At 40.1% G+C, this 69,393-nt stretch overlaps 3 protein-coding genes across 3 annotated transcripts in view; 2 read left to right on the forward strand and 1 right to left on the reverse strand.

Moving 5' to 3' along the window:
- Positions 1 to 8,359, forward strand: part of LOC308394070 (desmoglein-2.1-like) — a 14,514-nt gene extending 6,155 nt beyond the window's left edge. The window contains exons 8-9 of the mRNA XM_080878224.1: positions 1,256 to 1,492; positions 7,992 to 8,359. Of these exons, the coding sequence (XP_080734350.1) occupies positions 1,256 to 1,492; positions 7,992 to 8,176 (422 nt within the window). The 3' untranslated portion in view covers positions 8,177 to 8,359. The remainder of the gene's footprint in view (positions 1 to 1,255; positions 1,493 to 7,991) is intronic.
- Positions 8,360 to 37,029: 28,670 nt separating this feature from the next.
- Positions 37,030 to 39,530, forward strand: LOC308394281 (dynein light chain Tctex-type 1-like). Its single transcript, XM_080878536.1, has 5 exons — positions 37,030 to 37,196; positions 37,537 to 37,578; positions 38,140 to 38,263; positions 38,870 to 38,947; positions 39,029 to 39,530. Exons 1-5 carry the CDS (start codon positions 37,158 to 37,160, stop codon positions 39,100 to 39,102), a joined length of 357 nt encoding a protein of 118 aa, XP_080734662.1. The 5' UTR covers positions 37,030 to 37,157; the 3' UTR covers positions 39,103 to 39,530.
- Positions 39,531 to 42,288: 2,758 nt separating this feature from the next.
- cybb (cytochrome b-245, beta polypeptide (chronic granulomatous disease)) lies at positions 42,289 to 56,764 on the reverse strand. Its single transcript, XM_080878467.1, has 13 exons — positions 56,581 to 56,764; positions 55,824 to 55,916; positions 53,009 to 53,119; positions 51,835 to 51,919; positions 51,342 to 51,490; positions 49,790 to 49,971; positions 48,719 to 48,851; positions 48,518 to 48,610; positions 47,946 to 48,199; positions 45,944 to 46,106; positions 45,519 to 45,665; positions 45,220 to 45,344; positions 42,289 to 43,897 (listed from the first exon to the last, which is right to left on the reverse strand). The coding sequence occupies exons 1-13, from the start codon at positions 56,623 to 56,625 to the stop codon at positions 43,780 to 43,782; spliced, it is 1,698 nt and encodes a 565-aa protein (XP_080734593.1). The 5' UTR covers positions 56,626 to 56,764; the 3' UTR covers positions 42,289 to 43,779.
- Positions 56,765 to 69,393: the final 12,629 nt, after the last annotated feature.

Raw genomic sequence — 69,393 nt, forward strand, 5'->3', positions numbered from 1 at the left:
TGGACTACCAAAAAGTTGTGGTATTCTGCACTTCCTCTTTGTGTTTTGTCCTGTTCTGATTTAATGCACAATGGTGTCCCACTAGTTGGTCTTGTTAAGCGTACACTATTTTACAGAGTGACATATTTCCTATCATGAACTACAGTACATGTGCCTTCTCAAATCCCCATTTTGCTCAATGACCTGCAAATTGTATGCGTAGCATTCTCTACCTTAGAGTCCTGTTGAAAATAGTTGCAAAAAAAAGAAGAAATCCATGTAGCTGATGTGGGCCAGAGTAACTTAGCCCTGATTAGCTATCCTCCTGCTGATGATAGAATGATGATAGAAGCTTTATCACAAAGAATGCCTATTGATATATAAGGAGAGATTATCTTTACTTTGGCTGGTGTTAGTTGGTGTCTGTTTTTAGATTTCACTTGGTAAGCACTGTTTACCTTGCTTGCTCAGATAATAATTCCTTATTATCAGGTTGGTCTAAAAGCTTGCTGAAAAGCCTTCAGTCAGTGAAAAACTGCAGTAAGAACACTAGCAATATTGGAAAGAGAGATAATGTTTCTCCTGTATTAGCTTCTTTTCATCAGCTCCCTGTTAAATCCAGATTTTTTTTTCAAATCTTTCTCACATAGGTCTTGAATATTTCGCTATTAGGTGATAGGGTCTATTTAGACCCTATCACCTAACAGCATCATATTAACCTAACAGATGACTTTACTCTCAGACTGCAAGTTTACTTGTTGTTACTAGAATTTCTTAAAGTAGAATGGTGAGACAACTTTCAGCTTTCTGTTGTCTAACCACCTAACTGTTTGGCTTGGGGAAGCAGAGATCTTCTAGACTTTTTAGCCTTCAAACTTTTCTTTTTGATAAAGTTTATAGTTAGGACTACATCATGTCCCCCTGAACCATTGCTAATGTTGTGCTGTTAAAGGGTGGGGGTCTTCCCATGATGAGCATTTCTTCCTTACACTCTCTTTTCACTTCCCATGTGCCCCCAACGAGCGGGATGATAACTTTTGTGTTTTCTTCCACCCCACCATCACCATGTGCTGCTCATAGGCGATCATCCGATTGCTGGCGTTCTCTCTAATACTGTAGGCTCTTTGCTGTAGAATTTCAAACACGCTGTGTTATGTAAATAAAACTGATTTCAAATTAATTTAATTCTATTTAATTTAATCTGTTAGATTGTCATTTCAGGAATAATATGTATTCATTCTGTACATGTGTAACATCTCTGTGTGGTTTCTGACAGATACTGCGGCTATCTTGCGGGCTCAAAACTTCATGTGGCCGGGTATCTATGAGGTGGAACTGGTGATTAAAGATCAGCAGGGAAAGGCCTGCCCAGAACCACAGAGAGTCTGGGTTCGAGTATGCACGTGTGAGGATGGAGTTGTGTGTGGAAAATGGGATGGCAATAATCAGCCAGTCAAAAGAGTGCAATTAGGACCTGCAAGTATTGGGATAATGGTGGTGCTGCCACTGCTGTGTAAGTGTTACATGATTATTCTATTTCACAAAAGAAACAATTGAGTTTTTGTTAAACCTCAGATCCACTGACCAATGTGATGCTACACTTTTGATAGTAAATACCAAATGTGTTAGCACATTGTTAAGGTTCAAAATATTGGGGATGGACACCAGAGGAAAAACCCACAATAACAACACTGGTCCGGTCGGGTTGAGTCAAACGATGATTTAATGATCACACACGTGGGAGATGGACACTGTATGCAGACAGTCTCAGATCTCATCTCAAAAAACACATCACCATAGTTTTATGAAATCAGGGTATTAGAACGCCCCCTCATGCGTAGTGACAGGTGTAATACAATCAATCTTGACAATTTTATTTAACACAAAGAATAACATTGTCTCCTTCCCGAGGGCAGACGCTGACTGCCCCCGTCTCCTGGAACCGTCTGTACCCTGCTAAGACACAACATGGCAGCTACAAGGACTCTTTCATTTATTAAGACCATCAGTGTGTATTGCTCTAAATCAAGTATATAATATTAAATGAATATTGCTGGATCAGCTACTTCTACTTAAAACATATTAAAACATGACTAAGCACAAAATCACCAAGAATAACATCTTATAAGTGCTGCAAGAATAACATCTTATAAGTGCTGTGTAAGCGCGTGCGGCCTTCCAAGCTCAAAGCCTTTGCCCTCCATAGATCAGCCAGACTCGCGCTGGCTGTAGCTTTTAACCTTTAATTACCTTAAGCACAACTCTAGAATAAGCAACAAACTGCAATGTGTATGGAATGATCATGGTTACATCTGCAATGGAAAATCATGTTATTATTCTGGTACCTGTAAGAAAAGATCAAACTAAAGTTATCACCATCACTGTAATGCAAAGAATAATGTAAGGTCAAAAACTTCAATTTATGCTTAATGCAAAGCTGGTTATATACTTCTAATGAACTAATAATGCCATATTAAAATATTAAATGATAATGAGAAAAACATCCCCTCCTTATTCTACAACATCTTAATTACTGGTAAAGAAATTTTTAGGTTCCACCCTTTCCTTGTTGTAAGAAGCCCATTGATCCATCCATCGATTCCTTCTGTCAGATGCCTGAACCACCTCAACTGGCTCCTTTCGATGTGGAGGAGAAGCGGCTGTATTCTGAGTAGGGATGGGTATTGATAAGATTTTCACGATTCCAATTCCATTTTCGATTCTGTTTAACAATTCGGTTCTTTATTGATTCTCTTATCGATTCTTTTTTTTAAAAAGGAGAACACTAAGGTCGATTAGCTTAGAATTTTGTTTTATATCTTCTCTTTGAACAAGATAGAAATTTAGGAGTAGCATGGCCTTACAAACCCAACAGTGAGATCTTAAGAGATGCAGCCTATGGCTCTGCAATGTGGTGTCACAGGGTCCACGGGGAAAAAAATTGTAAATGTAAAATAATAAAATAAATATTCTTCTGTAGCAATAACAAAGTATAACATAAATTATTCTGTAGCAATTACACAAGAATATGCAGTAATGTCCCTGCCTACAATTAAACACATTCACTTACCGAAAATCAGGGCATCTGCTGTGGCAAATAGATGTTTGCCACTGCTCTGTGACATTAGTCTATCCTGGCCTGAAAGGAGATGCTACCGGTAGACTGCAGTGAGAACTGCCAGCGAGCGCCAGCCAGACTCTGTCTTTCTCATCATGGTCACCTAAATGCAGCGCACAGTAATGGCAGGTTTTGTAATAAGGCAGACATAATATGCACTGTTAGTTGATTATTTACCTGCCGCATTAACAGGAGAGGACGTGCAAACGTTACCGCTGCTGCTGGGTTGAGATTCACGAGTCTGGAGCGGAATTAAAAACACGACATTCATTTAAGGTTATCGTGTGTTTTGTGAGCAAATGCTTTTGCATATTTGTAGTGTTTCCTCCTTTAAATGAAATATCTACTTTGCAAGTATTGCAAGTTGCCCTGTTGTCATCCATTCTCATAAAGTATAACCAAACTTTTTAGCGTTTGAGCCGCTTAAAGGCGCCATGTTTCCTGCCAGGTAAATGATGCTCCGCAACGTGGTGATGTCATTCGGGGCGACTGGAATTGATAAGGGAATCGTTTGCAAAAATGGCAAACAATTCCAAGGAATTGAAACAGTGGGAACCGGTTCTCAACAAGAACCACAACAAACAACAAACAGGTCCGCATCACTGGAGTTGGAGCACCAATTCGTCCCTTCTCCCGTCACTCATGAATAAGACTCCAAGGCTACGTTCACACTGCAGGTCTTAATGCTCAATTCCGATTTTTTTGATCAAATCCGATTTTTTTGTCTGCTTGTTCACACTACAAATAAAATGTGACCGCAAACGCGCTCTAGTGTGAACCCTCAAAGCGGCCCGCATGCGCAAAAGAAGATGTCACACACAACGCGCTCTGTTTAGATCCAGACCAAAAAATATTGTTTGACTGTTGGCCCTTAATATAAAGACTGGTTTCGGACTTTACGTTTCCCAGTTTTGCTTTAAGTTATAAAGTTATTTTGTTATTTACATATGGCCCAATAATTATTCTTATTGCTGTTTTAGAGAGGAGCGGTGCTTCAAATGATAGTTGCTGATTTCTGTCAGAATCTGCAGATTATACAGTACAAATAAAATTTTCACGTTTCTCCAACGCTGTCTTCCCAACTGTTTCACTAACATCTACACGGGATGGCCAGGAAGCATTTGCGATGTCTTCTCGGGCGCTTCTCCGGCACTGATAATTGGCGTCTGTTTTATGTCAGTGACATAAAAGACAGATTTAATGCGACATGACCGTTCAAACAGCAGTCGCTTTCTAAAACATCAGGTATGTATCGGATTCAGTACCACATACGAAAGTGACCCAGATCGGATGATTTGAAAATATCGGATTTGTGCCGTTCACACTGTCATACCATGATCGGATATGGGTCGCACAGGGTCAAAAAAGTTGGATTTGCTGCACTTACGCCTGCAGTGTGAATAGGGATGGGTATCGTTTAGGTTTTATCCGATACCGGTGCCAAATCGGTACTTTTGAAATGGTGCCGGTGCTTAAACGGTGCTCGAACCGGTGCTTAAAGAATGGAGAACACAAACTTTGTCCAAAAACCTCTCATGTTCAGCTGTTTTGTTTTTTTTTTGTAAAAAGATAACAATGTTAGCCTTTTCTGCAGCTATGGGGCATATATGGTATCACTCTTGGCTGGAAGCAGTGCTTAAACAATGGAAAAAAAACCACAAACTTTGTCCAAAAACCTCTCATGTTCAGCTGTTTCCCACTTTTTCTTTGGTCATTTTAGCCTTTTTGGCCAGGGTGAAGGGAGTATCTGCCATCAAACAAGAGGACAGCCGCATGTAGCTATGATCATGTTTGCTAGTTCACCTTACATGCATTAATGTAATAACGTGGTTAGCCTACTCAACGTAAATTACACTCGAACAACATTTAGCTACTCACGCAGAAAAGAACGGCTGCTGCTGCCATCATCATCATCATCATCATCATCATCATTTCTGCTACACTGGCAGGGCTAGGGGCCAGGACTCTATTCTTCGGGTTTTTGGGGGATGTTGCTCCGGGTCCGATAACTGGCAACCCACCCAACGTGCACAGTGTGAGGTCTCGCAGCAAGCTATCAAATACGGCGCATTTCTCGGCTTTTAAAAAAACGCTATGCGTCGCCAGGTGTTTCATTGGATTTGAGGTGTTACTTCCTTTGACAGTATCACAGTATCAGCTTAAAGCACTTGTTGCAGGCTGCTGAGTTTGCATATTTTGCTGTGAAGTACAGCCAGACTTTTGACCGCTTCGCCTTGGACATTTTTAATCTGTAGCTCTGCTCTAACTGAACGTACGTACCTGGCCCCGCCTACTATCCTGGGAAACGTAAAATGATTGGCTAGAAGTGTATCACAGCTCAGGAAAAAAAAGCACCGAAATAAAGCACCGAAATGTGCGCTGCTTTTCGGTCTGGTTACTACCGTTTATGACATAAACGGTACCCATCCCTAAGTGTGAACGTAGCCCAAGATACTTGAACTCCTCCACTTGGGGCAGGAACTTGTCCCCGACTCAGAGTGGGCACTTTTCCTGCTGAGGACCAGGGCCTCAGATTTAAAGGTGCTAACTCTCATTCCCACTGCTTCACACTCGGCTGCGAACCGTTCCAGTGCGAGCTGGAGGCCATCACCAGGTGAAGCCAAAAGAACCACATCATTCGCGAAAACGCAGAGATGAGATTCTGAAACCACCGAAGTCAAAGCCTTCCGTCACTTGGCTGTGCCTATAAATTCTATCCATAAAAATTATGAACATAATTGGTGACAAACAGCAGCCCTGGCAGAGCCCGTCACCCACCAGGAACTAGTCCGACTTATTGTCTGCTATGCGGACCAAGCTCTTGCAACGGTTGTATAAGGATTAAATGGCCCGTAGCAATGGGCCACACACCCCATACTCCTGGAGCACCCCCCACTCCGAGGGACACGGTCGAATGACTTCTCCAAGTCCACAAAACACATGTAGACCCCATGCACCTTCAAGGCAAACTCCCATGCACCCTCAAGTATCCTTGAGAGGGTAAAGAGCTGGTCCAGTGTTCCACGACCAGGACGAAAACTGCATTGTTCCTCCTGTATCCGAGGTTCGATTAACGGACGGACTCTCCTTTCCAGCACCCTGGCATAGACTTTCCCAGGGAGGCTGAGGAGTGTGATCTCCCTATAATTGGAACACACCCTCCGGTTCCCTTTCTTAAAGGTGAGAACCACCACCCCGGTCTGCCAATCCCGAGATACCACCCCTGATTTCCATGCAACATTGTAGAGGCATGTCAAACAGGACACCCCTACAACATCCAGAGCCTTCATCAACTCAGTGCAGACCTCATCTACCCCAGGGGCTCTGCCACCAAGGAGTTGTTTAACTGCCTCTGTGACCTCGCCCCCAGAGATAGGCGGGTCATCCCCTTTGTCCCCAGACTCTGCTTCCTTCACGGAAGAAGTGCCAGACGTCCTCAAAGTATTCCTTCCTGCCCCACAATTTTTTCAGTCGAAGTCAGCAGCGCTCCACCCGCCTTATACACAGTGCAGGTAGAGCACCGCTTTCCCTTCCTGAGTCGCCTGATGGTTTGCCAGAATTTCCAGGCAGTCTGAAATTCTTTGGCCTCTCCAAACTCTTTCCAAACCCAAGTTTTTCAGCCACTGCTCGAGCCGCGTTCTGCTTGGCCTGTCGGTACTTATCGGCTATCTCAGAAGTCCCACAGGCTAACCAAGCCCAACAGGACTCCTTCTTCAGCTTGGTAGATCCCTTCACCTCTGGTGTCCACCATCACTTTCGGGGGTTACTACCATGACAGGCACCAACCACACTGTGGCCGTAGCTCAGCGCAGCGGCTTCGGCAATGGAGGTGCTGAACATGGTTCATTTGCATTCAATGTCCCAAGTCTCCCTCAGAATGCTGTTGAAGCTCTGCCAGAGGTGTGCGTTGAAGATCTCGCAGACTGGGGCCTCTGCTAGGTGTTCCCAGCACACCCTCACTATACTTTTAGGTGCGCCACATCTGTCCAGTGTTCTCCCCCGCCATCTGATCCAACTCACCGCCGGGTGGTGATCATTTGACGGCTCAGCCCTGCAGGTCTGGTGATGTGATTACAAAATCGGCCTGCAGCCTAGAGCATCCTGGTGCCATTTGCACTTATGGACACTCTTATTTTCGAACATGGTGTTCGTTATAGCCAAACAGTGGTTTGTACAGAAATTCAAGAACAAAACACTGCTTGGGTTCAGATCCGGGAGGCTGTTCCTCCCAGTCACGCCCCTCCAGGTCTCACTGCCGTTGCCCACATGAGCATTGAAGTCTCCCAATATGACAACATAGTCCCCAGGCGGAGCACCCTCCAGCACCCCACCCAGGGAATCCAAGAAGGCTGAGTACTCTGAACTGCCACTCGGCGCATAAGCACAGGACCTGTTCCTCGACCCAAAGGCTCAGGGAACAAACCCTTTTATCCACTGGGAGAAACCCTAACAGGCAGGCAGCAAGCTGAGTAGATGTTAGAATACCCACCCCAGCCTGCCACCTCTTACCAGGGACAACTCTAGACTGAGACAGAGTCCAGCCCCTCTCCAGGAGACTGGTTCCAGAGCCCACGCCGTGCGTTGAGGTGGGCCCGACTATATCTCGCTGGTACCTCTCAAACTCACTAACTCAGGCTCCTTCCCCGCCATAGAGGTGCCATTGCATGCCCCAAATGCCAGTCTTGGTAGCCGGCAATTGGTCCGCCAGGGCTTGCTCTCCTGGCTCGACACACAATGCACCTGACCCCTATGATGTCTCATGCGGGTGGTGGACCTGCAGGAAGATTGGGGGGGGTGGGGGGGGGGGGGGTGTCTTAAAAACTGTGAAATAATGCATCTCCAATAAACCACATTTTGAAACTTAAACTCTGTCTAAAACTTATTTGTTTTCCAGGTTTTTTTCTGTTTCTGATCTTCTGCCACTATAAAAAGGCACTGAGAGATTTGTCCCCTGCAAATATGGTCAGGTTTAAAGATCCTTCAGCAACAGCCCCAGAATACACCACCCTTGCTGTGGCTACGGAAAGTCTGAATTCTGGGACAGTATTACACTCAGGTGAGTGGCAAAGGCTCAACTGATGTCCAATGGAAAGAAATACGCGAAGGACAATTTGTTAGTTATTGTATTGAGGACTCAGGTTACTCTGCTGACTCTTTGCCTTTTGGAGTCAGACCGTTACCTTTAGTTTCTCAAAGACCTCAGACCAAAGTTCAAGGTTCTTGCAGGGTTGTACAGAAGCAAATAAATAAATAAATAAAATTACAAATACATTAAATAAATAAATAAATAACCCTTCTAATAGCAAATTAATGGTACATTCTGTCATGACCCCTTGTTTTGGTGTTTGATTCCTGTTATGAATTCTTCCTTAATATTTTTAGCCTAGATTCCTGTTCACAAACTTTTCTGGTTTGCTGTTTTACAGTTTAAAAAGTTATTTTTAAAGTTTAATGCTGTTAAAGTTTTGGTTTTTATCCATTGTGTTTTGGGATCCTTGATTTTATGGTTTCATTATTCTTATAGATTATGAGTCTTAGTTTTGGTAATATTCAGTTGCTTATTATTTTACTTGGTGAGTTCCAATTATAACTTTTAATTTAGTGTCACCCTGATTGTCCTGATTCTTTCCACCTGTCTGGCTCCTTGTGTTTCCCTTTTCAGTACTGTAAACCTTTCATAATTTTGCACTTCTGTTACCTTATTTACTTTTTGGAACTTATTATTGACAGTTGTGGTGGATTTTTGTATGATATGTATAACTATGTAACTATATACACTATATATCTATGTGCACTGAACATATATATTTTAACTTTCATGTACAGTCTTAAACACAAGACATTGTACTTCACCAAGGTTTATTAAGGTGGTACAGTTACAGGGCAGTTAATGTAAGGGGAGAGTTCTCCTGATTAATTTACTCTCCCGTAACTAACCTTCCCTAATACACCCTCAACGTCGTTCATGCATCACAACCAAAACAGTAACATTGTAACAGAGATCCTGAACACATGATAAAATATCATACGATATAATCACACACACACACACACACACACACACACACACACACACACACACACACACACACACACTTTGAACTACACTGAAGTGTCTTAAGCATGTAACCTATGTAGTTATAAGATTATATATTATAAGATTGTGCCACTTGCTGTGTAAGATTTAATAATTAGGATTAATGTGCGATGTTTGACCGTGTCATGACTTATTGTGATAAGCCAGAGCAAGGGGTAGTTAGAGTCCTGACTGGCCTTTGGCCAAGACCATGGCAGCTATCTGACCCCTGCAGCTGTGTTTGGACGGGTGGAAAAGTTACTCAGCAGCAGGGGGCGGGGATACTGGTCCCTGTATATTAGAGGACCAGAGGACACCCCCAGCACTTTTTTCCCCTCTGCTGTTACTCTCTGTCCGTCTCTGTGTTGCTCTGTTGTCTGTGCTTAAGGCTGTATACCCCAGGGTTTTGCTTTGCTTGCTTTCTGCTATGTAATTCTCTTGCTAAATGTCTGTATGTATTTTTCCTGCTGTTCATATGATTCAGTGTATTAAACTCTGTTCCAAGAATTCTACTCTTGTCCAGAGCATCTTTTTCAGTGTCTTGATTTTAATTGGATCTAAAGAGGTTGGATCTCCACATCGTTGGTAGGAGAAGGTTATCAGGATGGCTTCAAAATTCGCGACCACACAGTTAAAGCTTGCTTTTCCATTTAATCCTCTGCCTTCCATTTTCCTGTGCACAAAACAGTATAGTAATGCCTCTATCAATGATCAGACCTTAGCTGCAGTAAAGCAGCTAAGGTCACCCCTTCCCCATAACCATGAGGGAAGGGATGACCACTGTGAATTCAAGATAGGCAAATTAGGCCACATGCTCCTGGTAAAGGAGTAGAAGCCTGTCATCTACAGCACTGCCATGCAGCAAATGCACTGCTTTGTCCAGCTGGAGGTATAGAACACTCAACAGTTGGTTAAAGCACCAGCCATCGGTATCCCTGCAGTTTCACTGAAAATACTAAAGGATAGTCAGTATGCCTTGTTCAGAGAGGTACAATCCATAAGGCTTTTGGGATCGAGGCCTGATTACGCTCTACAGGTCTAAAATTATAATGACTAATAAATTTGACATTAAATATAGTAAGTCTGTAGGGGTTTGGACACATGCTGCCACAACAGCTTGAAAACAAGAGGTCTCAAGTGTTCAAGTGAGCTGAGAACCTTTTGTTTGAGTACTCAGAAACTATTTAGTCGCTCCCAATTTCGTATGGATGGCCACTTTCTTCAGGATAGAAATCATTCATTACAGGATTAAAGCAGTCATTCAGATCAACTTACTGATTTGCATCCTTCACTCTAAGGAGCGAAACCAGTGGAACAAAACCAATGAAACTAGTCCCTCCACGGTAACAGAACCCACACCACAGAGGTTGGTGTGATTTTTCATTTACAATTTTTTCTGATGGCTTAAGCACATTTTTTGTAACTATTGGCTATTTTTGCAAAACTCTACACACAAATAAGAAAACCTGTCACCCAATCAGCAAAACATTGTAGTTTTCTTGCAAAAGCGAATAACCCTTGCTTAACTCTCCACACCTTTGTAAAAATGGTATTTTCGTATCCAACAGTTAACACAAGCCATCATATTAATAAGCACACAATGCACCAACTAAACACTGATGGTATGAATAAAAAACACATCTGGCTTTTGCTTTCTCTGTGCACAAGATAGGCTATGTCAGTTTGAGCTCATACTTTTGTCATAGGTCTGTAAACATGGAGGGATCCAAACTTCAAGTACTGGTGTTTATTTACACACATCAAAACAAACACAAGTGTTTATTTCCAAGTCCAAACAAAACCGTAATTTCACTGAGGAAAAAAAAGAAATCAGTCGACATTGTGTCGTCTCTCTGGGTCCGGCCACAAAATTTCGTCAACATCACATGCAATGTCCTCGAGTCCAAGGCACCGGGGAAAATATCTCCTGGAATGGCGTATCCAGGCCTGACATGATGCCTGGTCAATATCCCCACATGCCTCCTCCATTGCCTGTAAAAGGGCTATGCATTGATGGGGATGTCGGTCATAGACCTTCCAGCGCCAGGCAGAGAAGAACTCTTCAATTGGGTTCAAGAATGGAGAGTATGGGGGAGGTTGAGTACAGTGAAGAGTGGGTGATCTGTAAACCAGTTGCGGACCGAAGCAGCCCTATGGAAACTAACATTGTCCCATATGATGACGTATCTGGTCTGCTCTGGTCTCTGAACATTGGTGAGCATGTCATGTAAGGTGTCCAGGAATGTAATAATGTGTGCAGTGTTATATGGGCCCAGGGTTGCATGATGGTGAACAACACACATAGTTATGTTACCACCACATTGTCCTGGGACATTCATTATGGCACGGTGTCCAATAATGTTCCTGCCACGTCTCCTTGTCTTTGTGAGGTGGAAACCAGCCTCATCCACAAAAATCTGCTCATGACCCATGGCATCTGCCTCTAGCTCCATCACTCTCTAGACAAGACAAAACAAATTCAGCACAGCAGGCACATGCACAGCACTACAGTATGCACTTCCAAATTCAGTACCAATGATACTATAGCTTACCTGCACATTGTGATATCGCAGCTGTTTTACACGTTCACTGTTTCTTTCAAAAGGTACTCTGTAGATTTGTTTCATTCAGATTCTGTTGCGGGCAAGTACACGACCTAATACAGAAATGCTCACATTTTGTATGTTTTGGAAGGTGGTGTCATCCTCAATTATGTTCTGCTGAATTTCGCGTAGTCTAATGGAATTATTTGCAATCACCATATTGACTATATGGGTTTCTTGGTCTGCAGTGAACATTCTTCCTCTGCCCCCAGCATTTGGTCGCCTAGCAATTCTGTAAAGTAACAATTTCAGTATTTTTACATCTATGGTATTGTTGTGTTTGTCATCAGCATATGGCAGTGCTACAAATCTTAGTGCAAAGTGACTGTACTAACCGATTCTCATTTCGAAATGTCCTTATGATTCCTGCTACAGTGTAGCGGCTCAAGTTAGGCTGGACCCGTTTGCCAGCTACCCTCAGGGTCATTCCACGGTTGATTACATGGTCCACTATTGTAGCTCTGATGTCATCAGTAATTCTATTTCTTACTCTTCTTACCCTTCCTATCCCCCCTCCTCATCCTCCTCTCCCCCCTCCTCGTCCTCCTCTTGCTCCTCCTTGTTCTCTTCCTCTAACTTCACCTCCTTGTCCTTGTCGCCCTCTTTGTCCTACTGCTTCACCTCCACGTCCTCTTCCTCCGCCTCCTCTACTTCTCACTCTTCTCACTCTTTCTGCTCCCTCCATTGTACTCCACACACAGAGCTTACCTGTATTATAGTGCTTAGGCTGATTGCAAAGTGAACTAATTATCTAAAACAGTTTTCACATTTGACAGTGTGCCAGACAGTTGGCAAAATAGTGTAAATAATAGCAATAAATGTGTATAGTTTTGTTAGGAGTGCGTTGATCATTTGGAAATTGAGTGTAAAGCAGTGAGTTGTGTTCACACTTCTGCAAAAAGAGTGCTGTGCAGTGGATTGTAGCTACAGGTTTGCAAAGTGTGTGTTACAAAATGGCAAACTGAGTGCAAAGCAGTGTTTGTGCTTTTAGTTTTGCAAACTCAGTGAGTGGTTTTGCTTTAAGTATTAACAGTTTTTGAAATTGTGCTATAAGAATCACAGTTAGGGTTAAGTTTTACTGGGTCTACTCTTTCCTCATATATGCACTGCATTATGTTCAGTAAAGTGGGTATGATTGATGGTTTAGATCAATGTATTTAATGAAAGTTTTGTACTATGTGTGTTTTGTACCAATAAAAGAAATTAAAATCCATGAGTTCACTGGATTTTAGTGCTTACGTGTGTGTGTGTGTGTGTGTGTGTGTGTGTGTGTGTGTGTGTGTGTGTGTGTGTGTGTGTGTGTGTGTGTGTGTTTGTTATTTTTTTTAATGTCATTGGGTTTCTAAATCATCCCAGTAGGGCAGTGTTATTAAGTTTGTGCATTTTCTTTGTTCAGTACAGATAAAACAATTGTGGGTGATTTTAGCCTCCACATGGATCCTGAAAATAAATGAAGATGTTTCTTCAACACTGTTTCTACTTCTCCATTAGGCTAACTTTACTTCTTGTCACGACCCTGGGTCTTATGACCCAGCGGTTTCATTTTTTAATGTTTTGTCATTTTGTATTATGGTTTGAGGCCACCTTGTTAGTTCAAAATTTAGTCCTAGTCCCTAGGTTTTTATGTTTAACTTTTGGTTGTTAGTTTTCCCTGTGTCTTTGCGCCTGTGTTTTATTCCATAATGTTTCCCCATTTGTCATGTCTGCCCTCTCCCTTGTGTTCCCTTGCTCCTTCTTGGCTGCCTTTCCCCCACTCCTGTGTAATATTCCAGTTACTGTTTTATTGTGAAGGTCTTGTGTTTCTGCCCGGGGTCTTTCTGTGTGGAGTTTGCATGTTATCCCCGTGTTTGCGTGGGTTCTCTCCGGGTACTCCGGCTTCTTCCCACCGTCCAAAGACATGCAGCTTGTGGGGATAGGTTAATTAGATAATCCAAATTGCCACTAGGTATGAATGTGCGAGTGAATGTGAGTGCGAATGGTTGTCTGTCCCTGCGTGTTGGCCCTGCGACAGACTGGCGACCTGTCCAGGGTGTACCCTGCCTCTCACCCTATGACAGCTGGGATAGGCTCCAGCGCCCCCCGCGACCCTGAAAAGGATAAGCGGAAGCGAATGGACGGATGGATGGTCTTGGTTCCTCTCCTGCCTGCACACAACCGGTTCTTGACACTTCTCTAAAAATGTAATTAAGCATACCTACCATTTTAATTACTCTGTATTTCTTAATAATGTTTTAATGTACAATCATGGATTAGACAGCAAGTTTCATTACAGTTGATTTTTTTCACTGCTCAAAAAAAAAAAGAATTAAAACCTAGAAAACAGATCAGATGTTACAGTTTTTTCTGATTGCTTAAGCACATTTTTTGTAACTATTGGCTAATTTTGCAAAACTCTTCACACAAATAAGAAAACCTGTCACCCAATAATCAAAACATTGTAGTTCTCTTGCAAAAGCAAACACAGCTAGATTAACTCTTCACACCTTCGTAAAAATGGTGTTTCCGTATCAAACAGTACACACAGGCCATCATCTACTAAGCACACAATGCGCCAACTGCACACTGATGGTATGAATACAAAACACATCTGGCTTTTGCTTTCTCTGTGCACAAGGTAGGCTATGTCAGTTTGAGCTCATACTTCTGTCATAGATCCATAAGCATAGAGGGATCCAAACTTCAAGTACATCAAAACAAACACAAGTGTTTATTTCCAAGTATAGGATTATTTGCAATTGCCATAATGACTATATGGGTTACTTGGTCTGCAGTGAACATGCTTCCTCTGCCCCCAGCATCTGGTCATCTAGCAATTCTGTAAAGTAACAATTTCAGTATTTTTACATCAATGGTATCGGTGTGTTTCTCATTGGCATATGGCAGTGCTACAAATCTTTATACAAAGTGACTGTACTAACCGATTCTCATTTCAAGATGTCCTTATGGTACTTGCTACAGTGTAGCGGCTCGAGTTAGGCTGGACCCGTTGGCCAGCTACCCTCAGGGTCATTCCACGGTTGATTACATGGTCCACTATTGTAGCTCTGATGTCATCAGCAATTCTATTTCTTACTCTTCCTACCCTTCCTCTCCCCCCTCCTCATCTTCCTCTCCCTCCTCCTCGTCTTCCTCTTGCTCCTCCTTGTCCTTGTCGTCCTCTTCATCCTACTTCTTCACCTCCACGTCCTCTTCCTCCGCCTCCTCTACTTCTCACTCTTTCTGCTCCCTCCATTGTACTCCGCACACACAGCTTACCTGTATTATAGTGCTTAGGCTGATTGCAAAGTGAACTAATTATCTAAAAAAGTTTTCACATGTGAAAGTGTGCCAGACAGTTGGCAAGTTAGTGTTAATGATAGCCATACATGTGTATACTTTTGCTAGGAGTGTGTTGGAAATTTGGAAATTGAGTGTTGTGCAGTGAATTGTGCCTACAGTTTTGCAAAGTGTGTGTTACAAAATTGCAAACTGAGTGCAAAGCAGTTTTTGTGCTTTTAGTTTTGCAAACTCAGTGAGTGGTTTTGCTATAAGTCTGAATAGTTTTAGAGATTGTGCTACAGGAATCACAGTTAGGGTTTAAGCATTCAGAAAAAACTGTAAAATGCTTAAAATCTATACTAATGTGGACTGGGTAATGTCTGTGGAATCACAGCATGTTGAAAATGTTTGATGGGAATAAAATTTCTCATCCTACAGAGGGCTTAATTCAAAGACAACCCAGGTGCACTACAGTTGGAGAAGGATCAAATAGCATGTAGCAGAGAATGGCGGCACCCCACCACTGGCTAGGTTGAAACACATGTACTGTAGACCTCTTGGCCAAACTGCCCCCCAACCTCAAACATCCTTAAAAGGAGAAAGAGCTTGTCCATTATTCCACAGAATCAGAATCAAAATCAGAATCAGAAAGGGTTTTATTGCCAAATGTTGAGCAGGTTTACAACATTAGGAAATTGCTGCGGTGCTTCAGTGCAAACATACTGTCATAAATTACGCTTAAATAGACATGAAAAAATAAAAACATAAAAAAATAAAAATAAGAATAAGAATAAGAATTAAAAGTGCTAAGTAGTTAGATATATACATGAGTGCAGGTGGTGATCAGTGCCAAACATGGAATGAAGCAGTGAACACAGCGTAGGGTCATGTGTTAGTGGTGGGAACAGTCATACGGTTATTGTTCATGTGTCCAACAGCAGAGGGGAAGAAACTGTTCTTATGGGGAGAGGTTCTGGTGCGAATGGACCGGAGCCTCCTGCCTGAGGGGAGCAGGTCAAACAGATTGTGTCCAGGTTGAGAAGGGTCAGCTGAGATCCGAACTGCACGCCCCAGTGTCCTGGAGGTGTACAGGTCCTGCAGAGATGGGAGTCTGCAGCCAATCAAGATGAAGACTGTATTTTGATTTTCTTAATGAGTCCTAAGTACAAAAAAACTCTTCTCTCCTCTTTCCTAGGAGTCTGTAATTGAAACATAACCTTCGGTCCCCCTCCTTAAAGTTACGAATCACTGCCCAGAGCTGTCTGTTATCATTCTTCATTCAGCCTGTTTGTCTTACATGGAGAATCAAACATACTGTCATCACTTGAACATGAACAGGAGATATCTATGTATGTTTCCTGCATGATAAGGTGATACTGATGAGATGTACTTTGAGAAACAGTAGCTCCTTCCTAAGCTGAAACCCGCCGCTGGCAGCTTCCTGTAGTTAGATGGTGGAGGCAAAGGAGTTTTTAGTTTGCTCTGTCCAGCTGAGTGATTAGTGTTAGAAATATAGAGTTTTATCTTAGCTGTCATTATGTTGAGTGTCTTTAAAAGTCATAGTATGGGCCAGTATTTCACCAGAAGGTTTTATTGAACATTTCATCTGAAAATCACTCAGGGTACCAGCATGTTGGCCAACTATCATAAATTTGGTGATTATGGAGGCACTTCTGTAGATAAATTTTACAGACAAACCCAAAAGTAAAGAAACAGTTATTTTGTTTTTAAGGAGAAATTACAGTTTTTTCTGAATGCTTAAAACCCTAACTGTGATTCTTATAGCACACTTTCAAAAACTATTGATACTTATAGCAAAACCACTCACTGAGTTTGTAAAACTAAAAGCACAAACACTGCTTTGCACTCAGTTTGCCATTTTGTAACACACACTTTGCAAACCTGTAGCTACAATCGACTGCACAGCACTCTTTTTGCAGAACTGTAAACACAACTCACTGCTTTACACTCAATTTCCAAATGATCAATGCACTCCTAGCAAAACTATACACATTTACGGCCATTATTTATACTATTTTGCCAACTGTCTGGCACACTGTCAAATGTGAAAACTGTTTTAGATAATTAGTTCACTTTGCAATCAGCCTAAGCACTATAATACAGGTAAGCTCTGTGTGTGGAGTACAATGGAGGGAGCAGAAAGAGTGAGAAGTAGAGGAGGCTGAGGAAGAGGACGTGGAGGTGAAGAAGTATAGGATGAAGAGGACGACAAGGACAAGGAGGAGCAAGAGGAGGACGAGGAGGGGGGAGAGGAGGATGAGGAGGGGGGATAGGAAGGGTAAGAAGAGTAAGAAATAGAATTACTGATGACATCAGAGCTACAATAGTGGACCATGTAATCAACCGTGGAATGACCCTGAGGGTAGCTGGCCAACGGGTCCAGCCTAACTCGAGCCGCTACACTGTAGCAAGTACCATAAGGACATCTTGAAATGAGAATCGGTTAGTACAGTCACTTTGTATAAAGATTTGTAGCACTGCCATATGCCAATGAGAAACACACCAACACCATTGATGTAAAAATACTGAAATTGTTACTTTACAGAATTGCTAGATGACCAGATGCTGGGGGCAGAGGAAGCATGTTCACTGCAGACCAAGTAACCCATATAGCCATTATGGCGATTGCAAATAATCCTATACTTGGAAATAAACACTTGTGTTTGTTTTGATGTGTTTGAATAAACACCAGTACTTGAAGTTTGGATCCCTCTATGCTTATTGATCTATGACAAAAGTATGAGCTCAAACTGACATAGCCTACCTTGTGCACAGAGAAAGCAAAAGCCAGATGTGTTTTGTATTCATACCATCAGTGTGCAGTTGGCGCATTGTGTGCTTAGTAGATGATGGCTTGTGTGTACTGTTTGATACGGAAACACCATTTTTACGAAGGTGTGAAGAGTTAATCTAGCTGTGTTTGCTTTTGCAAGAGAACTACAATATTTTGATTATTGGGTGACAGGTTTTCTTATTTGTGTGTAGACTTTTGCAAAATTAGCCAATAGTTACAAAAAATGTGCTTAAGCAATCAGAAAAAACTGTAAGATCTAATTAAATGCTCTTCTCAGAAATGTAGGTTTGTACTGTAGAAGTGTCATCATGACAAGAATCTGTCTTCTAGGAGCTGGGAGCATGCTGAAACTCACATGATGTTCAGTTCTGCAGTTGTTGATATTGTTGTAATATACTCCACATTGCTTGAGGAAATTATGGTTAGTGGATTTTGACATCTTGGGGTGTGTTACATGCTCTGAAAAGACACTGCCATGTGTGTGCACTACAATGCCAGACATTCTGATCTCACAATGTGTTACTGCTTCTAGGGTGTGTGTGTGTGTGTGTGTGTGTGTGTGTGTGTGTGTGTGTGTGTGTGTGTGTGTGTGTGTGTGTGTGTGTGTGTGTGTGTGTGTGTTTGACCTCCCTATTTAACACTGTATTTCAAGCAGCTCAGTCATCCACGCAGAAAGCCACAGTACTGTGAGTTCATTTGATCAAGACTTTTCTGCAGACATGATTTGGGTTTCTCCACCAGTGTTTGTGCTGCTGCCGTTTGTGGTGAGTCCATGGCTCTTAGAGTTGATATTGACTGATGCTGAGTTTTCACCCTCTTATTTGATCTTTGAAATTTTAAAAATATTTTTTTGAACCAATCAAGCCGGCACTGCTGGCTGACTTCTAGCATGACAAGACATATATAGGCCAGACCTGGCATACATGCCACTGTTTATGCGATGCATGCCATATCTGGCTCGATTGTGGTTGGGTTTATGGCCCAGACCCATAGAAAACAGGTCTTCCCTAGATCCGGCATCAAGCTGGCACTTCTGACTGACCAGTGTCATGGCAGAGTGTATGTCAATCAGATGTGGGCCAGGTCTGGCAATGATGGCACTATTTATATTCCTATTTTAGTTAGAAGACCCAAATGCCATGTTGCAATACTATACAGCTATGGGAGCCAACGTTTCAAATGCAGGTTTGACAGGTTTGTGAGTGTACACTTTATCCAAAGCCTAGTGAGGGTTTACTGGAAGGTTAGTGGTTCGATCCCTGGCTCCTCTAGTCTGCATGTCGAGAATGTGTATGAATGTAGTTAGGAAGCACTCAGTTTAGAAAAAGTGTGTGATTGGGTGACTGTGGCATGTTGTATAGAGCACTTTCAGTAATCTGGGATAGTGAAAAGCCCTAAATAAAAATCAGTCCATTCACTGTCTGAACATAGTTTTGTCATGTTACTTTTGCACTATTATGCACATGTTGTTATTACATGGCTCAACTGAGGTACACATTAGGATGACATCTGGGGCCAGAGCTGAAACTGTTCTGGGCCAGCACAGGGCCAGCAGTGTGTTTGCAACTGGTCTTGTGCTAGCCCATGTGTGGGCCACCTCTGGTAAACCAGATCTGGGCCACCAAATGGCCAACATTCTTTGCAGCATGTGGACCGTGTGTAGGCACATTGTGTGGCCCAGATTCGATCCATGCCAATTTTGCTATATGGGTAAAGATAGTCAACTTTATTTTTAGAAGATAAAGTTACTAAAAGATGATGTGACCATCAGAGTCAATAACATTATAGTTCATGCAGTATCAGTTCATCTTACCGCACCATCTCCCTAAAGAACTTCTGGGGGAAGATGAACTTCAAATTTCAGCTCCTTACTGCCATTAATTTATTAGGTTTGTGCATGCTTGAAAACGTCTTGAGCCAGCTTATTATAGGACAGGAATGAAAAATAATTGAAGAAGAGCGGTGGATAGTGTCTTTGGACTCAAGCAACCAGTAAACTTATTGAAAACAACCCCCCACCCCCCCAAACATTATCTATAAAAATACAAATACAGTATGTTTGCATGGTTAGTACTTTTAACTAACCTGCCCTTTGACTGGCACTTCAGCATTTAGGTGCATTTCTTTTCAAATCTCTTTTTGAGCGTCCATTACACCGGCCTACTGTCTCACATTGTGTGCAGAGAAGCAGGTAAAAAAACGAATGCCTTGCAGTGGCTAAGTGGGGATATACCATGCAGCCTATGAGTCAAGCAACTATTGTTTTTACTAATGAAAACAAAATAATCATATATCCATACATCAAAAATGTTAACCTGAGAGAGAACAACACATCTAAGCAGCTACAACAGGGGAATCTAAACTACATAGAAATCTCAGACAATATAAATACCACGAGAATGACTCATCTACACAAGTCAGAGCAGGTTATAGAATGTGACTGTTTTATATTGTTTGTATTATACATAGTTCAGTTGATAGTTGAATGCCTCTGCACCGTCTGAGAGACAAACCTGTCTGCCTCTCTGTCTGTCTCTGTGTGCAGGATGACCTATGTTAACCCAAGACAATGTAGAGTCACTCAACCTGTAAACAGGTGCACAATGGCACAAGAATATGTGAAATTCTAAATTAATCCATCAACAAGGTGCTCCTACAGTACTCATGATGATAACTTGACTGTGGTTGTTTCTTTGTTTTTCATTTATGGAGTTGCTGGTTTGCAGTTTGATCATTGATGTTTATCAGGTAAGGCTGTCTTGTTGCTGGATGTGTTTCTAGCCCATGTGATGGATAGATTCATTTGCAGTTAGTTATAACTTAGATTCTCTACCACACACTTGGTAGCAGCACAAGTTTGTGGGCATATGCCTGAATAGAGCCTATTGTTAGCTATGTGGCCTGTTTATACTTCTTGATGTCCAATGACTTGAAAACTAACCAGGGTTTTTGGTTAGGACACACATGTTTGGGTCCAGATTGAGGAGCGCCAATTATTGTAACTACTGTTAGTGTCTTTAGTCCATGTAGTTTGTAGCTTCATTAAGTGAAGTTTGAAGAAAGATTTATATACAGTCCTTGTGTTATTGTAACAGTGTTTCAAAGGGCTATTTCTGTGGTTGGGAAGTTGACAAACTGATAGAGTTTTGATAAAGTTTTCCAAAGATTGTAGAGATTAAAATCGCCTGAAACAACAGCAGCCTCTGAGTACTTGTTCTCATATCTACATATCATGTCATGGAGTTGTCTGAGGACATGGAGGTTGTACATTACCCTCAATACAATCCATTAGACTTATCTAGCTAAATAAGTAATAGCCACCAGAGTCTCCTAGTGTAGTTCCAGGAAAGAGTCGAGCACTATAAGATTAAAATATTCTTTGTGACCCTTTCTAGGTAATCGTATTAAGGTTTCTCTATCATACTTAACATGAGCCTCAACTGACAGCAATGGGTTTGCTGAGGTGTTTAGAACAAAATTATCATTACTATTGTAAATATTATAAGTACCTGAATTAATGTTCAAGGCCATCATTGTATTAGAAAATATATACAATCAATGTAGAATCTAAAGCAGGGGTGTCCAAACTTCAGCCCGCAGGCCCCCGCAGTTGGCCCGCTGGCCATTTTTAATTGGCCCGCAAGTAATTTTATAAATAGAATAGAATATGGCCCGCGCTTCAGCTTTTGCTTGACAATCTGGGATAGTGAAAAGCCCTAAATAAAAATCAGTCCATTCACTGTCTGAACACAGTTTTGTCATGTTACTTTTGCACTATTATGCACATGTTGTTATTACATGGCTCAACTGAGGTACACATTAGGATGACATCTGGGGCCAGAGCTGAAACTGTTCTGGGCCAGCAGTGTGTTTGCAACTGGTCTTAAACTGGCCCTAAAAGATGATGTGACCATCAGAGTCAATAACATTATAGTTCATGCAGTATCAGTTCATCTTACCGCACCATCTCCCTAAAGAACTTCTGGGGGAAGATGAACTTCAAATTTCAGCTCCTTACTGCCATTAATTTATTAAGTTTGTGCATGCTTGAAAACGTCTTGAGCCAGCTTATTATAGGACAGGAATGAAAAATAACTGAAGAAGAGCGGTGGATAGTGTCTTTGGACTCAAGCAACAAGTAAACTTATTGAAAACAACCCCCCACCCCCCCAAACATTATCTATAAAAATACAAATACAGTATGTTTGCATGGTTAGTACTTTTAACTAACCTGCCCTTTGACTGGCACTTCAGCATTTAGGTGCATTTCTTTTCAAATCTCTTTTTGAGCGTCCATTACACCGGCCTACTGTCTCACATTGTGTGCAGAGAAGCAGGTAAAAAAACGAATGCCTTGCAGTGGCTAAGTGGGGATATACCATGCAGCCTATGAGTCAAGCAACTATTGTTTTTACTAATGAAAACAAAATAATCATATATCCATACATCAAAAATGTTAACCTGAGAGAGAACAACACATCTAAGCAGCTACAACAGGGGAATCTAAACTACATAGAAATCTCAGACAATATAAATACCACGAGAATGACTCTACACAACTTCTGTGTAGAAACAAGTCAGAGCAGGTTATAGAATGTGACTGTTTTATATTGTTTGTATTATACATAGTTCAGTTGATAGTTGAATGCCTCTGCACCGTCTGAGAGACACACCTGTCTGCTCCTTCTGACATCTGTGTGCAGGATGACCTATGTTAACCCAAGACAATGTAGAGTCACTCAACCTGTAAACAGGTGCACAATGGCACAAGAATATGTGAAATTCTAAATTAATCCATCAACAACGTGCTCCTACAGTACTCATGATGATAACTTAGAATGAAAACAACAGAATTTGAGAGAAAACAACAGAATTAGAATGAAAACAACAGAATTTGAGAGAAAACAACAGAATTAGAATGAAAACAACAGAATTAGAATGTAAAGAACTGAATTAGAATGAAAAGAATAGAATTAGAATGAAAAGAACAACATTTGAATGAAAACAACAGAATTAGAATGACAAGAATGGAATTTGAATGAAAACACCGGAAGTTGAAAGAAAACAACCAAATTTGAAGGAAAACAACGGAAGTTGAAAGAGAACAACAGAATTTGAATGAAAAGAATGGAATTTGAATGAAAACACCGGAAGTTGAAAGAAAACATAAAATTTGACTGAAAACAACAGAATTAGAATGACAAGAATGGAATTTGAATGAAAACACCGGAAGTTGAAAGAAAACAACAAAATTAGAATGAAAACAACAGAATTTGAAAGAAAACAACAGAATTAGAATGACAAGAACAGAATTAGAATGACAAGAATGGAATTTGAATGAAAACACCGGAAGTTGAAAGAAAACAACAAAATTAGAATGAAAACAACAGAATTTGAATGAAAACAACAGAATTAGAATGACAAGAACTCATTTATGGAGTTGACAGTTGGATATTAATTAATTAATTTCATGATGAGGGTATTGGGTGTATTGCACTTCTTAGTTTTAACACCCTGAGCTAAAGGATCTGTATTATAACTTATGCGCCTGCTATTTCATGAAAGAGCTAAGGGTGGTACCAATCCCCACAAATGCCAATATGAACTGCCAACAGTCCAGCATCACCTACAGAAAACATCTGGCTCATTATATAAGCGCAAAAAAAAAGAGGACATGAACTGCATGGATTAAAATTCTGTCTAAATGGGAAAACATGCTCCTTTCTAATCTCTCATCTCTCCCATGATGTCTCCATGGTGGGATAATTAACAAATCAGCATTAAACCAATATATAGGTGAGATTGTGTTAAGTAACGCTTCATTAACAAAAACAACAACATAACCCTTTTGTTTTGGTACAGCTGCTGGCTGTTGCTATGCTGACTCGTAAATCTGAAGATAGTCTGGTAAATTTGGGAAAACAAAAATGGCTTGCTCTTGTACATAATCGGGATTACACTAAAGAGAAATGAATTGCCAGGGTAAGTCGCTGTTTCCTTATTTATTTTAAATTGATACACTAACTTTGACATGGGGGCAGCACAGCGGTGCATCGTAAGCACTGTTGCCTCACAGGAAGGATTTCAGTTTGATTCTACCAGCTGGAACCTTCTCTGTAATGTTTGTGTGACGCCCACAAGTGTATGGTCACAATTTTAATTTTTTGTGAATTGTTTTGATGTAAAAGACCTGATTTTATGTTGGTATTGCACTTTTCATTTAGAGTTATGGACAATGTAATTGCGTGGCATTACCACAAGGGAGAGATAGTGGTGAGTGCGATAGGCCGTTGTAACGCTTCTCTGACTAATACGGCGGGGTCCCTGTCGGCTCGTGGCCGAAAAATAGCTTTACTTTGTTGTGTGGGTCAACTTTGCTTGCGAGAGACAGAGAGAGGCGTTGAAAGACTGCTCCAACGGAACTTATTGTTTTCGGAGGAAAACACGAACACAGTGTACAGTCGAGTCTTAATAGCTTACTTACAACTGGGCTCGTCAGGTACTCTTCTTGGCTGAAGTGGTTATTATTATATTTACATGCTTCCAGCTCCCGTTTTTCCTCGATGACAACTCGTACCTTTCCACTCCCCTTTTTCTCCCTCCTCGCTCACAGACACATAACGTGTATGGCAGTCCATTCTCCCTGCAACACGGACTACACTGCCCATGATGCTACATTCTTTAGAGCTATGCTTGTAGCATTCTGCCTGTTAGCTTAGCACAACAACAACAACGAAAAGGCGCTCTCTCACCCAGGAAACTCACAGTCACCGAGAGAGAGAGAGCGTCGCCCTGTAACTATGGCAACCGTAACACTTCCGCCTGGAACAACAGAACGTAGCTGTCAAACAAAACCCAAACAGTCCTGACCCGCGACAAAATGAAACAGGAAAGTATCGCAGTGTAATCCATTTATTTCAACAAACTAACTGTATTCTGAATACCACCTTTTTAAACCGTAACTGTAACGGAATACAGTTACTCATATTTTGTATTTTAAATACGTAACAGCGGTACATGTATTCCGTCACTCCCCAACACTGGTTAAATGTCATCATAACAGCTTTGACTGGCAGCTGCAGTCACGGAGAAACTTGCGTATCTCTGTTCAGGAATAGCAGATAGAGTGTAGGCTCTGAGAGGAGGGCCAGCGTTTACACTACGAAAACACGACCGAGTGTTTTAACCTGACAGCCTGAGGTGTTCTTCAGTAAACTGGACTACCCGACAGAAGGACCCAAGGCCCCGCTGCACTTTTTCGGTAAGTTAAACGTGTTTGTAAGCTAATCCGTAACTAAAATTCAAATTCAAATTCAAATTTTATTTGTCACGTGCACAGTCATACACAGTACGATATGCAGTGAAATGCTTAGACAACTGCTCGTGACCTAAAGAAAAAAAAAAGGAAAAGGCTATGAATAAGATAGGAAATAAATATGAAAAATTAAAAAGGGTAAATTTAACTAGGAAGGAATAAAATATAAAAAAAAATTAAGGTTAAAAATGAAATAACTGTACAACACAAATTAGAATGAAGGGTAAATTTAACTGGGAAAGAATAAGATAAAATATATAAGTTAAAGTTGAAAATAAAATAACTGTACAACAAAATACACAATACACAGTGTAGAAATATATAAGAATGTATGAAGAAATATAAATAAATAAATATATATATACACAATACCAGCAGCTGTACAAGTATTAACTGGAAATGAAGAATATAGTGACCAGTGTTGTGCAATCCACATTATGTCTTGTGCAGTGCAAATATGCTTAAAGTGATTTAAGTGATGAAGTGAAAACAATGTCCAGAAAGTCCAGTGTGTGTGTAAGAACTATATGTGTGGGTCAGTACTGTGTGGTGGTGTGATTGAGAGACCGTATCGCCTGCGGGAAGAAGCTCCTCCTCAGTCTCTCTGTGTTGGTCTTCAGGGAGCGGAATCGCTTTCCTGACCTCAACAGAGAGAACAGTCTGTTGTTGGGATGGCTGAGGTCCTTCACCATCTTCCTGGCCTTGGTCCAGCACCGCCTGCTGTAGATTGAGTGCAGGTCAGGGAGCTCGGAGCGGATGGTGCGCTCAGCTGACCGCACAACCCTCTGTAGAGCTTGTCTGTCCTGCATGGTGCTGTTCCCGAACCAGGTTAAGATGTTTCCCGTCAGGATGCTCTCTATGGTGCACGAGTAAAAGTTCCTGAGCACCTTGGAGGGCAGTTGGAAGTCTCTCAAGCGTCTGAGGTGGTAGAGACGCTGACGGGCCTTTTTCACCACGGTGTTGATGTGACAGGACCATGACAGGTCCTGCGTGATGTGAACTCCGAGGTATTTGAAGCTGTCCACTCTCTCCACTGGGCACTCGTTGATGACAGGGGTCTGGTAGTTCCTCTCCTGCTTAGTGCTGAAGTCCACTATCAGCTCCTTTGTCTTACTGACGTTTAGAAGGAGGTTGTTCCTCTGGCACCAGTTCTCCAGATTCCTAATCTCCTTCAGGTAGGCCGTCTCGTTGTTATCAGAGATCAGGCCCACCACGACGGTGTCGTCAGCAAACTTGATGATGGTGGTGGAGCTGGTAGTGGCCACACAGTCATATGTGTACAGAGAGTACAGCAGGGGGCTCAGAACACACCCCTGGGGGGATCCAGTGCTGAGAGTGGTGGAGGCTGAGACATGTCCGCCCATCCTTACTGCCTGTGGTCTGCCAGTTAGGAAGTTGGAGATCCACTGACACATAGATGAGCTGAGTCCCAGATGCTCCAGCTTGGTGGTGAGTGTGGAGGGAATTATGGTGTTAAATGCAGAGCTGTAGTCTATGAAGAGCATTTTAACATAATTCCCCCTTCTAGTGTCCAAGTGAGTGAGTGATGTGTGGAGGAGATGAGAGATGGCATCGTCTGTGGAGCGATTTGGACGGTAAGCGAACTGTAGTGGGTCCAGTGTGTCTGGTAGTGAAGAAATGATGAAGTCTCTGACCAGGCGTTCAAAACACTTCATCACTACTGAGGTGAGGGCTACAGGGCGATAGATAAGAGAAGCAGGGTGGGGTTTCTTCGGGACAGGAACAATGATGGACTCTTTGAAGCATGTGGGGATCACCAACTGAGATAAAGAGATGTTGAATATCTCAGTGAACACAGGAGCTAGCTGGTATGCGCAGTCTCTTAGGATGCGACCTGGGATGCCGTCTGGTCCTGCTGCTTTCCTGGTGTTCACTCTCTTGAAGGCTCTCCTTACTTCATGCTCGGAGATGACGAGCACGTTTCCGGTGCTGGCAGTATCTTCCTGTCTGCAGCCGTTAGCGCCGCTAGCACTAGCATCGTTGGAGTCCTTAGCTGCAGCCTCGAAGCGAGCATAGAAAGTGTTCAGCTCGTCTGCCAGAGTCACGGCCGCATTTGTCATACCGGTTGTTGGTGCTTTATAGTCCGTTATTGTCGTTAGTCCCCGCCACAGGCTCCTAGAGTCACTCTGTTGGAGTTGTGACTCTAGTTTCCTCCCATAGCGCTGCTTCGCCTCTTTCACCGCCCTCCGCACGTTATATGATGCGGCTTTGTACGGGTCCATGTCCCCTGTCGTGAGTCCCGTGTTGTAGGCAGCGGTGCGGGATCTCAGAGCGTCGCGGATGGTTTTATCCACCCACGGCTTCTGGTTGGGAAACGTTGTGATAGTCTTTGTCTCCACGGTATCATCCGCTAGTTTCCCGATGAATCCCACAACCGCTTCCGTAAACACGTTGACATCATCATCGGAGCTGTTTCTGAACATGCCCCAGTCTGCGTCATCGAGTGTGTCCTGTAACGCGGCCACCGATTGATCCGTCCAGCGCGCGACCTTCCTCTGAACCGGAACTTCCTGTTTCAGCCTTTGTTTGTATTATGGCATGAGGAAGATGGCGGCGTGATCGGATTTGCCAAACTGAGGGTGAGATTGTGCCTTGTAGCCATCCTTGACCGTAGTGTAGCAGTGGTCCAGTGTCCTTTCACCTCTGGTGGGGCAGGTGATGTGTTGATTCGTTCAGTGAGAGACTGAGATTACCGAAAAGCACCACTGAACGACACAGGAAATCATTCCTGCCTGTGGCCATCTCCCTGTACAACGCATCCACTTAACACACTGTTTGCTGCTACAACTACACGTTTCTTTTCCAAATATTTATTTATAAGTGACTTATGTATGTATGTATGTATATATATGTATATATTGTACTATTCTTAGTTAGCGTATTGTCTGTCTTGTCTTAATGTTGGTTTAAAATGGAGCACTGTAACAAAAAATAATTTCCCCCAGGGATCAATAAAGTATTCTGATTCTGATTCTGATTCTGATTCTGATAAAAGTTCGGCGCTGCGCGTTTGAGGTTGGCGCTATTAAAGTCCCCCGTCCCAATAAGCGCAGCGTCCCGGTGTTATGTCTGGTGCTGTGTGAGTGCCTCATGCAGCTCGCATAAGGCGGTGACCGTGTCCGCTTGTGGTGGAATATAAACGGCACTTACAATGACCGATGTAAATTCCCGAGGTAGATAAAAAGGACGACACATGATGGACAGTAGTTCCAGATTTGGTGTGCAGGAGCGTGTGAGAGGAACAACGTTCGCACTGTTGCACCAATTGTTGTTCACCATTAAACACACACCGCCTCCCCTTGACTTCCCCAAGTCCCGTGTCCTGTCCATGCGGTGAACCGAGAAGAACTCGGCCGGCTGGATGGCGTGGTCCGGCACCGCTGGGTTCAGCCATGTCTCGGTGAAGCAGAGGAGATTGCAGTCCCGAATGTCTCTCTGGAACTTTATCCTGGCCCTGAGGTCATCAAGCTTGTTCTCCAGTGACTGGACGTTGGCGAGCAGGATGCTAGGCAGAGGTGTGCGGTGTGCACAAGCTCTCAGCCTGTTCCTGACGCCGGCTCGCTTACCTCTAGGCCGCCGCCACTTCCTACCTACCGTCCTTAGCTCGGTCCTGAGACCTAGCTAGCTAAGATGAGGACTCGGCTGTCAGGGTTCGTTTAGCTAAAAGGTGCAGGTGAATGAATTTACTAAAGAAATCAAGAGAAACGCTCCAGGCGACTCAGTCACTAATTACTGTTACTGTACTTTTATTACAAGTATTATACTGTAAAAGCAACAGGATGCACTCTGCTTCAGCTCCTGTGCAGAGCTGATTATTAAATATGTGCAAACAACAGCATGTTTTCAGTCTCTTGCCACATCTATAAGGACAGTAACTTTAAAAAAAAAAAAAAAAGCTTGTACCTTGTAGCTCCTCATTAATCAGGAACTATGGATTAAAGTACTGTAGTGTACTGTAATACTGAAAAAAATGTAAGAGAAGAACTTCAGATCCTGAGTGTGTGAGGACAAAAGAATCAGCTTTATTTCAATTTTGAGGGATAAAATTTATATTTGAGTTTGATGGTTCTGTTCTCTTTGTGATTACAAGAGCTGCCCTCAGATTCAGACCTCAGCACCACCCAGTGACAGCAGACAGATCATCCAACATGTTCACATGTTAACTGCAAAATGAACTGATGAAAACAGTACAAAGGTTAAAGTACCACATGTGCTGCAGTGAAAGCTGCAGCTGTTTTATTGATAAAGTTAAACACACACACACAAAAAAAGGATTAATCACACCTGTAACTGTGTCACTGTATATCAGCATTAACAGGACCTTAGTTTGGTGTTTCACAAACCTGCTGATCTTAGACCTGCACAGCTTCCGTTTTAAACACTTGATGTACTCAGCTGCATGAAGAGCACGTTTGAGTTTCTCTGACACAATTAAATAAAACCTGATGAAAGTCAAAGGTCGTTACTTGTATGTTGAACTACAAACTTGTCATCTGGAATTCTTTCACAGTTTTTTGCACATAGTGGGTTATTTATCATAAAGTGATGCAGAGTTATTCATACCAGAGTAACCAGAGAGGATCATATATTTTTAAATATATAACTTTCTACAGGACTAAATATAATATCTTTATGTAAAAGTCCGGAGCCTCTGGGGAGTATCCGAGTATTTATAACATTACACAAAGCAAAGGTCTCCATCACAGTGTTCATGAAATGCTGGGTTTATCCATCTTCTGGGGCGGGCCTACGGAGGAGCTCTGAAGATTTCCCTGTGAGGGAGCTGCTGGTGAAGATCATGAGTCCTGCTTGATCAGTGCGATGAGCTTCAGTGTTCCTGGTGTTTCTTAAATGAAGTCTCTTTCAGTGGGTCAACAGAACTTCTGGCACAGGACAGCTGTAATGAAAAAAAGGGAAGTTTCTCCAAACCTCTGGACTCAGAAACCCAGCTTAGTCCTGATGGTCTCCCTCACTAGTTTCTCTCCAGGGTGAATGTAGCTGTTATACATAATATGGACTCTATTATTAAATGAAAACAACACATTAGACTACACTAATGAAACGTTCTGCTGCTGTTTTTAAAGTTTCCATGTTACCAGGCTGTAGACTAGAGATTTAAACAGTTTTAGATCCATTACACTCACAGTCTTAAATGTCAAAATCTCAAAGGACAGCGTTACATTTTTGGTATTAACAGTAACTCTGGGCCTCTGTGGGATGTGCAGATGATCTCATCGCTGTCTAAAAATGGATAAAAAAAAAGAAGAAGTGCTGAATCCTTCAATAACACAGAGTATTAGAGTAACAGGTATGTAGCATCGCTAACTAGCTAGCAAGAAGCCTCCAACACAGTGCGTATGCTAGCGGCTAATGTAGCAAACGAATTAACAACAGAGCGATTTATAAGATGATAAGCTGTGTGTCTTTTTTTATAACAGTGACATGGTTGTATTTACCTTAATTAAACGAGTCGTCAGTCGCGGTAAACCAGCAAAAAACTCGAACCACAGGTGCTACGTAAAAAGTGTAGGGGGGCGTGTTTGCGGTCATGTCCAGTGGGTGTGTGGGCGGGAGTGTTACACAGTCGCTCCACCTCAAGTCACTACTGCGCAGACTCTGGCTCCAAATTTGCAAGATGGCAGCCTCCACAAGCGGGATATTTTGGCTTCATTTTTGCACAATGGTAGGAGGCGGTGTCGCGTTGTCCATCTTTTATACAGTCATTGGTTGGGACTAACGCGTTATTAAGTAACGCGTTATAGTAACTACGTTATTATTGTGGTAACGTGCATGGTAACTAGTTATTATGCCAAAACCGGGAACGCGTTACTCATTACTGGGATTTAGATAGGCTCGTTATTCGTTACTTCGTGTGGTGGCTATCGCGGAGCTTCCACAGATTCAATAACATTAGCAAGTGGTGGAGGCCAGCAGGTGGATGAAGGAAAAGGAAGGCAAGAGGAGAGACCCTCAGGTGAACTGAACTTCAGGTAAGAAGTTATAACCTGCAGTCCATCTGGGTTAGATATGAACCAAGTTTAGGTGGAGTTTATTTTCGTTATGCTGACTTTTTCGTACTGCGTGCTAGCTAGCATGACTGAGTTTCTATACAACTGAGTGGGTGCTATGTTACTGATGTTGAACTTTATTTTGTTCATAAGGTTAATTATTAGAGTTGCCAACCGTCCCGTAAAAAACAGAATCGTCTGGTACTCAGAGAAAATATTACAGGTTTCGTATTGAGGTGAAAAGGAACACAGTTTGTCCCGGACTTCAACTACAATGAAAAAGACACAAAGCTGGAGTTATTCTGTGTTTACGCTGCACAGCTGCCTCTTCTTCTCTCATCCTCTCACCCTCCCTCTCCTGTTTCTACTTCAATCATGAAACTGATCAATGATCAGCTGATCGGCTTTTCTCTCTTGTTTGTTTATCGCCCACTTTGCGCCAGAAAGAGGAAACCAGCGGATGTCGCGGTAAACAACAGCAGCACGTTTAAGCTTGATCAGCTGTTGTTAGAATTTATTTAATATTAATTTCTAGTATCAGCTGATGTTTGCTGGAGCCACAGCTGTAAACCTGCTGGTCATGATATCGGTTTGGTTATGTGATGAGAGGGAAACATGAAGATGAAACCAGGAAATGTCCTTACTGAATCATCAGAGCTGTGATAGAGAAACAGGTTTACCTTTTAGTTAACATGAATGAGTTGAAGGGAAGTTATGAACTGTTTCTGAGAGACAAATAACCCCAGGATCCTTTTCTAAGTAGCTGACAGCTGGTAACTGTGCAGGGGCAGGTCTAGCAAAGTGTTGCCAGGGGTCCATGTAGGGCATTAAAAGGGAAAGGGGGGCACAAGGAAATACTTTCTTATTCTCATTTAAAATGTCTCACTTTTAAAAAAATAATTATCTGAGTCTTGCAACAAACAACTGATAGATTGATACATATATACCATCAGAACAGTGAACATCACTGTCACAACAGTGTTTATTTTCATTCAAAGGCTTTATGATTTTTGCTATAATGGTGGGCCCGGGACGATTTTTTTGTCCCAGTCCAGCCCTGTATGAAGCTCATCTTCAGTCTGGTGTTACCTACATCTTCCTATTCAGAAGGCAGAATTTCCGAGTTCTGAGTACAATCGAAAGCACCACGACTGCAGTTTTTGTGTTGGATGTAAAAAGCAGGCTAGGATAAAATCAGGTGTGGCAATCTTGCTGGGTATCCAGTTACGGAAGCAACACATTAACAAGAGAATTCTGAGTAAAACCAAAGTTACTTTCTGTTACGTGTCTGCAGGCTGCATGTTTTCTTTCCCTCCCCTTTTGTTTGCCATTCCCTTAGGTCGCAGACTGCAGGCTGATGTCAATCTGGGGACGTCCAATTAATTAGAGGAGGGAGGCCCTAATTGGACAAACCAGGAGTGAAGCCCTTGATAAGGAGACTCACCTGTGGCTGGGCGCGGCTCTCTTCCCTCCTTGAATTGTTTGACACATGTGTGACGTTTCCCTGCTGTCTTTCTTTTGTTTGATGATTGTGGTGGGAGTAAAGTGGACTAGGTAAGTTTGGGGACCCCATACACTTACTCACGTAGAGTCTTTGTGTTAGAAACACTAGGTAAGTAGGTTGGTGCCACCCATGTAATTTTGAGCTTGTTTTAAGTTGAGGTTTAGGGTCTTTCTCTCCTGTTTGTTGCTTTTCTAGGATAGTAGCTCAGCTCAGCTAAGTTTTGGTTTTGTCTTTTTGGTGTTTTTTTTTTTTTTTTTGGCACAACCTAACTGTCCCTTTTTCCCCCACATTTGTTGTTTGAGTCTGGGTTGTTTATTTTGTGAGAGCGCCGCCATTAAACCTTTTTTCATAACACCTGTACTGAGTTTCCGGAGTTGTTGTGTTATCCCCTCCTGCCCTCGGGGAGACGTAACACTTTCCCTAGTAACTAGTTACTCTGAAAGTAACGAGTAACTTGAAGTAACTGAGTTACTTTTGATAGAAGTAACTAGTAATGTAACTAAGTTACTAATTTAAAGTAACTTACCCAACACTGGTTTTCACCGATTGAGAGAAAGCTAACTATACCGCTATTTGTAATGGCAGCCGCCATTTCACTTGTAGTCGTTGGAGATGCTAGTTCTCTACATTGGAGAACTGGCTGAAAATGTGTGGTCAATGCTTACATATGAAACAAGAATTACATGTTATCTTCTCTTCCTATGTACAAGAATAACTGGCTATAACTGGTATAGGTCCTCCCACATTCCAAAGACATGCATTTAGTCATGATAGGTTAATTGGAAACTCTAAAATTGCCCATTGGTGTGAATGTGAGTGCAAATGGTTGTCTGTGTCTATATCCTAACCCTGTGACGGATAGGTAACCTGTCCACGGTGTACCCTGCCTCTCACCCTAAGACAGCTGGGATAGGCTCGCAACATTGAAAAGGATGGATCGAGATTTTATATTTTAGCACTGCTTACTCTATGCAGGGGTGTCGAACTCCAGGCCTCAAGGGCTGGTGTCCTGCAGGTTCTCACCCTTGGTCAACACACCTGAATCAAATGATTAGTTCATTACCAAGCTTCTGGAGAACTTCAAGACATGTTAGCTGTGTCCCAATTCAGCGACCGCACGCTTCGTAGTACACATTTGTAGACCGATTACGTCACAGTGACGTAATCGGGTGTCTCTATTCGAAGTATACGGTGGCCCCTAGAGACGAAGCGCGTACAAACTCCCAAACACTTGCAAACTCCCAAACACTTGCAAACTCCCAAACACTTGCAAACTCCCAAACACTTGCAACCCCAAAACACAACGTGCTCCAGGACGCTAGGGGCAGTGTTGAGCTTTTGTTACCTAGTAACTACACAAGCCAGGAAGTACCAATGACCGGATTTGGGCTGTATCCCAATTCATGGTCTGCAGCCTTAAAGGCCGCATTTTAAGGCCGATTACGTCACACACTTGACACATGAAAATACAACATTGTGGTATTAATGCGCAGTTGTTTAGAAACCGTTATGCTGTCTTGGCGAACTATATTTGTAACTTACAAAATGTAGTCACCGTAACATAAAAATCTGCTTGACATTTTAACTTCCAAAGAACCTCGGTTTAACTTGATGTTGCAAATTCCATAAAAACCTCACAATTAATGAACAATTCTAGGATGTAGTGAAAGTAAAAAAGTAAATGGCCAAACATAACAGTAAAATGATTTCACGTTTTTGAAAGATTTAAAACATTAAAAATTATAACTGGAACTTAATAAAATGGAAATGGACCAATTTTTTTTTAACATCATTTGGTTGTGCCTGCATGTCATTGTGTGTGTGTGTTTTTTTTTTTTTTTTTTAATATAATTTAACATAACTTACACAACGGTAGGTTACAGATATTCTTTGCATCATAGGATAATTTACATACAGAGGAGAGGACCAACAGATTTGATTATAACATGTAGCTTTTATGAGCACACTCACATCTCATATGAATTTTACAATTAACCAGGCCCATCCAGATTTTCCCATGCTGACCCATTACCACATTCTGCCACTGTCACTGCAGTACAGGTCAAAATGGTACAGATTTGTACTTTATTTCAAATTGAACCTTTAAAGGGGCATTTCTGGACTTTTAAAGATCAGTATTATACTTTTAAGGGAACATTTTAAAAAAATGTACCTATAGGTACAAAAATGTTCTTCTCTCGTACCTCTATTTCTGAGAGTGCAGCGACACAACGAAGGCTGTCCCAATTCAAAGGCAGCTCGAAATGCGGCCCTCAAATGCGCCCTTAATTTCCCTGAATTTTAAGGGTGGGTCGGTGTAGACTTTATGGCCCAACATATCCCAGATTTCATAGCGCGGCGGTGGTGTGGATAATTTCGCCGAAAAAAACGGCGGAAGAGTAAACTTTCATAAGTAAGTACTGAATATTATGTCACTTATTTATGCGCAAATGTTTTTATAATGAAGAACATTAAAACATTACTGTTGGCCACATGTCGGGAAAGTTATGTGACATTATCGATGTTTGTACTAACTTGGTTTTAAAGCCTTTACTTCAAAATATACGCCGTTCAATAGTTGACTTTAATCTTACAGAGAATGTGATGATTTTATGGATAATTAAAGTCAGTCATATATCCACAAACACAACAAGCTGAAAGTCAGTGATGCTGCTCGGTTTGCAGTCCTGAATATCACGGCACAAGCAGGATCCACTGCACAGTTAATGTTAGCTATGTTTTATTGCTGCCTCTGTTCGGTGGTGTCGAGCCAAACGGACTTTGACGTGTGTTTGAACGAGCTGACGGTTCACTCGTTAAGCTGAAAGAAAGATGCTTTAATCACAGGAGTCACACTTGTGTCCACTGTGTCATCTGGGAACTCTTCTTGTTTCGTAATAACACAATCCTCCTTCTTTTGTGCTGTTTTGTAGCAGTGTATACACCCGAGACTGTCACCTGCACTCTCTCTCTGTTTCTTTCTCTCTGATTGTGTAACAAAAGTATGAACATTCATTTATAAGTTACACTTGTGTTTGAATCCTGCAGCTTATCACACATTTGATTTCCATGTGTGACAACTGCAAGTGTCCAGAGTGAGGACAGACTGAGGGACCTACTGCTGCACATCATCTGTGAGGCTTTGCACCCCTGATGATCCACCAGGACAAACTCAGCAGTGTGTGAGGAAGAGGAGGAGGAAGAGTCAGCCGCAGCTGACAGATGGAGAGAATAGACAGACTGTTCCCTGTTTGTGAAGGACTGCTAGAAAAGTTTAATATAACTAATTGTCTGTCCTGAATCAGTCTTATTAGGTAATGTTCAAATAATTTTATCATTGCAGTGTTTTCAGTGTGGGAGAAAGTACTCAGGACCTTCAAGTTACACACTATGAAAGGCAGCAACAAGTGTAATATTCAGAAACCTAAAGTATGTATCAGCAGCAGAATGGACCTAAAAATAAATGTTTGTTTCAGTTCTGAAGCTTTGAGTATTTTGAATTAGTAGTACTGCTGTGTTTGTTGCATCATATTGTTGTAATTGTTTATATGCTTTATATATTCTGAGGTAAGTTGATCTATAGTGTTACATCATATTCTATAAGGATGTTATGTGTTTGTAGACTTTCTGCCCAGTTTGAACCATTTAGCAGAAGTCAGCCTGTTTAAGGCTCTGATATCTATTCTGTATGACTTAAAGCAGTTATGACATGGTCTGATTTTCTCACCCATTAAAGGAATATTTCATATATCAGTCTACTCTTCATTTTATCAGAAACAGTTTTCACAGCTCGTAAATTTTCCTTTTACACATACGTGTAAGCATTGAGCCAAATCTTTACTGAAGCTCAGTATTTGACACAGAGTTCAAGCTTACTGCTGTAATAAATCATAATAATAATAATAATAATAATAATAATAATACATATAATATTGGCCATATTATATTTACATTACCAAAGTAAGATGACTAGTCTCATGAACAGTATTAGCTAATTGTTATTTACTAATTAATCTTAAAATGACTCTTCAGTAAAGAAATGAAGCCCAACAATCATGTTTTTACAGTCCCGTGGTCTCAGCCTCAGATACTCAACAAATAAAAGTGATCTCATAAAAAAAACAAAAAAACATTTCTGACAGAAATGTTCCTTCAATGCATTCACATTCTTCCAAATTCAATCTGCTGTACCTTGTCAAGCATGTACATTTTTAATTTAGGCAATCTGTATTTCTGTCTCAAGGCTGTATTTCACTGAGCCTCCATTAGGGGTCAGCGGTCAGCTAAGCACCGGTACTCCCTCCGGGTTCGGATCGCTCTTTTCGTGCGTCGTTGACTCCACTGACAGCTCCTCCGGAAGTCCCTAAGAGCTCCTGTCGCTTTATCTGTGAACAAAAGGTTTTTCTGGCTTTGTTTTTTCTTCTGTCAGTAAGAAAAAAAGTAGCCCTAGCCGGTGTCAGATGACAGGAGGAATGGAGGAATTTCATAACGGAAGCGAGGTTAGTCCTGATCCGAATTCACCGTTTTCACCAGTGACAGCAGAAATGAGCTAGCTAGCCACTCCCAGTGATAGCGGCGATTTTTTTTAATGCAAACGTCCTAAAATCAATAAATATAATTTATAATATTCAAAATAATCTGCTGTTGCTTTTACTGCTTAATGTGTTGTTAAAAATAAACGTTTACGTGCTCCAATAAGGTTAAATCTGTTGCTAAAAAGTGTTGCTAAAGTGATCCTATGGGTCACTTTAGCATTTTTCCATAAAGGTATGTTTATTTAACTAAAGTCCTGTCATGTTATCTTTATTATGACCTGATGATCTGCTTTCTCTATTTTAGGGCTCATTCAATGCAGAAGAAGCTGACACCATAGTCAAAGAAGTAAGGTTTACTTTTATATGCAGCGTTATAAATCCCTTTAATGTCTTAACCCATTTTGCGCCACAGTGTCGTCATGTTTTTCAGGTCTTTATTAAACAAACACTGATTTTGTTCTTTGGGGAGTAAAACAAAAGCACATTTAACATTTTCCCAAGTATTAAGTCATAAAAATAGAAGTTTCAACAGCAGGTTGTTATGGAGAGATGCTTCGATTGTGTAGTAAACGGTTTAGTTTGATTGACTAAAGATTAATAATTAAATCTAGCCATGTAAACAGCTCAAATACACTCCTATTTTTAAATGTAACTTTTACGCGTCATTCATTTTTGCACATAATTTAAAGCTTTTTGATTTGTGTTTCATTGCTAAGCTTGCGTAGTTTTTCTGTGCTCCTGGGAAAATTCAAGATAATAAAAAAGTATCTTTAAAACCTCAGAAAAACCTTCAGAAACAAGCTGCACTCACTGCCTCTTTGTCTCAGTCTCCTCGGGCGCCAGCAACACCGGCTGACTAACACATGACTCTGAGCGCTGTGATGCCGTTTCTCTGTGTTTGTGTCAGTGCATTGAGAACGTCGTGGGCGGCGGAGACTACAGCCAGAGTCAGGTGAACAAGTGGACGGCGAACATCGTGGAGCGCTGCCTCACGCAGCTCGTCAAACAGGGCAAGCCGTACAAGTACATCGGTGTGTATTTGTTACTGTTAGAGTTAACCTTTTCATGCTCTTATGTTTGCCCTCCTATGAATTGTCACTCAAAAACAAGAAAGTCCCAGGGGGCCCAGCCAATCTTAAATCTTCACTCTCATGTCAATCTCTAATCTCTTCTAAAAATAGAGGAGGGTAATGGATTCACTTGAAGATTTAACTCAAAAAACATAAAAATCTCAGACTGTTGGCTTTAAACTGTTAAAGTGTTGAGGCCAATGTGTGATCCAGCTGCCACTCAGATACAAACTTCATTGCTATATATATATATATATATATATATATATATATATATATATATATATATATATATATATATATATAAACTAATACGTTTATATAAATCAATTTCACAAATTTCTGCAATACCAGCCCACCAGGGGGCCCTGTACCACATGGAAACAGTTTTGTTTGTTTTGTTTTGTTTTTAACATAAAACAGTTACTGTAGAGGAAAAAAATCAGCTGATCCAGAGATGTTTTTAAAAAATCTTTTATGTGTTTGTCCTCGTGGGGTAAAATAATGAAACCAGATAACATAAAGAGACGCTTTAAAACTAATTCTTGTGACTTTGTTTGTGCACAGTGACGTGTGCTGTGATGCAGAAAACAGGTGCCGGCCTCCACACAGCCAACTCCTGCTACTGGGACACTGCCATGGACGGTATGTGTTGATTTTGGGGTGTTGTTCTCCTCCTCGATGTGCGACTATAGACGTTTTCTCATTGGTTTTTCGTGTCTGTAGGGAGCTGCACGGTGAGGTGGGAAAACCGCACCATGTACTGTGTGGTCAGCGTGTTCGCCGTGGCCACCGCATAGAAAAACGCACACACATTAATGAATCCACGAGGAGTGCAGTGTGCTCTTGTGACCAGCAGGAGGACACCAAGTGCCACAGAGCCTTCACCCGTACAGCTGTCTGTGCCTTCTGTCAGCTCCCTTAGACCAGTGAGCTCTGAGCAGCAGCTGCAGTGGCTCAAACAGCTGTATGGCTTCAGTTTCCAGCCTTCAGGTGCATGAAACGCCTTCATCGTAATGTATTTACTCCCCTCGCGCCACCGCCGTGCTTTCATAGCTTGATGTTCAGCTGCATTTATCCCAGACGCCTGACAGCTTGCTGTAAAACGACACGTTCAGTCAGGTCCTTCAGTGTTTTGTCTGTTTGTGAATCATGTAGATGAGAGAGAGAAAAGACACTTTTTGTACTCGAGCTACAGGATAATAAACACGAAGACATTTAAGAACGAGCAGCAGCTTCCCCTCGTCTTTCTTTACACTAATAAAAGCGTAATTCTGTTTTATTTTTTCTGCTTATTTATGATCCCATTGATTTTATCCTGCTTTATTTTACATTTTTATATGATTTTAGCTACTTTTTGTTTTTTTTCTTTTCCTTGAATAAAGATTTGTTTATATAATGTGTTTATTTGTAGCATTTATCATTTTAGGCTTCTTTTAGTTAAACAGAACAGTTATGAGATGCTTTAGCAACAGTGTTTTAAGAATCTTCTTTCATTTAAATAAAGTAAACCTAACTGATTATACAAATATGTCTTATACATTTTTTCTCTGAAGTAAAATAAAGAAGTATTTAGCCTATTTAATATTTAATTTAAAACCTAAAGGAATAACATTTTATAGTTGTTTCTTTTATGAGTTGATTGCAGGACTGTTTTGTTTTTTTAAGTTTAACAAACTTAGAAAAGTAAAATATTTTCCTCTGTAGTGCAATGACAGGGAGTTTACAAGCGCCTCGAATTTGTGCCGAAACGCAGCAGCTCTCAGCACCGACTGGAGAACCGGGTTTGACCCGTTTTTCACTGGAACAAAAGATTATTCATGTCTGCCTTGCACCAGTGTCGCAGACAAACGTCAGATGTCGCCATTAAACTAGGACAGCTTTGCTAAAGCAGGGATCAGCGTTCTGCTGTGACACCATTTCCACCGATCGATCTACCTGTGGAGCAAAGTAGTTAAAATACCAATAAAGACCTACTTTAAACATCCATCAGCACTTTGTTCTACATAAATCAGAGAGGGGTCTAAAGCTGTGGCTTAAAGCTCCTGTTTACTGCTGGTAAATTTCCACCAGGAGCTTTATGGGATATCATCTCAAAAGGAATTCAGTTGTAGTCTTGCAAACACTGACCCAGTCTTTAAAATAATCTTATAGGCTGAAAAGGCACGTTTTTACTTGTGAACAGGTAGCAGACTTTAGTCTTTTATAATCCATTTAGAGTGTGGTGAGAGTTACTAAGTATGTGCACACAGACACACAAGAGTACCTGTAGACTTTTACACTAATTATAAATTCTACATGTGTTGTTGTTTTCGCACATAAACTCATCCTGCCAGCCTGGTGACATTAGACTAGAGTCCTGCTGATCTTAAAATAACCAAGTCTGTTTACTGAAGCACGGTTTTAATGTGTTTGTACTTTCTTGTGCTACTTTGTTCAGTTGTGACATATTTTGGATTTAAATTTTGTGCAAATTATCACAGTTTAACTGAAAGTCAGTTAAACTTCATGGATTTTGAGTCTATTTCAACAACTTTGGTGCAAATCAAAGGGACAGCGTTGACAACAATCAGACAATCAAAAAAAAAAGAGGAACGGCTTTGAAGTTGGTGGCTCTCTCTATATTCCTCCTAACTATTTTTCTTTAGTTTGCTTTTTTCTGCTTGTAGCTTGAGATAGTACCTGTGTGACCTGAATGGGTTGCACAGATAGTCCAGCTCCAACAGGATGGCACAACCATGCTCAACATCACAGGAAGGATGCCCATGTTCCAGCAAACCCTCATGTGTGGAGGAGATACCAGGAAATGAGCTGTTATGCAACGAGAGCTGAACAGGGCTGTAGAAGAGCATGAACCCAGCAGTGTTTGTGCCTCATGTGCATGTTTCTAACCAGACTGTCAGAATGAGACTCTATGAGGGTGCTGGGCATTGTGGACAGTGTGGCCATATTAACTAGATGGGTTGCCAACATTGACCGGAGGGCATTTTTTTTGTTATTACATTAATAATATGTGTTTTCTTGTTCTTTTTTAGAGCACTTGCACTCATGCACGCTATGCAGAATCAAAACTGGATGCATAGTACACTCACAGAGAAGTATAACCGCAGTTATAAAAGTGGAAAATATCTTTCTTAGATTGCAGAAGCAAAGCGGGAAACAAACACAGAGACTTTTTCCCTCGGTGCAGACGTGGATCGAGTAACTCACCACACAGTAGGACAGCTGACTGTGAGAGAACTGTGTCTTCAACGCATTGCCATTAGTTTCACGATTTTCGAGTAGGGCTGCGCTTTGAAAACTAGCTGCACAAGCTGGTGAATGACCTTTTTTTGCATGGCTCCTTCCTCCCTGTCCTCCTCAGACGTGCTGGTTACTGTTGCAGAAGCACTAAACTACTGTTAACCCAATAATTAAACTGAGATCATACTGCAAAAAGTTAGCAGCAATACGGATGTTTACGTTTTCCATTATTAAATTGTACAAATTAGTGCAACTTAATTTGACTTTATCAGTTGGTTTAATAAACTGAAACTGTAAAAATGAGAAACCTTTAAAGTCTTGAAGCTTGACAACTAGTAACCAAGACCTCAGAAGTTTTCTTTAAATTGAGTTTTTCGTCCATGTAACATTTTAAAATGTCTTTACTTCATTAAACAGTTCATGCTGTACGTTTAGCTTTAGAGGCTCTGGAGAAAATGTATTCATTATTTAAATACCAACACGTTGTTGATTAAAATCTTTCACACAATGATGAAACCATTTGGAAAGGAAGACCTCGCAGTCAAAGCACTGCATTCTCCTGCAGAAACAGAATCAAAGGTGTGTTTTTTTTCCTGCAACATGAAAAGAAGAACAATTCATTCTCTATTAAAAAAGCAACAAAAGAGCATATTCACAAGTGTCCTTCAGCGAAGTTTGAACAAATTGAAGCGGTCATTTGTCAGGAATGCAGTGAAAAGTCAGGAAGTTTAAATTTAGTTTAGTTTTTATTAGACATTATGAGTTAAGAAATATTTTCAGCAGATTCCAAAAGTTTTTTCATTTACTATTTAAAAAGAAAAAAGCAGTGAATCCAAAATAATTACAGCAGGGATGTTATAGTAATTTTACTGCATGGGCCACACACATCCCACTTTGATGTGAAGTGGGCTGAACCAGTAAAAACGTGATAAACGTGTAGAAAATTCATTCAAAGAAAATGTCTTTGTACTTTGGGATAGTATGGATGGCAATGAGTGGTGGGAGTCATTATCAGTAGGAAAAACTACAGAACTTATGAAAATGCTGTTAAAGTTCAACATCTATCCACTAAAGCTGTCCAGGCTTACGTTTGATGCCCCTGACTTACAGTATGACAACAATATAGACATCTGATGTCTGAAAAGAATGACAAAAAGAACAGCAATAACCAAAATGTATAATAATTATCATGAAATATACCTTTTAAGAGTTTTGAACACTGTAATCAGCTAAATATGAAAATAAAAAGGTGGAACTACTTTCTCGTCTCCTTTGAGGATCTTTTTGACTATCGTCAAGAGATTGAGTTTGAGTTTTTTCATTAAAGGATTGAGAGCAATTTTAAATGTGTTTACCTTTGTGGTTGATTATTTGACAACAAGCAGTCTCACATGGTAAAATGAACTTTAGGTGACAGAGCCTCTATTAGTAAATCCAACCATGCATATAACCCAGATTTATGCCACAGCTCTCCTTTTCTTATAGCAACACCACCCAGACCTCTGAAACAGACAGACCCTTCTCCAGAAAGCACTCCAGCAGGTAGCCTTCTGCTCCTTCCTGTTCTTGGATTGGATCAAACAGCTATTCAACTTTTTTAGAGAAATCAGGAAATAATCACACAGTAGAAGATTGCTTCTGGTTGGTCCATTTTTTTTTTTAAATCAAAACAAGCTAAACAAAACATTTCTAGCCATAAAAGTCTTTGCCACATTTCTGCTCTCATAGAAAAAACACGGCAGCACAAAAGCATAAAGCATCCTGGAGCTTGTTCGGTCCATGGAGAACGTTTGCAGCAGCCAAAGCTTTAAAGGCCTCCACCTCTTCCCTCATACTGTTAGGGAATTGAAACCGCCTTTTAAGAAGATGAATCCACTTCTGGCACAAAGGAAAATCAATGAGGTGGAAACAAAAAAAAAAAAAAAAAAAAAAAGACGAGAGAAAACATTCTGAAAGTGGCGGTTTCACTTGTTGATGGAACAAAAAAGGAGAAGACAGTAACCTAGACAACGCCACAGGGTTTATTTTGAGTAACAACTGTATCTTTGCAGAAGTCTGCGGTGAAGACGTGATGAGAAGCTTGTTCCCGTCACCGATGAGCTGCCACTTGTTCCAAATGTAAATTTGTTCTTTTTTCAGAGGAAACTTGATAACTTATAATCAAGCAGCTACTTGGAAAGTTCCCCTTTTTTTTTATCATGATCTAGCTGCTGTTTCTGATTTTCTTTGTTTTCCTAGAAATTTTCTTTATTGAAGATGAACTTGACATCAGCAGCTGAATGAGACATACACTGTTTCTCCAGAGATGTCGCCAGCTGAGGCGGACCGCACAGGAACACACCAACTTTAGATCTGCAGGCACAAAACACCCCAACACTTTGATTATAGATATTGGTATTTATAGCATTCATCAGAGCAACAGTCATGGCTGTATTCCACTCAGTGGTCACACTTTAATAGCTTCAGAAAGAATCAAAAGGCAATGAATTAGCAGCAAAACTTCACCTGCATTTTGCTGTTTTGCAAACAATTCAAAAGTTCTCACAGAATAACTGAATTTGTGTATTTGTAAGTCTGTGCTTTAAATACTTACTATTTCCTACAGGCAGTTAAATCCAGTGTTATAAAAAGATCCCAGGGACCCCATTTAAATAGAGGTACTACACATACCAGCATTAAAATTTCAAGAAACAGGAAATGGATGAAAAAAATAAATAAATGTTAGGCGCAGAATGTGGCAGTAAGTTTGTACAGGCCTGCAACTAAAGATAAAATACAGATGGATAAAGAAAGATAAAAATCCATACTGGATTAATACACTGAGTGTTTTCTTATTTACCTAATTTGTTATTGGTAAAACTTTAAAAACAGTATGAAATGACCTTTAAAGTAACGAAAAGTGGCACCAACTTGGGAGATACTGCTAATAAAATAGTTTACACAATTACAAGGAGAAACACAATTTATAAAGTTTATATTATCACAAAATATAACTTGTACATGCTGAAGGTCAGTCTGACTAAATCGTTTTACCTTAATACATTATTGGTAACGTATACAGTGTGCCGGACTGATATTTTATTGTTTTGAGAAACTTTTTCCTTTGATGTACCGAACTGTATCATACAGGTATGCAGGAATTGTAAAGTTCGTTGACTAACCAATTAATGTCTTATCAGTATTAAAGGGTGCTCTACAAAATGAAGACTCTCCTGTTTATGTCTTTGAGTATTTAGCAATATGCAAGCAGTTATATATTTGTTATTTACTGCATCAGAAAACCTTGACTTTTTACGTAACTGTATATGATATTTCACTCTGAGCTGTAATGGACCTAATGTACGACACAGCATGATATTAATATTCTCAAATAAAATTACAAAAATCTCTACTAAATAAAATACTTGAGTAAATCTACTCAGTTTTAAAGCTGCCTAAAATTAGGCAAAGTGGAAGAAAATATGCTGACCCATTTCATTCTTTTATAACTGAGATTGGTATGATGTGCTGACCACTTCTCTCAGTTTACCAGAGATGAGTTTAATAAGATAAGATAAGATAAGATAACTACATTTTCAGTCATTATGTAGTGAAGAGGTAACAGCAGTTCTTGAGTAGATGAGATCATGGACTGTGTTTGCTTATGGAGAGATAATAACGTTAAAGAGGCTCACCGAGGGTGCTGCGAAGTAATATTGGTAAACTCATTGTCCCAGTTAGGTTTCCCGTAAAAGGTCTTCTGCTTCAGTCCGGTGATCGGATCATTTTCTGCCTCATGGTGAACACGGAAATGAGCCGCCTGTTAAAGGAAATGACAGATGGATGTCACTTTTTTTCTTTTTATGACTTTTTGCTTAATTTAAGAACCACATGCATTAAACCATAACATAAGAAGATTTCTTCAATCACAAAAAATGGTATTTGTTGTCAGTTCAGCCCACAGAAATAAAAATTTATATCAGTGCCTTCATACCTCCTGCTCCTTCCAGCGGGTGAGGTAGATGTTGTAGCTGAGGAAGCCCATCATGTTCTTCTCCGTCATCTGGCCCTCCAGGGACTGCAACAGGTCTGCAAACCACTCGAAGGCTTGGGTCTCCGGACAGAGCCAGTAGAAGTAGATCTGGCAAACAGTTTATTAACCTGACATTCAGACTTACTTACATTTATCATTTATTTTTTGGTTCATTTCAAACACTCTTATTTCACACTTTTTAACTCAAAGCCTTCAGTAAATAGTTTCACAGCAAAATGGATATGTAGCATCTAGCATTTCTTCCAGACAGATGTTGTAGATAATAATTTTTATTTTTGTTTCATTATGAACGCTTCATGTGGGGCTTATGTGATATGGTTAGTTTTATTTAAACACATTTTTTTTAATTTAAAGTTCTCGCTCACCTTTTTGGTAAAGACATCTTGGTTGTTCTGGATGCGTTTGTACCACACAGATTTGAGGATGGAGGCAAAGGGAGTCACTCCAATTCCTGCACCCACCAGCATGACCACCTCATAACCAAACACGTCTTCACTGGCGGTACCAAACGGGCCATCTATGGCCACCCTGACAACAAAATATACACAAAATAATCTTATATCCTGTTTTTACTCTGCTCTGTGCTTTCAAGTCAAGCTTTATTTACCCAATAAAACTTTGATTATGTGTATTTATCTCAAAGATTAACTTGCTAACTTGCTTAACATGTGGATGTATTGGGACTTTTAGCCCCACACCCTAACTAAAGACCCATGGGCTCTGTGGCTTAACCCACCACTAACTAAATCTGACATTTCCAATGTGCAACTGTTGCTAAAATGTGAGCAATTAAGATATTTTTTGTCCCTCAGAGAGACAATGCTACTTACTTGGTAATGCTACTGTATGTTTAGTCACTGTCATTGTTCACATTTATGTTTGTGTGTAAAATTAAGCACTCACGTATTGGACGTACAAGTTCCTAGTACTTCATTAGATTTATTAGGTTAATGCTAATTTCCAGAAAATCTTTATTATGTTGAATATATGAACACATGATCTTCTTCTCTGATGTTTTTTTGCTAAATGTTTTGACCCTGTTAAGATTATAAGAGATTCCATTATTTATTTATTTAGTTGTTTTTAACAAGATAATTGTGATGGCCCAATAATTCATGATGTACATCACAAGATCTAAAAATTGAACATTTTAATTACAATAATGATTTTACTTAAGTGACTGTAGTGCATAGTGAGTTTTTCTTTGTTTATTCTCTTATTTGTCTGTGTTATGGCAAATTAATTAAGCTTAAGTTACAAATTTGTGGAACTGGAAATGGCTTGAGTAACCAACATTATACTGAGATTTACACAAGGAACTATACAGAGCATGAGCATGAGAGCCTCCTCTTGATGTTAAAGGGCTGTACTAAAACTTGTTTTATCACCTTTTTATTACAACGTGATAATGTCAGATTGTTATGGTGTCTTTTTAGGAAGTTGTATCCAAAAAATTCAAAATGTATTGTGCAGCTCTGCCCTTTCATATGACATATTAATCAATATGTTTTTTTGAAAGATTTTTTTCAAGGTCAGCTTTGACCTTTGGTGCTAACAATAAAGATAAGGTCAAATGCTTGAAAAAGATATCTTGAAAACTGTGGACGTTAAACTGCTGAAAAAAGACATATAACATATTGTCTTCCTTTGGACGGAGAAATATTTGCGATGTTGCCATGCTATGCCTCCAAAAGTGGCTGAAGTCTGCACAACCTCCAGCAGACATGCAAAGAGGCATGGTGCATTGCCATTTTGAATGAAGGCTGCATACATGACTTCAGTCTCAAGCTAACTGCCATTTTTTTGCATCTGCTTTGGCAAATTCTAGAAAAAAATCTAAGGCCAGTTATATAATGTGTATATTTTTTTTAAATATTAGCTTCTTTTTGTTGTCATCTAGAACAGCTATTTGTTTGTTTTGCCTTCAAGCAACTTAAATAATGACATAATTTCAGGATTATTAAGGGATAATTGAAGACTTGGTCACTGTGCTGTTGTCTAGCAAGTCCATTCAAGGTCTATCCAAGCAAACAGTACACTGGCCTTAAGGTGATTCGAGGCAGCAGCTCAAAATAAAGGCCTCCTTCTTTCATTGTCTGGTCTATAGAAAAGAATTAGTGCTCAAATTTGCACAGCAGGACCACTGTGAAAAGATGGTATTCTTAATATTGTATGATTTTTACTGTTTGTGCCCCTCTACTCATTTCTTATGTGAGGGAAGAGAAACAGACATACACAATAAACCTCTCAGGGCTGTAAATGAAACCCCTCCTGCCAACTTTTCAAAGGCGCACTGGACAGGCAGCAATCAACTGTAATCACAAGCAATTTAAAGCACAATTTTCCTCTGTTGTCAATCTTTCCTACTTGGGCAGTTTCCAGGCCTCCTGAGGCTCATTTTTGTCCCCTCCACAGGCCTCGTACAGCGCCTGAGTCCAGTCCCCGACAATACGGATGTGAGCACTGAAGTAGTCCTCCTCAGGGGCTGAGGTCAAAGTGAAGGGGTGCCACTCTAGCCTGGAGACAGATGGACACTGAATGAAGACGTACTGTCCCACCTCCATACTGAAGCCTTTCCTCTTCATCTGTAGTTCCAGTGTCTTGGAAGGGTGCATAACCACCTGAAGACCAGGTACAGGGACAATAGAATTATAATTACAGTTATTTATTCAGCCTTTTTGACCACATAGTAGCTATTGAAAGTAAATACAGTTTCAAGTAGTAATAATTTCCATGGCACAACTCTAAAATCCTTTGTGTTGTTACCTGCTGTGTTAAGTGTAATCTGCAGTTGTAGTATTAGTGTAATAATGCAGCTAAAAGTCAACCTTTTTTGAAAGACATGCATTTTTTAATCATTTTTCTTCAGATATTTAGTTGAAACAAGCTTGGTGGAGCTCCTAAAAAATGTATACCAGTGTAACTGAGGCAGGACCGACCTTAGTAATGACCACTTTTTGATGGGATCGGTAGATGCGGACGATCCTCTCACACACATACAGGATCATGGGACCCAACACCCACTTCCATGTCTGAAGAAGGGGAAAATATTGGATGAAGTACTTTTCTTAAAAGCCTGAGAAGAGATGCAACTTGCTGAGTGTTTGGGCTGGTAAGAAGTTTAGAAATTCGAAGCTAACCCCAGGTGGGTTTCCAGCAAATTCTGGGACAGCACAGTTGGAGGCATTTTTACCCCAGTCTTCAAACTTGTCGGAGCAGTTTTGAGGTTTATTTGTGTCCAGGCTGGCCACCGTCTGTCCTCGCACAATACGCCTACAATCAGACACACACAGAGAAAAGATGAGCACTTAAACATGTGTATCAATGATTATTTGAAGAGAGACCTGGGAATTTAGTTTAACTAAATTAATTTAATGGAAATTATATTATTATAAACTATGTAGACAAAATTACTGGGCCAGCTGCACATTACACCTACAGGAGCTGCATGACTATGGAAAGCAATGCCATGGGGCTCCCAGTGATTTCAGCGAGATTTGTAAAATCAAACATTTCTGAAATAGCGTTTGAAAAGACAGACTGCATGGCTTGATGGTTGAGTTTGTGGTTGGTTGAATCCGTGGTCATGGGACTGTATGAAAGAGCTGAATTCACAGACTAAGCGGCATGGCCCAATATTTTTGTTCACACAGTAAATTTGTAAATCCTTAAAACTAAGTGTATGATTTATAAAGCTCAATCACAGGTAAGTACAAATTTTACCAGTTTAGAGACTGATTCAAGACCAAGTCAGAGTAATGACAGTTCAAGAATCAAATAGTATTGACTATTAGTTAAAACTGTGAGCAGTATAACATGCGTATGAGTTAAAGACCAAGATCAAGCCCAAATGTCCAAATCAAACCGCTAGTCCTGAAAAATTATGTGACAAAACTGCAGTTCACTTGAGGCTGGGAGTCAGAAGGGAGCCAGTTCACATAGACTCCTATGTTACATTGCCCAATGGTATAGCAGTATATACCGTTGGTATATATCACTTCTGGCTCCAACAAGTGCACTAACATTAAGGATAGAAACATAAAGTTGTGGCTAGATCCAGTCTGGTCAAGACAGAAACCAAGTAAATCATTTGTAATAAGCTCATTGAGGGCAAAATACTCTAAGAGGAATTACGTGTGGCTAAGTGTTTCAGGTCAGAAAAAGACAACTAATGGCAGTCCTTTTATGGTTGAAATTTTGTGCTATCTTACGCATAGCCGTGAAACACCAGTCCAATGAAGAAGATGATGAAGAGATGATGCGTGTACCAGAACACCTCAAAGTATGACCTGCGGATGACCTCCATAGATGAAGTGATGATGAGGATGAGTGCTAATGTGATGGCCACACCTGTCAGCCCAGCGACGGTGGTGAACATGACAATGGTAGGATTCTGTAAATGCAGTTTACAGATGACATTTTGAGAAGATTTTCTCTTTAAAAAGGCCAAACAGATGATTAATCTAGAGTGGGATGAAGTCCCAAGTCATCGCCTCAGTTTTTCAGTTGCTTCAGTTGTAATGACACACCTCATGTTTGTTGACTAACTTCCCTCATTTACTAAATGGCTGTTTTGTCATACTTCCCTATATCACAGAGGTTGATTGTCTAACACAAGGTAACAAGAAGGAAACAAATGTTAGAAATGTTGGAAAGCGGAATTTATAAAATGAAATGGAAAGCCTAAAAGTCTCTAAAGAGTCAGCTGGAATGTTGGTCAATTAAAATAGGTTAGCACTTAGCTAACCCCAATTAGCATCGATGGTCAAGTTAAAATCACCAAATCTTATGTACATCTGAGGAAGTCAAACATGTTTACTCCACACAGAAAGGCCCAAGTCAGGATTTGAACCAGGAACGTGGTTGCTGTGAGGCAAAAGTGCTTGCCAAACCACCGTGCTACCCTTTTGCAATTCTTGGATCACTGTGAAGGCACCATGTCTCTGACCTCTGACCACTCTTCATCATGTGCACCAAATATGATCACTTTTGTTTTACTTCTAGATTGTCTTTCTGTGGGAGTTTGGACAATTGTGCTATTTTACAGTAAGAAGACGTTTTTAAGCAGTAATTAAAATGTATTGGTAATTTTGCAGAAAAACTAAACAAAAAAAACATTTCCCCATTTTGTACTGTAAGTACACTGTACTTTTTGGGCTTGGGCTGTTATGGAGTTGCTTAACCTTGCCTACCTTCCAGGTAATTTACAGGAAAGTAAACACTTCTTTCTTGTACACTCCTTTTGAAAGTTATGTTTGAACAGTGATTGTTAAAGAAAAGAAAGACCTGCAAGTTTTGATGGTATTTACTTTTTCTTGTATGTTGGTAAGGAAGAACGGTCCTTCATGGGGGAATTACACCCTTCGTTGTGGGCGGTACCACATTTTAAAATATTTTCATGTGCATGTTTTGTCTTTTTCGGAACCTCAATCTTTCTTTGTCTGAAAGAATGAGGTTTATGTTCTTTTTGTTTTTTTGCTTATATCAATTGTCAAAAGTTTCTGTTTTGGCTTATGAACAATTGTATTTGAGAAACAGTATCATTAAAGATGAAATTTCACAACTGATCTTGAGGTTTTTTTAAGAAAAAGGGAAGTTTGCCAGATGAAGTAATACTACTCAATACAAAATTTAGTAAGAAGTTGCAGAGATTTCAAGACATCATTGCAATACAAGAAAACTCAGCTCATATGACTAATCTCACCATTATTTTTGTACTAAAAAGGAAAAAATGAGGGCAGCCTGGCAATGGCAACAACTCACCGTCTCATTTGTTCTGATGGGGTTGAGGAAGGAGGCGTTGTCCCCATTACCAATTTCTGACAGAACAAAGGTCAGAAGGCTGGTGTTGCGATTGAGCTGGGCGTCCATAAAAAACTCAAAGTTAAACAGATGTGCAATAATGTGCACAGCTACAAGAAACAGAGAAAAAGGAAAAATATCACTATAAATATTCAGTGCTTTTCTCCAAAATGTATACAGTTCTGTTTGGGCAGACATTACTGCATAACTACTCATTAAATGGTCATAAGTTAAAGTTAGATGCAGGTTTATTATTAATCATTACTCAGTGGGATATACAAACTCACAAACTCATCTGTATATTCCACTGACCAGTTTAGTCAGTTTATCAACCTCAAGCTATGTCAAAAAATCTATCTTAAAACTTTAATATGCTTTAAATCATTGCTATCATTAGTTATGGGGTAATGATTGCTCCAACCCCTTTAACATGTTAAGAAAAAAGAAAAATTACCTGTATGGAAGGCAATCATGTAAGCCACCAGTTTGTGAAAAGTTAGGTTTCGATCTAGTTGGCGAGCTGCTGTGCGGCTGCAGCACTGAATTTAAACGAGAAACACACAAAAATAAATTAATAAGCGATGAATATTAAAGCACAAGCAAATACACCACTACAGCATTAATAAGTATGGTACACCTGTTCAACTATTGGTTAACAACATCTACTAATCAGCCAATCACATGGCAGAAACCCAGTACATTTAAACATGCATCAATGGTCAAGATCAGTGGTCCCCAACCCCCGGGCCTCGGACCGGTACAAGTCCGTGAGTCGTTTGGTACCGGGCTGCGAGAGTTGAGGCTCAGGTGTGAAATGCATGGTTTTCAGGGTTTTTATCGGTTTTCAGCGTTATTTTGTTATCGTTTTTATCGTTTACTCGGTTTTCCTGGGTCTTTTCACATGTGTTATGAATAAATCTTCTTTTTTTCGGTACCGGTATTGGTTTTATTTTGTTGTATTTATCCGCGACACCTTAAAGGCCGGTCCGTGAAAATATTGTTGGGCATAAACTGGTCCGTGGCGCAAAAAAGGGTTGGGGACCGCTGGTCAAGATGACCTCAGTTCAAACTGAGTATCAGAATGTGGACTCAAGGTGATTTAAGTTCACCAGTTCACCAGAGGTCAGAGGACAGTAATGCTCTGAGGTGATATGAAAGAAACAATGACTCAAATAGCCACTTGGTACTACCAAAGTTTGTAGCAGAGCATCTCTTCTACAGTACTCTACGGTATTTTTGCTGATCACAGTGTATCTAACTTCTAATGGTGCTTGCTCATAGGGGGTCATTTGATCGTTGGGTTTTTTCTCTGTATGTATTATTGTAGGGTCTACCTTATAATATAAAGCGCTTTGAGGTGACTGTTGTTGTTTGGCGCTATATAAATAAAATTGAATTGAATTGGTTCCTTCTAGTAGGATAAGGTGCTTTTGCACAAGCTGAAAACATTTCAACCTAATAAAGTAATAAAGTGGCCGGTAAGCAAATGTTTGCAGAAGAATCTGGTCCTATACCCTCATTACTTCTATCAAGTCTTTTCCACATAATGGGACACATTACATGCTATATACTGTCGTTTTGTGGTAAGCCAGATTTTCATTTATCTGTTATTTATCCTTAATGAATACCTGTATGGTGCCGCGGAGGAAGGAGAGGAGGTTTCTGCAGACTGGCAGCAGGATGAGCATGCAGTTGAAATTCAGGCAGGCAGCAGGAGCTCTGGCCCAGGGCAAAGCTTGCTGTGGAGAGTATAAAAAAACGGTGTGTTACAATAAAAAGTTTTCAAATTCACTTCCCTCACCAGTCACGTATAACAGTTCACCAGTAGGAGGTGAAAAGAGTTTTATATAAACCTGAAACTTAACTGCTGACAGGTGTTAAGCAAAAAGAAGAACTAGAACTGGACAGTAAATGGAAATGTCAAGCAGCAGTTATTTAGTGAGGTTTGTGGAAGTCTGAATGCCTTTTAATGTGTCACTTGAAACCTTAAATAGATCATTGCAAACAAGGCTAATGGATATAATTTTTTATTTTCTTATTTAAAAACAGGCAAAACAACAAGATAAATCAAATTAGAGCACGGTTATGGACGGCTGATGGGCTGTGAACCGATCCGGGACTTTACACCCTACAGCAGTTGGAAATGGCTTGAAAAATTCCATTAGAGTCATTTCTATCATTTAATACTGGCAGTCATAGACTTCATAGAGATTGACACACATTTTAATTTAACACCGTGTCATTGGTACCACAATGCATGCATGCATATATTATCTAGATCCTCTAATCCCCAGAAGAGCCCTGATGAGCTGAAGCTAATCCCTGATGGCTCACTTTCTTTATTTATTCATCTTTTCCATCAGAGTGTTATTGTACTGCAGTTACAGAGCCAGTAAATGCTGGTGAGAATACACGTGTGCTCTCACCACTCTGTTTTACATCAATAATTAACTTCATCTCAACATGGTATTGTTAACCTCAAACCCAGTCCCTCATCCCCAAATCATCATCTGAGCCCTTCCTTCAGTGTAAATGATTAATTTTTTTAAGCTTTCCTGAGGTTCTTTCTGGAGCTTACAGGTTTCTCAACACTTTTGGGAAAACAGTCTCTCTAAAGAAGCAGGATGCAGCCACGCTGAATACTGTTCCTCATCTCTCCATATTAAAATTTGAAAAACAGAAAGTACGAGATGCAATGTTTCACTTCTGCTGGCCTGAAGCCAGATGTGCAGCTGCTGGTCCAAAGTCAGTGTGTCATGAAGCCAGCTGTAACTTACTTCCCTTCTCTGTGTGCACGTTTGCTTGTCGAATAATGCCTATGTAGATAAGGAGTGTTTAACATGGGTGTATATGTGTGTATCAGGTGTAAGAATCCTAAATTGCAAGTTTTATTTGAACAAGATATAATCAGAAATATTTGCAAAGCCCGACAGAAATGGCCTTTGATGCAGGCTGATAGCACTGTTCAAACACAAAACGTTATTACAAAGTCCAACAAAGATCCAATAATACCTCACAGGCACATTAATGACTACAAACAAGTATAAAGATGACATAGTTTAAGTTACTTAAATCTGTTTTCCCTATTTTTATATCTGATCACGCCATTTTTTATAGTAACCGCATTTAACCTTTACTCTTTGTGGACTTCGTTTAAAATATAATTATTATTTTTTTTCTTATCACAGTAAAAACTTTTTCAAATGGCAATTAATAACTTCCCAGCATTCAAACATTAGAAACATTTAGTGCGTCACTCACACTTTTACAAATCTGTTAATTTTTTTTCTTGTTGGCTGCCAGACAACAAACTAATTAAGTTGCAGCATTAATAGTTCATGTGCAATTTCTGATAGCAACTTTGTAATTTAAAAATGAATGAAATGAGGAGTTAATCATCGCCGTAAGCCAGTCCCATCCATAAACGTGATCAGGTGAGAGGGAATAATCGTTAGCTCTCACAGTGGTTATTTTGAATGGGAGATATGAGGCTCTGATATCTTCCATGTGGACCAATTATTTGTGGAAGTGTTAACAAACTGATGGGTTTTGTTCTTGCGTACAGGAAATTTTGGCATTTCCACAACAGAAACTTTAACCAACCCCAGGAAGGGAAATTCCCTTCCTCGTTTCAGGGTATTAACCAGTTCAGCTAATTTGGGTTAAAGTTATAACATAATAATTATACTTGTTACTGCCTAGAAAATGGCCATACATTACAGATAGATTCAGTCATGAGAAAGGGAACATTTTCACAGGATTGTATGCAGTCCAGTGCAAAACCTAAGTACACCCTTACTGCTTTCATTGTTTAGATTTGTTTGGAAGCGTTGCCAATAGAAAGTCTCTTCTCTCTAAAAAGAACATGGTAGCACTATTACCTTTTTTACATTTGTGCGATCTCAACTCCAAAGGTCAATTCTTGGAGTTAAAATAGACCGTTATTAATTCATTTGCATGTATAGATAGGTATCATGAATCGAGTTTATCTTAACATATAAAAAAAACCCAAATATCACATAAAACAAAATAAAATATTCATAATTTAGAACATAGAACTGCAAAAATTTATTTCTTTTTAATGCAAGATTGTTTAACTTATTGCCGTGGCTCTGCACTGTATCACTTCTCTATTCTGTTGCATAGTTACAGTGTACTAAAAAGAGTAGTGGGTGGGGTTGCAGGGTCTGCTTTAATTTTCTTGTTGTAATGTTAGAAACTTTTAAACTTTTACTGTAGCTATAATTTGAGGAAATGAAAAAGGCAGAGTCCTGTTTTTTTTCTTTTTTTTTCATATTTGCCTACAACTTTTGAAATAGGTGCAATTGTGTGTTTAACAGCTTGGAAATTCTCTGAAGAAATAAAAACTAGAAATCTACAAATACCGACTCAGTTTGGAGTGAAAGTCTGTGCAACAGAAGTGAAGTTGCAGGTCGGACTCACCCCAAGCAGGACTCTGGTGTAATACCACCTCTCTACCAGGAAGGCCATGTAGAAATGGACAAACAGGAAGGCGTTGATCCCCAGCCATACCAGCTGTAAAATGCACCCAAACACACTCAGGTTTAAATCAGCTGCAAATACAGCAACAGTTCAGGGTAGATAAAAGCATCTTTATTAACACACCAGGAGTGCAAATATCAGTTAAGTGCACTTGTTTAAGTCCCACTACAACAATGGCACACTTTCAGTGCTTAACTTGGAGAACATTTTTCTTTACCTGCTGAAAATGACTTCTCTTTGTTCAGAAAACAAGTCAGACTGTAATCGAAGTGCAACTAAAAACGTGGCTCAAAACTGTGGCATCAGCTCAAATTTAGAATGGATGCCAAAGAATACTTCATTCAGTTTCATGACTCTATCCTTGACACAGAAAAGAATTCAGATCTATTACCACGATCTGCAGCAGCCATTTTTTTTTTTAGCTTAACCAATTAAAACTAAATATTTGGAAAAATGTTTAACTGTTTCAACCAAAGCCTATTTGGTTCAATCAATAAGAAGAAAAATCATATTTTTCTGAAGAAAAAGCTTGTTTTTCCATGTTTAGTCACTGATTTATATACCTTAACTATTTTATGACACATTAATGAGACACTGGTGACAATGCAGCTTGAATGAAAAAAACCCAAACAAAACAACAAAAACGAACAGACGTCATACCAGAAGCCAAAAGGAGAAAATCATTAAATATACTCACAATAACAAAGACTGAAAGTCCCTCGTTGGCGATAAAGTTCCCCATTATGAAAATTGTTTCTGAAAGGAGTGTGTGAAAGAGAGTGTTAGTGTGACAATGTAAAGGGAGACAGGAAATGGTGGCGGAGGAGAGTGAAGACTGCTGTGACTGATTACTCCTTTTATAATCTTTCTCAGGCTACTAATAAGGAAGTGGCCTTTCTGCAGAGGCAGTTTCCTTCCCATCATTCCTCCAGTTACTCTTAATCAAAGTTTGAGAAAACAATTATTAGATGGAGAACAAAAAAAGGTGATAATGAACCCTTAAGCCAACACAGTTAAAAAGAAATCATTTCATTTTCCTAAGAAGGTGTGAAGGACTTTGTTATCAATTGTTTTCTTTCACTTTCAGTCCAAGGTACCAGCTAACAGTTGACCACAGCTAAGGTCCATACAATGATAAGATCGGTTTTATCCCAATTACTCTGCACTTCCAGCTAAAACATTGCTCTGACCGAGAACACCAAATAACTTCTTTCAGGTTGATTGCAGTTGGACTAAATATGTTTATATCCGGTGATCCGAAGGGCCAGCTCTGTTCTAGGATGCCCTCTGGACCCAGTGGAGGTGGTGAGTGACAGGAGAACGGCGGCTAAGCTGTCATCCCTGATGGACAACATCTCCCACCCCATGCAGCAGACTGTGACAGCACTGAGCAGCTCCTTCAGTGGGAGACTGCGGCACCCACGGTGTGGGACGGAGAGATTTCGCAGGTCTTTCCTCCCCACTGCTGTCAGACTCCATAATAAAGACTTTAACTGATCAAGCACACACATCCATACATATGCAATAATACTAAGTGCAATAATCCTTTCTGTCATCGTTGTATTTTTACTCAGTTGTATATAGTATTTGTATTTGTATTCTATTTTTATCTTATTGTATATTTATTTTATTTTATTCTACTGTATATAGTATTTTATTCTATTCTGTACAGTTGTGTACTGTATTTATTCTTATTGTATTCTAATTTTTGCCTCATAACTTTTGCACTGTCCACTTCCTGCTGTGACAAAACAAATTTCCCACGTGTGGGACTAATAAAGGTTATCTTATCTTATCTTATCTTATCTTATCTTATCCTGTAAAGAAGTCCTATTCGGCCTTGTTTAAGGACCAAACATGACCAAAGATGCAAAATCTCAGACTTTAAACTGCTTTAAATACTCAGTTGCACCTACTTATTTTCTACTCTTGAGTCTGTTACATGTCAATGCAAGTAGATATCCTTAAATGTTCATTTTAAGCACACAGAACTGCCACCCACCTGCAGGTCAAATCAGAATGAAGTTGACATAAAGGGCTCGGAGCTAATCAGCTTATTTGATTATTTATGTTTAATAAATAACAAAGAATTTCCAGAAACACTTGCCCAATTTTAGGATCCCTTTGCTCTAACCATTTTGAGACACAACCTAGTGGTCCCCTGAAATCAAGTTAAGGCGCACAAGGGACAACTGGAAACCTTATAAACCCCTGTTGGGATCAAATGCTATTGAAAGTTAACTCTAAAAAAAAGCATTGAGAAAATTCGCTTAACTAGTCCTGGAAAAATCACATTTTTCTTGGCAGATTCCAGAAGAAAGCAGTTATAGAACATGATCATTTTTAAAGTCTGGTTTATGGTCATAGCATTGGTCTTAATGTGGAGGGGGGTGAAGCCTGACATTCAGATAAGAAATGACACTCTTACCAACATGAGCTGTGAGGATGGGTATTCTGATAGCAGCAGTTGAGTCCAAGGTATGTTGACACTCGAGGGGTAGATGACTGTTTAGGAGGAACTAGGTACTTGATGGCGACATTGTAAATTTTTGTCAGAGGAAGTGGCAGTTTTCTAAACATGAAGTAAAACAGAAGGTAAATTTCCACACGCTTCCTATTTCAAACTAGACTGCAGCAAGGGAAACACATGAACCGAACATTAACTTTGATTTACACTCGAAGAGTACAACAGAAGAGAAAAAGCCAAAAATGTTAGCACTTTTGAATCAAACACAGAGCAAAGGAAAGATGCTTTATTTGACACTAATAACTGGAGCTTTTTGTGTTTTTTACAATTAGAAAGAAGCTTAGCTGCAGTGTGTCATTCTGAGTGAAAGAAAAAAAGCAGTGAGTTATTATCTTTTCCACTGATGACAATGAAAAGATCTAGGGGTCCTTGAGGATTGTAACAAACTACAAGAGGGTTGCAGAGTTTCTTAGATAAGTCAAGATGGAGGCTCAGATAGGGTTTTTTTATGAGGTAGAGTTAAGGATTAACTCTGGGGACACATCACAGAATGTGTATACTTGTTTGGTTCTTTTTTGAGAGTTTCCTCATGAGTCACTCTAAAGCTTTTTCCTTGCTAAAAAGTGGTTGCAGAGAACTTAGAGAGGTTACAGAGGCTTTGAGACAAGTCATGGAGTCCCAAAGGTCCAGCGGGTGGTTCCAGGGGTGTATGAGTTAGAGTTCATCGACGGATTTCTGATGCATTCAGTGTTCATTAGTGAGTTTCATGGGCTTTTTTATGTCAAAGTTCTGTCTTATCTGGGGTTCTTGGTAAGGTTTGGTATGTTTAAGGGGATTTCAATGGTCATAACATCCTTAAGTCGATTACAGTGGGCTAGAGGGGTCTTGATAGGGTTAAAGGCATAAAAATAATTAGATTGAGAGATCTTGATGTTCAATTTGGGGGCTCATGGGACTCATCACTTGACATTTTTCCACTGAGTTGTGTGGTGGCGCTAAATGGCCTCTTGTTGCTTGGGAACATTTTAAGGACTCTTGGAAGTATCTGTGGCACCTTGGGACCCAGGAGTTGATAGGATTCCAAACTCAAATAGTATTGAAAGTGTTCCTGGGGGTTCCTGGAATATCTGACCTCCTAGAAATTGCCTATAATGTGATTCTTTTACTAGTCTCCATTATGTGGATGGTACCTAGAGCTAAGGGTTATTTGATGGAACTGTTCACTTGGATATATTTGATAGGAACATCTTGATAATCCCTGCATTAGAAGACATTTTTTTGTTTGTTTTTTTCCCCCTTTTTAGTGAAACTAAAACCAGCTCTCTTTGCTTGAAAAATAAACTTTCCAAGAACAATAACATGTTCTGGATAAAAACCTGTGGGAACGATAAAATAAAATCAAAAGCATTTAAAAATGATATCAAGGTCATAGTTTTTAAGTTTTATCTGGATTTAAGACCTCCATCACTTTAACGCTGGTGCTTTTAGCACAATTGCATGGATGGAAATCCAACTTTCACTTGGGATTATTGTCAATCAGATCACTGCTGATTGTGTTGAGGGATTTAACATTGCTGATTACATCACACCAATAGTAGTTAAGCCTTAAAATGGCGTCCCTCGTGTATGCTGGAAATGAGTATAAAGTTCCCCTTGAGTGTCATCTTTTCCTTGTTAAATATCTGACTGGTGCTCAGTAAATGCCAGGGCTTACGAATATGTAGTTCCATGAAACATGATTTAAACAGTGCACAGGTTTGTGTGCATGCAATAAATCACCAACATGCAAATGCAGAAACAATGTTGGCGCATTACTGCCACCTACCAGGAAATACTACACAGTGTAAAACATGATTGACAACAGACAGTGAATACATGAATGTAGAAAGTAGAAAAAATACCACATGTATAATATTGACAATTCATAGTAATTAAAATCTTAAACTTTATGTAGCAGTTTAATTCTTTTATTCTTTTATCATAAAATAGACTAAAAATCATACTATCATCGTACTATAAATTCCAGAAACTTCTTTAAGCAAGAAAACTGTCAGTGCATTCCTGCTATTATAAACTTGCTGCAAAAAAACCCAACTTGCTGCATTCTTCTCAGGTCACCGACGCGTAATCTAGACAAAAGATGTTTAAATTTAGCTAAAAAGTGAAAGGACTTCCTCTCCAACATCTCTAATGAGTCCTCAGCTGACCAGATGATTTAAAACCCAGGCCCTTCTTAGGGGTTCTGAAGAGGCATTGTTTGCCACAGCATCACCATTCATAATGGCTGTATCCCAATTCAGGGTCTGCAGCCTGCTTAAAGTACGCAGCCTTAACGGTCCACAAGGGCCGCGTATTCAAAGACCGCTAAGGCCGGAAGTGAGAGGCTTGTGAAATGGGACGGTCTAGCCTCCATCACGCTGCCCAGGTTGCCTAGCAACCATGATACTAACAGCTGGAAACGTTTCATACAGCTTTGTTTGACAGAAATGAAGGAGAACATATTTTGTTCATTTGTTTGCTTGTTTTCACATGAGCTTTGTTTGATTTGTTGAGTATCTGAGGCTGAGACCACGGGACTGTAAAACATGATTGTTGGGCTTCATTTCTGTACTGAAGAGTCATTTTAAGATTAGCTAGCTATCTGTATGTTAACAGACCGTCAGATATCGTAGTTAAATATGCTTCTTTAAAATGATATCAACATTTTGGAGCATGATTTGCTATTCGATTGTTTTGTATGACCATAAAAACTGTGTTATAATCTTTACTAGAAATTCACTAATACTAATGGGAATTCCATTTCTCTTCACTTCTTTATCATTGGCAGGAACATACAGGAACAAAAACAAAGTGTTAAAGCCCTCAAAACTGAAGTGTATTCACAAAAAACCTGGTTCCTAGAACAATATTGTGAGTATGCAGTCACCTACAAAAACGTGTCAGAGGCAACAGATGTGTTCAGCCTTGGATGGCTTATTTATTACTAGAAATTGTCTAAATTTTGCAGTAAATGAAGCTGTTGAATTGCTAGAGTGTAGTCGGGTATAACTGCATACATTTTTTAAATGATATTTTTATTCCATGTAGACCAGTCAGTCTTCTGTAAGAGCTGTCATTTCCAGTGATGGGAATAACAAGTAACGGCGTTACAAACGGCGTTAACTTTTTCAGTAACGAGTAATCTAACTAATTACTACTTCTATCGTTACAACACGTTACCGTTACTAACAAGAAAATGCCATGCGGTTGCGTTACTATTTTTCAACAACCAGACGGTTGAAACTGTCTTCAGCTTACCGCACCTTACCGCATCAGTTGTACAGAAGTAGCTGTCTACGTAAGTAATCTGGGCGCTACAGCTTTAAGCAGCTGCGCACGCTCCCGCGGACAGCAATCACTTTCTGCCTGACAATCACTTTTTGGCACTTTTTTGCAGCTAGGGGGGCAAAACAATCGCATAAGTGCTGCTGTTTGACTGAGGAGGAAGAATAAAGTAGTCGTGGTAAGCCAATCACATGACTCCTTCAAGATGACAAAGCAACAAGGTGATATTTACCAGTTTTTAAATTGTGTTGATAGGCCGTGTAAAACCAGAGCCATGATAAACAATATATATGCGGCGTTTTGTCCTGAATAGTTTCGTCACGTTTACTGTCTAAGGACAGCACTAGCAAGCACTCTCTGCTTATGACCAAAAAAATACCCCAAAACAAAAAAACACCCCTTTCGTGTTGGTGGAAAAATGCACCATGTTAACGAATCCAAAATGATATGACAACATGACATTTGGATGTTTAGGAAAAGGGGGGAGTTTTAGAGAGAGAGAGAGAGAGAGAGAGAGCGAAAGACAGCAAAAAAAGAGAGAGAGCGAGTTTTGAGATGCGAGAGATTTGTGACGTTTAGCGTGTTTGGAGTGTGTAGTTAATGTGTTGTCTTGTGTAGTTAGTGTGTTGTGGATAGTTTTGTGGTGTGTGTCAGAAAAATGAGGTGACTGCTGTCCCCAGGTAAAAAACAGGAGTGATGCACCTGCTGCTGTCAGAGCTGCAGGTATCAGGCTGTGATGTTCTCCTTTATAGTGGACAGAAATATTTAGAGTGGCCCAAATAATTTGGGTGGCATCTTATTGAATGCAGAACAGCTGATTGTTATGCAAATAGTTTGAAACGGTTATTTAAATAAAAGGTCAAAGGTAAATGGATGCAAATAACTTTGTTTGCAAAACTTGTGCATATGATTTTAAAATTGACAATTTATATTTGCATTTAAAGTTATGAACATGATTCATTAAACATGTTTGTGGTTGTTACAGTAAAAATATATCCATTTTCTACTCTGATTTTACGTTTTTTTTGGTCTGATTTTAGATCAATTGTGTAAATACAGTATGTCAAAATGAAAATATAACTGCAAAATCAGACACGTGAGGTTGTGCTGATAAGAATGATACCAAACAAGGCAAAGTAAATAGTTTTTAAAGGTGAAATGTAGAGGAAACATCAAAAGTAGTTAAAAATGGCCAATTATACCCTGGAAAAAATGTTAAACTTTTTTTTAAAAAATAACGCAATAGTTACTTTTCAAGTAATTAATTACGTTTAGAATCTTGTAACTCAGTTACTAACTCAGTTACTTTTTTGAATAAGTAACTAGTAACTATAATGAATTACCTTGTCAAAGTAACTTGCCAGCACTGGTCATTTCTATCTTCAGCTGTAATGTGCCATTATTTAGAGACTGAAATAGATCAGACCACTGAGATAATTTAAACACATCTGTGTGTCCATGTTGCATGCTGGTTTGCATTTGTGCACTGGAATAATGTGTGTGTGCGTGTTTTGTTAGGTTTTGTATGTCAGTTTTGAGTGTCGAACAAGCAGACGGTTGTTGAAGAGAATGGGGGAAATGTATTATTCAGATCGAATGAGACTGAAGTTTAATGGCAGAGTGACACACATTAGATGTGACAGAATGAGTCCAATACCACACACATGCACAGACACAAACACAGAGTGCAGGTGTATCTTCTTTTTATTGCTGAAACATGTTGGAGTTGTTTGACACAGTTGTGAAGATCACATCGAGCTGTCTGTCACAGCCAAACTTTCATGAGTCGATCAAGACCAGCTGAGGATCATGTGGCTCGATTTTGCTACATTTAAACACTTCTGTCCAGTACTGATGAAAATATTTGTAATAGATTAAACTATGTGCTGAGCCCAAAACTTCAGATTACAAGGTAGAGACTAAATATTGATGCTGGTCCCCTGGTACTCCAGTACAGGTGTCCATCTCAACACTAATGTTAAAGTGGTGTGACAGGGCCATGTGAGATTATATAGTTTTACTGGCTCACAATGAAGCTAATTTAATGAATTCATATACTACTGGTTAAATACTGTAGGCATACACTGGACCCCCTTTTACCACCAAAACAGCTGCACATCCAAAATGAATATCTCATTACATCACATGCCAAGGGTGCTCTATTGGCTTAAGATCTGGTGACTGTGGAGGCCATTTGAGAACAGCGAACTCATTGTCATGTTCAAGAAACCTTTTTGAGATGATTTGAGCTTTGTGACACAGTGTGTTATCCTGCTGGAAGCAGCCATCAGAAGACAAGAACAATGTGGAGATAAAGGGATGGACATGGTCTCAAATAGGTTTTAGTATTTAAATGAGGCCCAGTATAATACTAACGTGACCAGAGGGTGTCAAAAAATATCCTTTACACCATTACACCACCAACAGCCTGAAGTACTGATAAAAGGCAGGACTGAGCCATGCTTTCATGTTGTTTACTCCAAATTCTGACCCTATCATCTCAGTGTCGAAGAAGAAATCAAGACTCATCAGACCACACAAGCTTTCTCCTGTTATCCAATTTTAGTGGGCCCATGTAAACGTGGCACTAAATGTGATCTTCTGCTGTATTCAGAGATGCACTTCTGCATACTTTGGTTGTAACAAGTTGGTTATTAGTTAGTGGTTGATTTGCTGTTGTCTATTTCAGCTTGAAGCCATCTGACCATTCTCTAACCTCTGACATCAACAAGGCATTTCGCCCAGAGAACTCTCTTTTTCAGACCATTCTGTAAACTCTTGCAAGGGAAATCTAGTAAAAAATTAATAGCTAAATGACAAGAAATGCCATGCCTCCTTTAGACTTATATGATTATGAAGGAGATTTGCCCAGCTGCGTTAGCACCTCTCTTGGCCAATCCAAGAATACAGATGAAAGCATTAGTTTTGGAGAGTCCATCAACAGGAGTTTTTGTCAATGGACCTTGACTTTATTACAGCAAACTGGCAAAAATAGAGGCTAATAAGAGGCTTGATGTCATATACCAGGAAAACATTATTCCTATCTGAAAGTATCATTCTTCCACCATCTTCGTAAAACACACACTCTGGAGAGGTTGCTAGCACGTTAAGAAAACCTCTGAGCAAATATAATGAGGCTATTTTTACAACAGATGTTAAACTTTATTTGATAACAGCAGAAGCTAAAGGTAATATTTAGTCAAATTGAACAGTAAGACATCCAGTAATGCATACAGTTAAATGAATCTTATTCCACTGTGTTCACCACCTCTGCTGCTGTGCCATGTACACAACCTTTGTGATTATTTTCATTTACCACATATTTGATGTAAACCCTCAGCTCTCCACATTGTATGTGCTTTATTTTATTTATTTGTTTTGTCCTTGGGATAAAATCCAGCTTGTGTTTGTCACTTTGCCTCCTGTGCCAAACAGTCCAAATGAATTATGCAAGTTCTCCAAGTGCACAAAGTCATCCAGTCAAACCTATGTAATTGTTGTCTCTATTACACTGCTATTAGGTAACTATCAGTTAGCCTGTTGGTTTTAGTCAGGGTTTGGTGTTGGTTTACACCCTAAACAGTCTTTGGATATCTGCCAATTAAGAAGCTCAGCCTGGTTAAAATGACTTGTCCACATTGGTGCAGTTCCTCACTTCTCGCAATGCCTCAGTTAAGCATAATGAATAATTATGATTCTCCATCTGAAATGTGCTTGGTTTGAAGGGAGAATGTTTAAGGCTGAAATCCTGCGAAATGAATAATTTATTCACTTGTCATTCCGCAGCTTCGCACTGTATTTCTATGTCAGCCGTGAGCAGTATAACCTACAAAAGAGGTCAAAACTTAGTCCAGGGTGGAGCGTCACAGCATATGGTAAACCTGCTGTAGAAGATGGAGGTTAAACAAATACTCACATGGTGTGTAATTTAGACAAAAGACCTTCTAGTGATTTTTCTTTCTAATCTGGGGAAAGGGGATTAGATTAAATCTGTTGCATGGCGACTGTGACATCACCGCTGGCCCGTTTCACAATCACAAAGAGCTGCAGGCACTGCAGCTGAGACCTTTGAGCTGCCAAACCAGAACCAGGGCTCGAACGTTTGTAGACCAGGATTCACATTCACCACTAAAAACGCATAAAGGCTTCTCTCAAGGCCTTAGAAAAGAGGGCGAGGGGAGGGGGTTCCTAATGGAGTTTGTTTCCATTAGGGCTGCCCACTGAGACTCAGTCCTCTGTTTTCAGTGCCCTGACCTTCATGAAATGCACTGTGGACCACATGACATAAAAATCAACTATTGTACTCACAGTCTCAACATGAAGTGATACAAGCAGAGGTAGACCGCACACACACAACACCCTGTCATGGACAACTAGTGACCTGAAAATTTTCACCCTGTGTTCTTTTCCCTCTGCAAGAGAAATGAAGCCAGCATGGAAAACTGCAGTTCCTCTAATGTCCACTTGAGGCTGGCCCCCAAACTAAGCCGATTCTTATAGATTCCCATATTAAAATGTCCAGTATTGTAGCAGAATTAAAAAGGTTTACAGCCTGTTTTCCAATAACTCAGCTAGGAAGGCTTAAAATACTTTGACAGATGGATGCTGACAGAGGGAGCTGACTAACAGGGTTGCTGCCTTTGTAAACATTTTCCATAGAATCACCAGGTAAATATCATGGCTCACTGTTTTTATAGCAGTTAAAAAAATGAATTTAAACACAACCAAAAACAAAGCAGTTCAGTTGATTATTATACAGCTCAATAACAAAGTGAAATCTAATGTGAAATCGAAAATAATCCCACTAAAGTAAAATAAGCATACATTCAAATGCTTACATAAGAAGGTTAACTTTCTCAAATTTAAGATGCCAACATAAAACAGAATTAAAAATAGCTGTGTATAGTAAAAAAGAATATGGTAATAAAAAAAAACAGATTAAATCACAGTCTATCAGACAATGCACTGCAGTATTAAGTATTGTGACAGTGCATCCTTGATATATTAACATGACATTATTGAATATCTCACAACCATTTTCAAATATTTCAGTTTTATTGTGTTTGATCTCATATATAATATGAGATGCCTAATTAATAGTTTATGCATTTACAAATCCCCATCGGGAGGTTGGAGGGGTTCAGCACTCACACTGACTCAACGTCTTACACAGCAGAGACACTTTTCATTGGAAACAACATAGTGAAGTTAAGGAAATATAAACTGCTTGACTAAGCTAAGAAATATAGTTTGGGTTATGTATAATGGCTTCAGCTTTTTTTTGTTGTTGTTGTTGCCATGGTGACTATTCACTTCTAAAGAGTCTGGAAAACAAAAATACTACCTGCAGCTATTACAGTTTATGGATGTAGCTGGTAATAAAAACTAACAATACATACGCCAGCTCAGTCAGGCTGCTGAGTGGTGGAATTTGTTTCTTAAAGGCCTTTTTAAGCTGTAGGTAGGTCCTTAGGATGTTGAAAACAAGCTAACTAAAAGTTTTCACTCATCACACTTTAAAAAAGCGGTATGACGGCTGCAAACATCCAAACTATGGATATTCATGTGAAGTCCTACAGCCAAAATTTAGAGATCTCAGTTTCAAAGGAACTTCAGTAGTGCAAGGTTAAGCTGCTTCAGCCGTGTTAGCATCTGAAACAGAAAATTCATACCCGGAATGGAGTCAAGCTGTAATGACGAGTCAAGAAAAGGGGAATGAAATAATTTCCCTCAAAATGAGGAAAAAAGCAAAAAAGCAAGCACTCGTGAAAACCTCATAGCCCACCAAAACATCGTCCGAGATTTAAAGCATCTACTTCAAAATTGTACGCTGAGGAGTTGTTTTGGCTACAACATCAGGTGAAGGAAATGCAGGAAAATGCCACCTGCAGAGTGAGTCGGGAGGCTGCTCAAAACAAGGCCTTAACTTTCCAGCTGAAGGAGACTCTAAAAGTTGTTAGTTGAGTTGTTCTTGAGATGAACTTGAACTAATAGAAACATGTCTAATAGTTTATTATACAACTGAAAATGTCTTGCACTAAATGGGTTTAAGGAGGCACAGAAAAAGAACACAAATTAAATACATCCCGCAATTAAACCAAAGGTACTCAAAACTTAAAACGAGTCTGAACACAGCAGGTTCCTTTGGTGCTGCAAGCACTTCAAGCAGTGTTTCAGTTCAGGTACAGTTGACAGCGGGTACAGTTTAGGTTCACAGTGAAACACAATGACTCAGTTGTCCAGCTTCAAAAAAGGTGGCCAAAGGTAATTTCTCTTTCCTTATTGCTAGTGTCCTTGTCACTACTGGCAGGATCAGATGGTGCCTGCAACTCATTCAGGTTAATAGGTAGACCAATTCCAAGAATGGACGGTCATGTTTGCTGCAACAGGAATCTTTGCTAGGTCTCCCAGCACAGAATGTAGAGGTGACCCAAGGGAATGGATATGCAAAAGAGGAGCTGGACAAAATTGTAGAAGGGCATCAACTCCATGGCAGGGCTAATTATAGACACTAAAAGCTGCTTGGGAGAATTCCAGTCAGTAAAAATCTACAAGTTTGTGCTGCAGTTGAGAATCTGCCCCTGTAAAAACAGTAATCCTTGGAATTGAAAACTGAAAGCACTATTTAAACCTCAACCTAAATTAAATAACAGATTTATAAAACAAAGTTTATGTTGGCTAATGTATTCAGCTCTATCATATGTGACATATCCGTGTCCCATCTGGTAGAAAAATATTCCACTACCACAACCCCACCTCACATCAGCTTTCATTTATCCAGGCAGTCGCCTCAGTCACTGCGTCTCTGGATCTGGGATCTCTTTGATGAATCATTCAAAGGACGATGCACTCTAACTAATTTGAGTCATGCCTCCTGACTTTGGGGAGCAGTCATGCTCTTCTCATTGGTTAAACATCGGCAGCGACACAGTGAACAAACAGAGCAACATACAGTGGAGGCCTTGCAGCACAAGGGCCCTGAATCAAACAAGCTGCTCCTGAGAATAATCTGATTATTTTTGTCTCCGTGGGGCAGAGCTAATACTGATCCAGGATGACTGCTCTTTCACACGTCGTGTGGTACTGTCAGCGCTGCTGCAGGATCAAGATTTTTTTCCCCAAAAGCTGTCAGTGCTATTTTATGCTTCTCCCTCGCCACATTTTAAAGTGAATAATTGTACTTTTTACTGCAAAACGTGTATCTGACAGACGCAGTTATGTCTCCAATTAATATTTTATATACTAAAAAACAGATGACGTCTTTAGAAATTGTGCACTAGTATGATTAAACAAGTGGTTTCCAACCATTTGGCTTGTAGACTCATTCCTTAACCTTTTTAGGTAGCTATCTAAACCTCTTTTTTAAAATCAAGATGAAGAAAAGTCTATAAAATTCACATATTTGTGAATATATATATCGCTCAGATGTATAATGTGGCCCCACTAAAATCTGAAACAAAAGAAATAGTGACAGTGAATACTGGACTTTTATTTAGATGTTATTTCCTTTTATTTTGTAATGTTGTGGGATTAGTATTTTTATTCTTTCATCATTTGGGCGAGGCTTGTAACAAACACCCCAAGACATCATTGCTTTGTTTGTGTCAGATGAGACTGGTTCTGCTGGAAGTTTCTTCCTGTTAAAAGGGAGTTCTTCCTTCCCACTGTCACCTAATGCTTGCTCACAGAGGGGCTGTCTGATTTTAGGTGTCTTCTCCT

The sequence above is a fragment of the Rhamphochromis sp. 'chilingali' genome, assembly GCF_963969265.1.
Source record: "Rhamphochromis sp. 'chilingali' genome assembly, chromosome: 3".
NCBI classification, from domain to species: domain Eukaryota; kingdom Metazoa; phylum Chordata; class Actinopteri; order Cichliformes; family Cichlidae; genus Rhamphochromis; species Rhamphochromis sp. 'chilingali'.

Excerpts from the sequence above, each read along its gene's own strand:
- LOC308394281 (XM_080878536.1), top strand. The coding sequence starts at position 37,158 with ATGACAGGAGGAATGGAGGAATTTCATAACGGAAGCGAG. Across the intron at positions 37,197-37,536 it reads AATTTCATAACGGAAGCGAG|GGCTCATTCAATGCAGAAGA; the intron begins GTTAGTCCTGAT and ends TCTCTATTTTAG. Across the intron at positions 37,579-38,139 it reads CTGACACCATAGTCAAAGAA|TGCATTGAGAACGTCGTGGG; the intron begins GTAAGGTTTACT and ends TGTTTGTGTCAG.
- cybb (XM_080878467.1), bottom strand. The coding sequence starts at position 56,625 with ATGGGGAACTTTATCGCCAACGAGGGACTTTCAGTCTTTGTTATT. Across the intron at positions 48,852-49,789 it reads CTGGTGTTTCACGGCTATGC|GCGTATTGTGCGAGGACAGA; the intron begins GTAAGATAGCAC and ends GTCTGATTGTAG. Across the intron at positions 48,611-48,718 it reads TTGCTGGAAACCCACCTGGG|ACATGGAAGTGGGTGTTGGG; the intron begins GTTAGCTTCGAA and ends CCCCTTCTTCAG.